The sequence below is a fragment of the Carya illinoinensis genome, chromosome 2 (assembly GCF_018687715.1).
Source record: "Carya illinoinensis cultivar Pawnee chromosome 2, C.illinoinensisPawnee_v1, whole genome shotgun sequence".
Lineage (NCBI taxonomy): Eukaryota > Viridiplantae > Streptophyta > Magnoliopsida > Fagales > Juglandaceae > Carya > Carya illinoinensis.
The window spans coordinates 8,094,837-8,156,153 of NC_056753.1; the positions used below are offsets into that span (position 1 = coordinate 8,094,837).

The window sequence follows — 61,317 nt, forward strand, 5'->3', positions numbered from 1 at the left end:
GTGATATAGTTTGGGCAAAGTGTGGGAGGAGATACCCGACTTGGCCGGCCGTAGTGATCGATCCCATATCGCAAGCTCCAGAAACGGTCTTGAGTTGTTGCGTTCCTGGTGCTATATGTGTAATGTTTTTTGGGTATTCGAAGAATGGAACACAAAGGGTAAAGTCCAAAGTCCACTCTCTTCCTATCTGGCGATGATATTTTTGTCTATTTTGGGTTCTAAGAGAGTTTTGATGGGCAGGATTATGCGTGGGTAAAGCAGGGAATGTTATTTCCCTTCATGGAATTCATGGACAGGTACGTTGCTAACCGGTCTTGGGATGACGTTTCGAATCGTTGCTGTTGGTTAACTGAGCACGTGCTAGAATTTTGCTTTGTTCAGATATCAGGGGCAGACCCAGTTGTACAAGAGCAAGCTGAGTGATTTTAAGAGGGCATTGGAGGAGGCATTGTTGGCAGAAAACGGTATTCTGGACACAAACCTTGGGGCTGGGGAAATTGCAATTCCGGAAGAAAATCCCAAGGAAATCCAAGAGGCTAGTGCTTCTAATCTGGACCAGCAGTACTACTCCCAGAATCAGGCAAGTTTCTCCAGAGCAGAATTTACATGCCGTTCTTTTAATCTGGCTTTGTGTATATTCTTTTCTTTTTGGCCCAAAGAGTTGGACATATCGCTGGCTGAGTATATGCTTGCTATTAAGATAGGCCAATATATTTCCAAATTAACAATTAGGCCGCTTTCAGGACTTAAGTCTGTGGAAATTTGATCAAACTGTGCAAAATACCAATATACAGAGTTAACAATACTGCCTTTGCTCAAGCTTGCTCCTTCTGAAAGTTTTGTAGTGTTTGCCATGAAGTTGTGCAACAGATTTTTTAAGCCAATTATGTTTCCAAGTTTTTGTTATTACTCATTACAAAAAGTTCTGTTGTTTCTTCAACCGTGAAATGCCCAACAGAATCAGGTCTGTTTGGTAAAAGGGTTCATTCAGTAACTTAGTTGTGTATGCAGGATGAGTATTATAAGGATACAATACCATGTGATGGCTGTGGTTTGTTTCTGCCATGCAAGACTATGAAGAAAATGAAGGGTCCAACTTGCGAGACCCTGCTTTTGTGTAAACATTGTGCCAAGGTGTGTTATAAATGCTTGAACCATATCTCTGAAAACTTCATTGTAGCCTTTTGTTTTCCAAGCGATGTTAATGTCTAAATTTTTATAGCTACGAAAATCCAGACAATATTGTGGCATTTGCAAGAAGATTTGGCACCATTCAGATGGCGGGAATTGGGTGAGATTATTAGCAAATCAGACTTATGTCTATTATTTGTCCTCCTTAAAATTTGAATGTTTCAAAGATTGTTGAAACTTAATTCTTTGGATCAGGTGTGTTGTGATGGTTGTAACGTGTGGGTGCATGCTGAGTGTGACAATATTTCCAGTGAACTATTCAAGGTGCTTACCATATTTGATTTTTTATTTCTTATCTCTGTTCCTCTTGTATGTTTATTAACCAAAGTTTGTGATGAGTCGAAGGATCACTGATTTGTTATTGTTTAAAGGACCTGGTGAGCATTGACTACTATTGCCCAGATTGCAAAGCAAAGTCCAACAATGAATTATCAACTTTGGGAAGATGCCAGCCAAAAGTGAAGTGTGTCTGCGCTTTCTGTGTTTCATCTTTTATCAAGTTCATTTCATTTGCATGTTTGACTTTATTGACTGTCTTTGGAGGTTATAATCAATTTCAAGTCTAATGTTGCGCGATTTTTGAAGCAGCTCTGTTGAAAATAGGGGAGAAACTGTTTTGCCTGAGAAGGTAACAGTGGTATGCAATGGCATGGAAGGAACCTATATTCGAAGACTTCATTTGTAAGCCTTGAACACTTTATGAATAACATACATGGATTTTCACATTGGCTAGGACCTCATTTTACCCCTTCTTTCCCGCCTTTGTATGCAATCCTTATTTATATGTACTCCTTGCATACCTATAATTGTGGTGACCTCTGCATACCTCCAAGTATTAATTTTAGTTATTTTTTTTTTTTTATAGGTAGGTGATTTTAGTTATGATCTGTTAGTAGTTCAATCCACACTGGATTTTTGTTGAGATTTAATTATAATGTGATGCTTATATTGAATTTGACTAGGGGTTTGTTATTGGGAAATTCTTATTGATTAGTTAAGTTCTGAGCAGATTTTAGGTGATTTGCATAATTATTTTGAAGAACAATTCCATTAAGCTGCTTTGTTTCTTTTTTGTCTTAGAGTAATATGTAACTGCGGTTTGTGCGGGTCAAAGAAGCAAACACCTAGTGAATGGGAACGACACACAGGTTGCAGAGCCAAAAAGTGGAAGTATAGTGTGAAAGTGAAGGGTACAATGCTACCACTAGAAAAATGGGTCTGTATCAGTTCTTCTCTTTTTGAAAGCATAGATGGTTTTTCTGTGTTGTATATTTTAAGTTCTTAGTAGTATTCTAGCGTATGAAAGTAGTTTTTTTGTTTAAAACAATCCAAATTCATTTAAAGTATGATGGTATTTTTTTCTTAGATTTTGATGTCTCAATGTTTTGGTAGCATCTTCTCAATGGCTGTTAGGAATGCAAAACATTTACCTGATTCAATTTTGTGGTGTGCATTGGATGACTAGATCTGTTTGCCTTATAGTTGAATACTTTGGAACATATTGCTTGGTTCTAAATATTTTCCTGTTATGTATACAATTTGTGTTCTACACTTGGCTAGAGTTTCTTGGGTTCCTGAATCAAATTGGAAGCCTTGTCAAAAGAAAACTTAAGCTTTGTTGTCTATAAAGAATAAATACTGATTTTGCAATTACCTTTCAGAAACCATATATGAATGCAAATATGTTGTCTTGCTAATTTTCTGTTCACCTTTTCTTAATTATTTATTTTAAGTACCTATAAAAAAAATTATTTATTTTTGAAAGTACTAATAATTTATCTCATTTAGAACATCTTCCCATTTATTATGCAGCATCTGTTTCAGCCCATTGTCTGAGGTGGTTGTCTTTGAATTGATATATGATTGAAGACATGATGTTAATCTATTATGTGATTCAGTTGGAACTCAATTTTTTGTCAATGTGATTTGTTATACATAATTGTGATGGCTTCAATATGTTTATGAAAATTGAGGGGGGCTTGAAGCGTCACTTTTCTTTACTTACTAGTATTTTTGTGATATCTCATATGATAAGGATAATGGTAGGTGGTGTATGAGATCCCACATTGCTTGGAAAGAAGAAATTCTTGCTCTTTATAATGTTCCAATGGGATTCTAATTGTATCATTGATTAGTCCTTTTGGAGTATAAGCCATGTGGCTTGAGCTTTCCATTGGGGCGCTACAAATGGTATTAAAGTCTATCCCAATTAGAAATGTTGGATTTGAGATGTGCCACCTATAATGGACAAGCTTGACGAGGACATTGAGAATTTAAGAGGGGAAGATTGTGATACCCCGTATGATAAGCATAATGGTAGGTGGTGTATGAGATTCCACATTGTTTGGAAAGAAGTTATTACTCTATAAGATTTCAATGAGATTTTAATTGTATCATTGACTAGTCTTTTTAGAGTATAAGCTATATGGTTTGGACTTTCTATTGGGGCGTTATTATTGTGATACTTCATATGATAAGAATAATGGTAGGTGGTATATAGGATCCCACATTGCTTGAGAATGAGAAGTTCTTGCTTTTTATAATGTTCTAATGGAACTCTAATTGTATCATTGACTATTTCTTTTGGAGTATAGGCTATGTGGTTTGGGTGTTCTACTTAGCCCTATTCCCTTCTGGGGGAAAAACTATAACCAAAATCCATTTTATCTAGCATTGGGCCTTGGACATATAATAGTTCCGAATTCAATCTCTTTAGAAAGAAGATCTTTTGTCTCATGGTAGCTTGCTTCTGTTCCCTTATTAAACTTTTTTTTATTGGGTTAGCCATATACTTCACATGTTTTTAGTGATTCACATGGCAGCAATCGACCACTGATCCAATTTGAGTACCTTTACAGGATAGACCTCAACAAAAAGCTAAAGAGAAACGGCAGCAAGTGATTGAGTTTAGTAGTTCTTCATATAAAATTATTGACTCTAGAGATGGCAAAGACTTGGACAAGATGTTTTATTATTTTTTTCATTAGGGTGTTATAAATGAAAATGATATAAGAGCCGATCCCAACTAAAAATGTGGGACTTGAGTTGTGTCACCTACAACGGACAGGCCTGACGAGGACGTTGGGAATTTAAGAAGGGAGATTGTGATATTTCATATGATAAGAATAAGAGTAGGGGGGTTTATGAGATTCTAAATTATTTGGGAAGAAGTTTTTGCTCTTTATATGGTTATAATAGTGTTCTAATTATATCATTGACTAGTCCTTTTGGAATATAGGCCATATGGTTTGGGTGTCCACACTTAAAGCAAGCATTTTGGCTTACTAAGCAATTTCCTATCTGTCTTTTTCCATAATTCTTGCCAATTGGATACGATAGACTACTCTGAGACAGTCGTAGGTAGGAACTAGGGGTAGACTTCTTGTTTTTATTAAGCTCTGGTAGTGATTGTTGGTGTTTCTTTTGATTGTATAGTTTTGCTTTCATCCTCATATCTTCTATTAGAGTGGCTCGAGTAATTGGGTCAGTGAAGTTATGGATCCTTAGTGGTAAGAGGCGACTTCGAATTCTTTGATGCAATCCCTGTTCAAGCTTCTCACATTTCTTTTCTTCATCCGGAATTAGGTAACTTGTGAAACGTGACAATGCCACAAACATTGTACCGTAATGTTCTCCAGTCATGGTTCCTTATACTAGATCAAGAAATTGTCTAGCTTTTGCTTCTCGGAGTGCTGGGGAAAAGAATCGATCTAAAAATGTATTGGCAGATGAGACAGCTGAGTGGTGGTCTTCTACACAAGAATTATTGCAGCTCGAACTCAATAATGGAGTACTTAAATCGATTCTTTTCCCTAACACTCCGAGAAACAAAAGTTGGACAATTTCTTGATCTAGTACAGGGAACCATGACCGTAGAACGTTACGCTGCGATGTTTGTGGCATTGTCGTATTTCACAAGTTACCTAATTCTGGATGAAGAAAAGAAATTGGAAAAACTTGAACAAGGATTACATCTAAGAATTTGAAGTCACCTCTTATTGCTCAAGATTTGTAACTTCACTGACTTGGTTACTTGAGCCATTCTGATAGAAGAAGATATGAGGGTGAATGTAGAACTATACAATTAAAATAAATGCTAACCACTACCAGAGCCCAATAGAAACAAGAAGTCTGCCACTAGTTCTCGTCTGCAACCTTCTCAGAGTAGTCCATTGTATCTCATCTGAAAGAATTGCATAAAAAGGCGTCTAGGAAACTGCTTAGTGGGCCAGAATGCTTGCTTTAAGTGTGGACACCCAAATCATATGGCCTATACTCCAAAAGCTAGTCAATGATACAATTAGACTTCTATTGGAACCTTATAGAGATTAAGAACATATCATTTCCAGACAATGTGGGATCTTATACACCGCATACCTTTATCCTTATTATATGGCATATCACAAATTCCTTTTTGAGTCCATGGCTTGGACCTTCCATTGGGGCGTTACAAATGGTATTAGAAAATATCCCAACTAAAAATGTGAGATTTTTATATTTTCTAGAGGAAAGAGAGAGAGAGAGGAGCTGTCGCCACCTGTCCGCTGAGTGCCACTACACGTCTGGCATAGTTAGGACTGGCGGACACCGGTGACATCATTGAATGGTATCTGGTGCTGAATATCCTTTTGGCGACTAGGGTTTTTTTGCTTTGTTTCTTCCTGTCTTTTGCACTGAGCATTCTCAGTGGAGCCACCAGCGTCTCTGTGTCTACATTACCTCACAGAAAGGTGCGACTGCCCCAGCGACCTCTTCACTGGCCTCCAAAGTTGGCCTATCTCTGGTGATTGGGTTGGGTTTCTTTTTTTTGAGATTTGTTAGGTGTAGTGACCTTGTGGCTCCCACAGAACTTATTGACGGACACCGACGACCTCTTGGAGGGCATTTCGGCGACATATTTCCTTCTGGCGGTTGGTTTGTTTTTTTTTGGAATCCTTGTTTTTTACATGGGTGTATTTCGTAGTCACTGTTCTTAAAGCTTTTTTTTTTTTTTCGACAAAATGAAGCCATTTAGCTAGGAAAGCCCCTGCATTTGAAGTTGAATCAGTATGGGTTAGATGGTGCGTTTATGGGTGGAATCGAAGGCTTTTGAGTTTTTGCCAGAAACTTGGAGGCCTTCATTAAGAAGCAGAAAGATCTGTAGTGATGGGTTGTAGTGGTATAGAATGGTTGGTAGCTATGGTGGGAGCAATATTAATGGCGGGGAGAAATTTAGAGTTTACAAAACACTTTCATGAAGGTAATAGAGCATTCATGGCCTAACGATGCCCCAACAAGCATGTTCGGTATCTAACTCTCTTCGAATATGGTGGAGGAGGCCAGCGGAGTGTTGTAGTAATTCCTGAAGGGTATGAAGGACAGGGTTGGGAGAAGTTTGCTGTGGAATTACGTAGAGTTGCGGATTTGCTCTTTGATGAGGGGTTAAGGAAGGAAAACCAAAAGAAGAATGAGAATACCAATTTGGAGGTGAATCAAAAAGACCCAAGCACATCCACGGTGGCAAGGCGATCATATGCGGCAGCTCTGAAGATGGATCATGCTTTGGTGGCTCAGAGTGAGGGGAATGGTGAAACTGGTTTGTAGATCACGCAAGCTCAGAACTAGCTTGAAGCGATGCAAAATTCTCTAAAGAATATGGAAACCCAACTTGTCGAGTTGAAGGTAGCGATAGCTATCTTGTCTAAAAAAATAGGCATGCTTTCAGCTAGAGACAACAGGGTTGTTAAAAACAAGATTAAGGCCCGAATCCTTTAAATTCAGATAAAAGAAAACGGAAAATCGGCTTCGGCCCTGTCCCTATAACCAGATCCAGGAGAGTGGCAGATCAAAAGGAAATCTAGGTTATTTGAAGTGGGTTCTATGTTTGGTGTGGTGTAGAGAATGTAGAAACGTAATGTCAGGTAACACAGGATAAACCAATAGGCGATGTTACACCCTTGCTCGAAGAAATTGTGGCTCCCATGTCAGAGTTGAAGGAAAATGGTAAAGGAGATGTAGGATCCGTTGAAGTTGCATATATAGGGTTGCCAGAGGTGAAGGGACTTGTTGTCACCCCAGAAGCTCTAATGGGGATGGAAAGAGACAATGTAGTTGATGAGGAGGTACGAGACTTGTCGTTGGTGCCTTGCATTAAGGAAAGTCTAGAATCGAGAATGTAGTTGGATAATGTGTTTGGGGATAATGTTGCTCCCCTGGTCTCTCTTCCTCCAATAGCGGATTGGATTCTGCCTAAAGTTAACGAGATTTTGCATTTTGTGGGGATTTCACATGGAGGATGCGAAGACCAGTTCAAAGAACTAATCACCGCAATCGAGGCAAGCCACATGCTTGAAACCAAAAGTTTCAAGAAAAGTAGGGAGTTATAGCGTCTTTCTTGGACAATCAACTACAACACTAAGGGAGGTAGCTCAAGCAGAGGGAAGTCTAAAGGGAGGGTAGTGTGAAGACGGGAAACACAAGGGGTTGGGGTTTGGCTTGGGTATTAGTTCTATGGAAAGCAAGGGGTTGAGGTTCAGTGTACTTGGTTACGAAATTCCCCAGACAAACCTAGGGGAGCATATTAATTGAAAAAAGCCATTTTTGGGTATTTTGGGTTGTTTTTCATGGGCTGTTTTGGGTCATTAGGGGCTCTTTAATATACGTTAGGTGTTTTCTAGTATATGTTCAGTGTACTTGGTTACTCCTTTTGATATATATATATATAATATTTTTACTTATCAAAAAAACAAAAATGTGGGACTTGAGCCGTGCTACCTACAACGGATAGGCCCGACAACGAGGTCGGGAATTTAAGGGAGGTAGATTGTGATCTCCCCTATAATAAGGATAAGGGTAGGTGGTGTATGAGATCTTATATTGTTTGGGAAGAAGGAGTTCTTGCTCTTTATAATGTTCCAATGATGCTCCAATTGTATCATTAAATAGTCTTTTTGGAGTATAGGTTATGTGGTTTGAGCCTTCCATTGGGGCGTTACAATTTTCTCATTTTACTCATTTTGTAAGTGAATGAATTATATGTATGGTCCCAATACATTTTCTTACTGACATTGGTGATGCTTCAGATTTCAGAGCATAATGCACATGGTATGGATCCTCTTAAGCTTGATAAGCAGCAGCTATTCACTTTTTTGAAAGGTAAAATGCGCTTTACTGAGTTCCTTACACGTTGAAGGCTGTTCTGTTTTGTGTTGGTGCTGTATCTGTGGCAATAAGCTCTTTTAGTGGATAATTCTGAATGTTAAGGGAAATTATTTTATTTATGTTATGTGCTACAGAGACATATGAGCCTGTCCATGCAAAATGGACAACGGAAAGGTGTGCTGTATGTAGATGGGTTGAAGATTGGGATGATAACAAAATCATCATCTGCAACAGGTAGTTCCCTCATCAATTATGTTTTTATGCCTCCTTTCGTTTTTATTTTTATTTTTGTTAGACTGGATTGCAACTCATGCACTTGAGTACTGAAATGCTTTTCTTTCTAACTTTTTTTGGGTGTACAGATGCCAAATAGCTGTCCACCAGGAGTGCTATGGGGCAAAATCTGTGCAGGATTTTACTTCATGGGTTTGTAGAGTATGCGAATCGCCTAATGTCAAGAGAGAGTGCTGCCTTTGTCCTGTTAAGGGTATGACAGGGATTAGTGTCCTGAGTTGTTTTTAGGTCTCATTTGGTTATACAGATGAGATGAGATAAGATGAGATGAAAGTTGAAAGTTTAATAAAACATTGTTAGAATATGATTTTTTAATATAATTTTTGTTTTGGAATTTAAAAAAGTTAAATTGTTTATTGTATTTTGTGTGGGAGTTTGAAAAAGTTGTAATGATTAGATGAGATGAGATAGTTTGTGTAACCAAACCAGGCCATCTGCTCAGAAATTATATATGCTTGTGCTATAATGTTGTCTTTCAAAATTCTATGATATGTTTATTCTTCTGTGGTGTCAAGATCTTTATCTGCCTAGAAAAATCTTCAGATGCTGCTGTTTAATTACGCCAATTATATTTGAAAACTGCTTCCTCAGGTGGTGCTCTGAAGCCAACTGATGTTGAGACACTGTGGGTTCATGTAACATGTGCTTGGTTCCGGCCTGAAGTTGGTTTCTCAAATCATGAGATAATGGAACCTGCCGTTGGAATCCTTAGAATTCCATCCAATTCATTTTTGAAGGTTATATGGTGTTTATAATGATTTTGTACAGAGTTTTTAATTCTGGTGCTTTAATTGCAAAATCATTTAAGATCTTAAGTCTTGTGAATCTTCATAGTTTCATACCTTGATAGCTGCCAGAAGGCTTTGGAAAGTCTTTTGTTTAATTGTGCTTTCTTTTTTGTGACTACAGCGATGTGTAATCTGCAAGCAGAGCCATGGTTCCTGTGCACAGTGCTGCAAGTGTGCTACTTATTTTCATGCAATGTGTGCATCAAGAGCAGGATATAGTATGGAAGTATGTTTTTAGAGCTCTTTTAGTTGTTAACTTATCATTGATCGGAAGCCACCAATTTCATAATATTCAAGTGAACTATCTTCTTCCTTTTTATTTTTATTTTTATTTTTTCCCTTAAAGCGTAGTTGTTTGAATGATGCTTTTATTTTGAAATTATTTGGGTAAGTTTTTGAGTAAATTGTACAGGGGTGATAATTTTATTAAAATTATGTTTTGAACTCTCAGTTGCACTGCTTGGAAAAGAATGGGACACAAATGACAAAAAAGTTGATATATTGTGCTGTTCACAGGTTTGATTTGTTCCCATCTTTTGATTCCGCATTTTCTTTCGATTGCATGCAGTGATAAATCTTTTCCTGCTCTATTTCATCATGCACCATTAGGGCTGTATTTGGCCTATGTTTGTTCAAGTTTGGGCTGCTCAAGCTTGACTTGAAATTATTGCAACCAGGCTCGAGCTTGGCTTGGATAAGATCCGAGCTCTCAAATCTTGTTTAAGCTTCGCTCGGCTCGCTCAACATTTTTTTAAAGGTTCCCATTTCTCAAATTTTAAAAGGCAACGAAATAAAACAATGAAATGAAACAAAACTTGCAATTTTATTGATTTATAGTCAAGTATCAAAATTATGTTAATCCAACATCAAACCAGAAACATATACAGTGATACATACAACAACTAACAACCAAAATGTTTTGGTCAAAAAAAGAAAAAAAAAAAACAACCAAAATGCTGTCCAATATGCACACACTAATCTTATTCGTATAATGTAACATCCCGTCATGTGGGCTTATCCAAAATGGTCCATAAACCTTTTTAGGCCCAATAAAATTAACCACGTTCCAATGTTAGAATATTGAACTGGGTCTTCACACACATATACATTGTTGATAAATAAAAAGCAAGTTATTAATGAACTGGGTCTTCACATATAACTTGTATTTGTAACTAAGTATTTATTGATATTTATTTATAATTGTATTCATAACTTAAGTATGTTTGTACTTGGGCTATGCGTTGCCTTTGTTAATAAAATGATTGCTTACCTATATAAAACGTTTGGATTAGGAAAAAATTGAAAACTAAAAACTTTTTATAAAAATCTTGAGCTGTTTTTATTTTTATTTTTATTTTTTTATTTATATATATATAAATCGAGTTTTGTTTACTGATAATAAAAAAGGAATGGAAATATGAAAAATTATTTGGATGTTTTGGTTTGTTGTTGTATTTTCTGTTTTTTTTGTTTTAAATTTTGTATGGAAACCTAGACAAATGATTAGATGAAAAGTTTTTTAAGAAAGATTTTTTTTGAGATTTAAAAATGTTTGGATTGAAGTTGAAAACCTTTTGAAAATACCTTGAATACTTTATGGTATCCAAACGTGTAGTTATATATGTGACAATGTATATTATTGATATACATTGTACTTTGTAACTAACATACTATATATATATAATACTTCCATTGATATGCCATTTTTATTAATGTATGAGTGTGTGTTACGATATATAACGAGGAGCTTACTTATAAAAAAAAAAAAAAAAGATATATAACAACGAGCTTATGAACCAATTCGATCTTACAATGAGAATGGCAATTCCAAATTCATATTCAAGTGCTTTTTTTTTTTTTGAAATCATATTCAAGTGCTTGATTGATTGTGTTTTCTTGTTTGAAATAAATGGGAAACTCATATTATGTGCTTCTTAATAAATCTAAATGGATTTTTTAGGTCACTTGTTGGTTTTGGTATGTGAAATATATAGTTCAGTTCGATTTTTGTCCAAGTCCAATGATAGCACAAGTAAATTAGTAAGAAAGGGGAACTTTTGTCAAAGAAAGTTGTGATAGCATAACGATTAGATTTGAATTTTATATGGGTTGTATTGTTTAATAATCAATCATATGTACGTGTTCATGAACGTCTTATTTAATAGATGAACCGTGGAGTTAAGTTTAACAGTGCCAAATTTAAGCAGATGTTGAGCAGTGTTGTTTAGGTTTCATCCCTATGCACCACATTTAATGGTCCAAACCTTGTTTATATTATTCTTTTTTTGCAGGGTCCCAAACCCTGATTCTGTTCTAGCTATTCATACTCCTTCAGGAGTTTTTTCCCCTAGAAGCTTGCTGGAGAACCGGAAGGGGTGCTTCAGAGGTTCAAGGCTCAGTTCACTAAAGAAAACTGAACTTCTTGAATCTCCAAGCTTAGAGAGTAATGAGTTTGAGCCGCTCTCTGCTGCAAAATGCCGCATTTTCAAAAGATTAAGGAGCAAGGTAACTTGTGGAGTAGAGTTACATGTCTATAATTTATTGTTTCATTAGAATGACAGTTTCTCCACTTTCTAATCATAGTTTGGATATATTTTTTCCTTATTGTTGAGTCCAAGTTTTGTTCTTATTATTCTTTTGTGCATAGCTTCTTCACAACAAAAAATATAAGCAATTTTACCTCTTGCTGGTATCATTATTAGTTTTATTTTTCTATTACCAGAGGCAGCCATTATTTCATCGACTAATGGGGCCAAGCCGTCATTCTTTAGATGAGATAAATAGCTTGAACACAAATAATGTGAGTTCTTTTATTTTTATTCTGATCTTCTGTTATCTTTCAGTTTTTAGTCTTTATTTTTTTAGAAGAGGTTAAACTTATTTAGCTGTTTTCCATGGAGGAACATGACAGATTAATGTACATTTACATGCTTCGGTTGTCTTTTAACAGGGGTTGGAAAATCCTAAGATTTTCACTTCCTTGAGAGAACGACTTCACTACTTACAGGTAAATCTTATTCTTCATATGCAATAGTTATTGTCTACTTGAGAGTAATTTTTTTAGTCTTATTGAAATTATTGGATTCATTAAATTTTTTGGTTCTAATATTTTTATTAGTATTTATTTGTGGCTTCAGAGAACTGAAAATCATCGGGTTTGCTTTGGTAAATCTGGTATACATGGATGGGGTCTCTTTGCACGTACGGATATTGAAGGAGGAGAAATGGTACTAGATACACTTTCTTATACTATTTGCACAATTTCTGATATCAAGAACTTTCTTTAGGATACCCAACTTTCCAAAGATTTTATGATAAATACATTGACTGCTTTTAATGATTTATTTGTGTTTTTTTATGTGCAAATAGAAATAATCAAATTTAGAAGCACAACTAGCGGGGGTGGGCACCATAATACATACCTAAAGAAAGATATTATAGTGCAATTAATAAAAACGAATCTGGAAATGTAATTAAACATTGTTCATCATGTAATTTCTTGACTCACACTTGAGAAAAGGATCCTGTAAAGGCGGTTTTATTGGCTGGTGGAGAATCTATCAATGTTGGAACATATGATAGTATCTTTCGTTAAAAGAAGCATGATTAGGAGTATGAAGCTCTTGGCAAAAGTGGACAACATTTTTTTGCAGTGGCAGAATATAGTGATGCGTGTGGCCTGCATGTTGGCCAAAATGTGGAGGTGGTCGGTGGGGTGGAGACACTAGGAGACTCACAGTGGGGCAGATGATGTGGTGGTGAGCAGCGGTTGAGCACGAATATGAGATTAGAAGTTCATATAAAGAAAAGAAAACTTTCGAGGGTGCGGTGCACGGGACGGGGTTTTACTCTGCAGGGGTGGGTCCGAAGGGTCCTGCCTTAGAGAGGTTCCCTGACATCAATATATATATATAAAGAAAGAAAAAATTCTGAAAAAAATATGAAAATTGTCTTACAAGATTGGTTAGCCTGTCAACGGCGAGCCTGAAGTGGCTGGCATGAAACAAGGCTGGAACCCAAGGCAATTGGTTGGCATGTGGTGGTCATTTGAGCCAGAGATGGTGTGGCAGTCTTGTGCCAGTTACTGGTGGGAGCTGATGGTTGAGGGTGGGAGATGTGGCGACGCTTCCAACTGTGGGGCACTTGTACCAATTTTGACCAAAAAACTAGGAAGGAGGAAGTCGAAGGGAAAAAGGGATTGATATCCAGATCCTCTTAGAGGGGAGGGGGATCTTTTCCTTTCCTTCTTGGATTTTGTGTTTGGAGAGAGGTTTGGGAAGAGGGTGGGCGTGTAGCATATAAACTATATCTCTTTGCTTAAGGTGGTTGACATAATAGTGTTTTACTGCTGTTCTCTACCATTTAAACTATTAAGTAAATCACTTGAAGTGCTTTTCTGAAACAACTTATGGTTAATTATTTTTTGGTTTCAAAAGTGATACAACTGATGCTAGGTATGTGTGTGGCCAGGTGGTTGAGTATCGTGGTGAGCGGGTGAGGCGCAGTGTTGCAGATCTGAGGGAGGCAAAGTACGGATTAGAAGGCAAAGATTGTTATGTGAGTCTCTAGTTCAAAGTTCCTTTATCTTTCTCTTAGATGTGTGGCTGTCTTGGCAATTGCTTATATTATTAGACATCTTATGCCTATATTGATAGTTGTGACATCTAAATACTGACAGGGACTGTTCAGGTACACCCTTTCTCTGTTTAGTTAGGCTTAGTGCCTGCTTGGGTTTGAGTTTGGAAGCTTAAGAAATGCTTTTAACAACCAAAAATCTCTTTCAAAGAAAAAAAATGGTATACTTGGTAAATTTGTTAAAAAATGCTTTAAACACCTAAGAAAAGCTGAAAATCCACTTTATTAAAGAGCTCCAAGTTGAAGCTTTTATTGAAAAGCTTCTGCAGATAACAATTTAAAAAAAAAAAACTACCGTAATTCACTTTAAAAGCGCTTTTAGATGTGTGTTTACTAAGCTGTGAATAGCTTTTTAATAATAGAAAAGCTTTTTAGTAAAGCTCTACAATTAAAAGCACTACCATAAAAAGCTCTATTTCCTAACGCAATCCCAATTAGGTTTTTAGAAATCCAATGCACATCTTTTACTTTTCCCCCTTGTAATAACTACATACTACATATTTTACTCCATTTAGTAAGTGGGTAAAGGTGTAGTATAGGAGTAAACCTATAAAAGAACTGAACTAATTTCAAATTGGGGTGGAGTTAGTTCGTGTTAAACCCCATGTAGAATATAGTGACTATCTACTGCACAGTTGCGGGTTTTTGAGGTATGTGTGATATTAATTTGTATTCAAATTCCTCCTGCTTTTAGGTAGGTTCATATTATATATTCTATTTTCAGTCTTATTCATTTCTTAACTGAGATTATTAAAGTACTATGAAATATTTTGTGCAGCTTTTCAAGATCAGCGAGGATGTTGTAATTGATGCCACAGATAAAGGGAATATAGCACGTCTAATCAACCACTCGGTAAGTTACAATGTTGGCATGTAAGTTTTTGCTGGAGTGAAGAAACATCTTATCCTCCGCATTTCACTTACAGATGCGTAAGCTCACAACTTTATGCTCTATGGGTGTTAGGGGTGGGGGGTGGGCAACTTGCGGAATGAAAGGGCAACCTGCCTGCCCCACGGGTGGGGGCGGGGTTAATGTAAATCTCCTTGATGACTCGGGGTCTATGGAAGACCAAAAACCATGGATTTGTGGAAGACGAAAGGTGATTTGGGGCAGGGCACTAGCTACCACCCTCATTGGGTGTTTCATAGATTGGCTTAACCTTTAGCTCGAGTTGATACCGAGTGGGGTTTGATTGGCTTGGTTCATGTCGGTCAATTTGCTGTAGTCACGTTCCTGCTAAGCATTTCTTCTTTTTCCTGTCTATTCGCTCAATCCCTCACTGCCATCTCTTTTCCTGGTTAAAAAAAAAAAAAAAAAAAGAAAGGAAAGGAAAAGAAAAGAAAAGAAAAGAAATAATTTTACCATACATCCATATGCTATGATGCTAAAAATTCAAATTTCTGTGTTGTTGCAGTGCATGCCCAACTGTTATGCGAGGATCATGAGTTTGGGCGATGAGGAGAGCAGGATAGTTCTTATTGCAAAGATCAATGTTTCTGCCGGTGAAGAACTAACGTGCGATTTATTCGTTCACATCTGTGTCTTCTCAAATGAGTTCACGGCTTTTATTTTTAGCTTTGTTTATGCGTTAATATTCATAAACATAAGAGTGTGTGATTGCTCTGTTTCAGGTATGATTACTTGTTCGATCCGGATGAGCGTGATGAATTGAAAGTCCCTTGCCTTTGTGGAGCTCCCAATTGTAGGAAGTTCATGAATTAAGTTTTGCATTCTTTTTGGTCTTCCAGGAGCTAAGCCATCTCCTAATCGATGAGCATTCGTTCATTAATATTTTCCTTTTTCCCTTTTTTTTTTTTTTTTTTTTTTTGAAGTGAGCTTGTAATTGTTAAAAAAAAACAAATCCCAATTATTCAGTTGCAATAAAAGGTAAATTCACCAGCTTTTGAGTTGGTGAGATTTGTTCTCCTCTTTGACAGAACTGTATAATCAATCTCGTGTGTGAAGCTGAGGAATTATTTCTTTATTTTATAAAAATGTCTTTTACTTAAAATAACATTGAAAATTAATAGAACTGAATGAGAGGATGGCGTGCTCGTAACTATGCACGCTAATCTAATTTTTATTATGATAATTTAGCAAAAATAATTCAGATAATTTGTCAAAGAATAATGTTACGTATAATCATGATGTGTATAAATATAATATAGTTATTTTAAAAAAGAGTAAAATTTATTAATAAAAACTTAATTAATTTTTTATAAATTTTATTTATTTATTTTTTAAATAATTATATGACGTTTATAAACTCACGAGTCAATAATCATTTCTCTTTATGAAAATCAATACCATTTTATTCTTAAAAGTCAACATGACACGGCAGGTTGAGGGTCAAGCCTACAGTTTTTTATTTTTATTTTTTTAATAAAATAAAAATGGAGATGAGAATGATACTTTGGTATATTCGACCACCTATCATAAGACTTTCAACGCACCTTCCTACTTTCAACAGAACCAGTTGTTGGGTCCACTTCAACTCAGTTACGCTAATATGACTATCGTACGCTTATCATGCTTCCACGTCTCTTGATATTCTTTTTCTTATAATTTCAATAATTCTGCATTTTTTTTAAATATTTATTAATATGGCACATTTTAGAAGCTGTAAATTGAAAAAAATAGATATATAAAACCACTTATAATATAAAATTCTTAATATATTACTTAATATCTCATTTTAAAATCAGAATATCAACAATTTATCTTGAATAAAGCTTTGAAGAACAAAATAAGAAACACTATACACCAAAGTTTAAAATTTTCCAAATCTACTCGTTATCGTACAAGTTGTTAATGCAAAAGGTACGGAATTTTTAATTTGAGGCGTTGACATTTATTCAGAAAATGTACAGAATATTTTGGATCAATGACATCTAAATTGATATTTTTTTCTTTGTCAATATCTATATATATATATTATTGTCATATTTTAAAATTTTGAAAGCTTATATATTAATCGAGATATTAATATAGAGAGAAATAGATAATATTCAATATTTTATCATTACTTTTTATTATTTATTATTATTATTCACAAATCATTTAAAATCACATTACTTTTCAAATAAATAATCATGTGGGATCTATTGTTCTAATTTTTTTTATAAATAATATTAAATACTTTACAGTTAAACTATCTAATGAGTTTTGCAACATACAAATAAAGTCGCGTATTAATCTGCGTACCAATACTGATTTGTTTATATTCAAAACTTAAATTAGCACTATTTTCAATAAAATTTACTTTTTGACCAATCATATTAGATTAGTACACGTATTAATACACAATTATATTTATAATTAGATTTTTTCTTTTAACTTTTAATGGCACAGCGAACTTGTTGCGAAAAATATGCGTTATTTTAATTATTTTAAAGATACAATAATTAAAAACGAAAATAGTGACGTGTACTTTGAATGAAAATATTCGTCTCAATAGAATTATCAAGAACATGAGTACCTCATGCTACGGAGCAGCCACTGTTTACGGCTGATCCGTACCACACCTTACGTGTCATGTCTTTTTTTTTTTTTTTTTTAACAAAACGTTTTCCTCTCTCACTCACCCATGTCTCAACCCCCCTCCCCCTACTCGATCCCTCTTTCAGATCACCCAGACCTGCACACCTGCAATGCCATCGGCTACCACCCCCTCACGCCGGCCACCTCTAGCCACCTTCAAACCTCCACCGAAGCCCCCTCTCTCAACCCGAAATGGGTTCTACTACACATTTTGCTGCTGCTACTGCCGCCGCCGTCAGCCTCCAGCCCCACCGTCGAGCACCACCAAGCCCTTCACCTCCGTGAATCTCCATAGCACGGCGGCCCTCTCCCTCTCTTTCCCGAAATGGGTTTCACACATACACGGGTTCTCCACCTTAGCCCGCCGAACATCGCCACCCACGGCTTCTAACCGCCACCTCGAGCTTCCACTGGCCACCATCGACCTACCCCAGCCACCCATAGCCCCGATTTCCCCCACCAGCACCCTCACTCTCACATGGGTTTCTCCACCCATTTGGTCTAGATCCGCTGCTCTCCAGCCACTATGTCGCCTCTCCCTCAGATAGGGATTTACCGATCTGGGCTTCTATCCCAGGATGGACTCTCCAGTAGGGTATTCTGCTCCACCACCATTCAAGGCCCAGAGAAGCATTCTTCTGGCGCTTCCCCATCTGAATCTCATGTGCCCAGGTGACTTTGACTTCTGATTTCTTTTGTGTTTTGGCGACGATCGTTTTTTTTTTAATTTTTAATGAATGGGTCTTGAATCAATTGGGTTAGAAAATACTAGCCAAGTTTCTTAAAAAATATTTGAAGATGTATACTCGGGTTATTATATATGATGTCTTTCTGCAAGATAATGGATTCGTGATTTTTATTGTCTTATGGGTTTTGCTATTTTTCCTCTCTTTAACTTTGTCTGTGATTGTTGTAGTAGAGCTTATGGATGATTTGCCCTTGCGTGGGCACGCAAATGTATAAATTCATGGAAGAGAGAATGCACATGATAGAATCTATCTAAGGAATATAGCTTTATTAACTTTTTTATTTGAGATATATATAGGGTAGTATTTTAAGTGTTAAGTTCGTTCCTTTTATTTACAGGGACTTTTATTTTGAGGAGAACTGAACATAATTGTCATAAATTAGTTGCTGGGACTTTCATGGGAGTAAAAGCTTTTCTAAATTGTAGTTGAGATTTCTGGGTATAAGCTTCCAGGCTTGTCTAATGGCTTATGCTTTCTACTAAAAGTGGGAGACATTGGAACAGTCTTTATGAAGGTGATGGAGGAGTTCCAAGATGAAAGAGAATCATAGAGAAGTGAATATTTTGCTTCCTTAACATAAAGGGGGTAGACTTCATAGCTATTTCTATTTGGCTTGGTTCAATGACACCACATATATCTTCCAAAAATGGTATTAGTTAAGTGAAAACCGGAAATGCCTTATCTTTTGAATGGAACTCTCTTTTTGTGGCAAAGATTCTTGTGCCATTAGCTTTGAATGCCGTGAAGATTTTTTAATATCATTAACTCCTTTCCTATATCCTGTATCTTGTTTCATGTGGGATTAAAAAAAGTCCAGCCAATAGAGTCATCCTCAGTTTGATATCTGAATGGTTCAATGGAAAGAGAATTTTCAATTAGAAATGGCAATCTTAGTTATACTAGTTGTTATCCTGATCCCATGCTTTGGAAGTGAATATTAACAGGTTGGTCAGTAAAGGCTGCAAATTAATTGCTTGCGGTTCAACGGCTTCCACCCTAAAGGTTTCAAACGATGATCTTGCAAAAATAGTTGATACTTCTGATGAATGGATATCTATTCGAACTGGGATTCGTAACCACCGGGTTCTTTTAGGTCAATTCTTAGTTGCAATACATTGACGGCATGGAAGATATATTTTTGAGGTGTTTATGGTGAAGTTCTCAAATCTGTACGTCAGACCATGCTCAGCTGGTTATAATGACAAGCTTAGTTCTCAGAGTTTTTATTTTTATATTGATACAAAACATCGTAACTCGAAACTGGCTGTTAAAGTCGTGCTTTGGACGGACTCAATCTTGGCACTCTCTATTGATTATCTCCATTGTTCTTTTTATGAACTAATTGTAATGAAAATGGATATATAATTCCATTTAATTATCTATTGTCATTGCTTTTTTTTTTTTTGTTAATTCAATCTTGCCATTTCCTCAAACGTGGAACCAGACTAGATATAGGTACAAATGTTGCCATTGATGGCAGGACGCATGAATGGTTTTTTTTTTTTAACCGGACCAGTATGTTCGTTCGCAAACTTTTTCATTGATGGAATTCAATTTCATTCTGTCTGGAAATTGCTTCTCCCATCCTTCTACTTATTGTATACATGAAATAAACACCATTTCATTACTAACTCCCATAAAAGAAAAAATATCTGACGCAAAAACCATAACATCTAGCTGGCATTGCACGATCAAAATGTTGGCACTTCCAATTAGAAAAGCTATAAATTTTTTTTATTGAAACTGATCTTGATGATATTATTTTCTTTTAACAAATAAACTGGACCCACATATCCCATCATAAAGCGTTGCAAAAATAAAAAAATGGATTTATCACAAGTCATCTTGAGTAAATATATACCAGGTTAAATTGTTCGTGGCCAAAACCTCATATTTGATGGCATATAGATACCTATAGGCCTAGCACCTCACAATTGTAACAACAAAACAAATCCCATTTTAACTAAAAATAAACTAATATCATTTAGACATCAACTGTCCATGCACAGAAAACTAAGCAGTTCAACAAAACTACTAGTAGTCCACCCGAATGACGTACCAATCAGTTTATACATATAACATGCAGTACGGAAACAACATCAAGTTCCATAACTCCTTACTGTTCTTCACTCACAAATGCAATATTGTTTCTGACATCTAATAGGAAGCCAACCATAATGCTTAGCTATGCAAAAGACAGCTTTTGAGTCCTGAAGTTGAATGGAAGGATGGTGACAATTTGCCACCCATTTCCCGGCATGACACCTCTGTTTAGCAATCACCCATCAGCTTTCATGTGATCTATATTTCTCTGCATCCACTTCGCATAGGCATAGTTAAATAAACCATAATATTTGTAATGGGAATGAAAGTGGTGGCAGAAAAAAAACATATTATAACACATGCAGATTCATGAAGTAAAGTTGCTAAATAAACTATCCAACAGACTAGTAGTACCATGCATATCTTAAAAACCCACTCTTACCATCCCCTGTACATCTGACTGAATTAGATGTGCACCTAAGAATTTATAAGTTCATAGGTGCACATCTAAGATCTTATAAGTTCTTAGATGCATAAGTGCATTAATATTTATAAGTTTCCTTACATGCATAGTGAATTAATATCATTACTACACAACTCATTAATATTAAAATACATGTAGATTTGAAATTAGTTCCACCTAAAGCACTACTTAGAAGTGTTGCCCAGATGACTAATACAAGAGGGGGGTGAATTGAGTTGTATTAAAAAAATAACAATTATAAATCAAATATATAATATAAAATATAAACAAAATATGAAATAACAATAAATATAAAGGGTAAGTGTAAGAGAGAAGCAAACTCAGTATATTAACGAGGTTCGGCCCCACTGCCTACGTCCTCGCCTCAAGCTACCTCTTGAGGATTCCCAAATTCACTATTCAACCTCCTTCAGGTGGAGATAGAAACCTATTACACCTTTGAACAATACCGCTACAAAGGATCCGTGTAGAACACCCTCTACACTTGCAATCACCTTACACGTGGTGATTCAACTATTCCCCGTGTAGAATACTTTCTACACGCACAAGGGTTATACACACCCTTTTTCTGATACAAGAGCTGATAGTGGGTAGGTTATCAGAAAACACTTTTCAATGAGTGAAATAAGAACAATACAGCGCAAACTATATCTTTCAAAATGAACAAGGATTAAGGCTTAATGCTTAGAGAAGAGAGAATGAAAGTTTTGAATGAATGTTGTATGCTCTTGGTGTTGTGAATGTGAAGCTCTCAAATGATCTATTTATAGGCATATGAGACTTCATATTCAAATTAAAAAAGATTCACATGTCAAAAACAACATCATTCACTTTTTCAAAAAATTCAAATAAAAGGTTTTTTTTTTTCAATTGTCAAAGACAACATCATTCACTTTTTCAAAAAAAATCAAACCTAATATTTTACTTTTGGCATATGACAAAAGGAGCACACTTTCATTTTCAAAAAATTCAAACCTAATCTTTTACTTTTTGCATATGACAAAAGGAGCACACTTTCCTTTTCAAAAAATTCAAACCTAATCTTTTACTTTTTGTATATGACAAAAGGAGCACACTTTACTTTTCAAAATTTTTAAACAAAATCATCTACCTTTTGTATAAGTCTAAAAAAGCATCAATCACTTTTGAAAATATTCAAATAAAACATGCACATGTGAAAGATGACAATCAATCATCTTTAATATTTTCAAAGTTCAACCCTTTAATCAAGGCATGCACATGTAAAAGATGACAATCAATCATCTTTCAAAATTTTCAAATTTAATTTTCAAAAATATTCATGCACATGTGGAAAATGTATTTTAATGCTTTATGATAAAATATTAATTTTGAGCATTAATCCTAATTTTGAATTTTAAGAGATTTACAACATTACTCTATGACTTTAATGTGAACTTGTTTCCTTCTTGCTCATGCTTAGTTCTTTGATGTGCTTGACTCCATTGTGTGGACAACTTGAGCTTGAAACTCCTTTATTCTTTGAATTCATTTGTTATCATCAAAATCCATGTGTAGATTTATAATCACATGGAACTTGAAACCTTGGGTTCAACAAGAAGTTAAAAAACCACTAGAGTTTGCTATAAAAAAAAAATATTGGACTTAATATAATTAAACCAGCAGTATCTTCAAACTGCATAGGCACAAAGTATACAATGAGTTACAAGAATGGGGGAACACATTACAAATGCAACTTAATGTGAGTTTTTATTTAGCAAAACTAAAAATGAAACAGAATTAAGCAAAACCAGCAATCCCTGAATAAATTTTGAAGTTGTGTTTTATGTTTGTGAATTAGATATTAGTAAATTGGTATTGAAAGGAACACGGGTGGTAGCCAAATTTGAAGCTTCAATTTTAATTGGGAGTTAGTATCTGGTGTTAAATGACCTTCTAGTGTTGAGTGATTGGAGCAGATAACTATTTTTTTCATGTTGCTCTAGTGGTCCATATGCAGCTGAACAGTAAGTGGCACTTGTTAACCACTTCCTTCTCCAGTCCCAAGGACTGCTGCACCATTTGAATAGTTTCACATGTTTATATAACCATTGCTGAATGTTTTGTTAAGTACGAGTGGATTATAATGTCTTGTTCCCATTTTTGTAGAGGCTTTTGTTTAGAAAAGGGATACTATGGGAGCACTTGTCACTTAAGTATGTGAAGAAGTGGTGGATTCTGAGTGTGGGAGTATTCCAAATTCATGCTATGCCAACTTTGAAAATGGTGCTTGTTTTAGTAGGTGGATATATCGCTGTATTGGTAGTTTCACAATAAACTCGTGTTGGTTCAGCTTTTATTCCCTTTTTTAAAAGGACATCTTCTACCAGGTGATGACATCTTGTCATCTTTAATGAACCGTGTAGACATCCTAAAGGAAATAGAGGACTTGAGGCAGCTTTATACACATTGCGGAAGGAATGGTGTCCTACTGCTTCAAGGCAATCTTGGGATTAAACATTTAGCCAGTTAAAAGTATCTTAAGTTATTATCCTCAAGATTGAAACTGGTATAGGATTAATTTGCCAATCTTCATTAGTGTCAATGGAAACTTCACATATCAATAATCTTTCACATAGCTTATGAACAACTTATTTGTCATGTACGAAGTATCACATAAGAACTAGACAGCTTTCATCAAAGGCAACTTTCCTGTAGCTAATGTACACAAAAATGGATGTGCCTTTGTGATAGGTACAGAGATTATAGCAGCAGTTACAAGAAGAGATGGAACAACATGCTATCCTGGAAAAAGCTATTGAGAAGAATGCTTTGAAATTCTCAAGTTTGTCATCTCTCCCTCATCAGGTTTGTTAGCTGTTATGTTTCTTTTGGATTCAGTAACATATGCTTTGGGATGGAAGTGATCCCATTAACAAATTTGAAGAAACTATCCTGAAATTTAAAATTTTTGAAGCAGATTTCACATGTCTAGTATTTTTTGGTTCAGGCTAAAAATGTATTATCATCTACCCTGTGGTGGCGAGATTTTAATGGAGAATGTGAACGAATAAATTATTATGGTCATCAACCAAGAACACATCTACCAATATTGAAAGTGGCGAGATATGCATCACCCATATGTACATTCCATTATTTTCCATAACCAAATTCCATCACCCTGAACCAAACCCTAGTTAATTTACAGCTAATATACCTAAACCCTAGAGATAAAAATAGAGGAGGAAAAACACAGAAGTCTAGAAATGTATTCCTAAACCCTAGCATCACAGAGAAACAAGGAGTAAGAAGGGGTCAGTTTGAAGAAGATTACCTCTCCCGTAGATTTCTGGACGCGGTGGTTTCGTAGTGTTTGGACTCACAACGTCGGCATGAAGAGGATGAAGGGAGGGGGAAATTGAGAAGAAGAAGGGGTCACGACGGGATTGAGGGTTTCGACGTGAAGAAGAAAAAAAACATTCACAGGGTTCGGGGGGAGAGGAGCTCGCGCTCTGTTGTCCCGAAATCAAATGAGTTAATTCTGATGGAGGGAACGAGCAGCTGGGGAGAATTTTGTCATTTACCTAGTCACATATGGTGTGTTTTTGGGTGTTTCAAAACAGTGGCTGATGCTAATATTTATTCTACCTAAAAATTGAAAAAAATGGAATAAATGTGTCATCTTTAATACGTGGCAAAGGGTTATTGGAGAACATACAGGGCGCGACCTGATTGGTCAAGACCCCATTTTGTGGTGTCAACTTGGAGCGCACTCCAACTTCAGCTAAAAATAGTTCTAAAAATTAAATCAAATTATATATATTAAAGTCAACAAATCAACATCCTGACCACCCACCCACGTATGATCAATCACCGGCGGCTTCACGCGTTCTCTATCTCTCTCTCCCAAAGCGAACAGACCTAACGAAAATTTGCTATTTTTCGCTTCCTTGGTAAGGATTCTCCATCTCTCTCTAGCTGACTGCCCAGATCTCGAGAGTTTGATTGTATAAAATTCTGGGTTGGTTCTGGTTGATTTCGATGTTTTTAATTCTGTAGCGTTTGAATTGCTTTCTGGGTTTCTTCCCCAGATTGTTTTCATTTTCATTTTCCCTTTTTAGTTCTGTATAAATTTAGAAATCAAATATGGGGTTTATTTGGTCGTCTAGTTTGACAATTAGATCATCTTATATGCTAATTGTTATAGACATGGCCGAATTCTTCTTGTGAATTGTATGTTTCGAGTCAAGGAATTGTACATTTGTTTCATAGCGTCAGGCTTTCTAGAATTCTGTTATAGTTAGAAAAAGAACAAAACAGAAAAACAATGTCGTCCGCCGGTGTCACTGTTCTTAGTATGGTTCGTGATGAGCCCGTAGTTTTCCCAAATAATTTACATTCTCCACTGGATGTGTGCTGCTCGAAAGAATCGATTTTGATATACCTCTCCATTCTGGGGTCAATGATTCCTATGCGTGTTTTGGAATCGGATTCCATTGAGTCCATGAAACTCAGGATTCAAACTTGTAAAGGCTTTGTTGTAAAGAAGCAGAAGCTGGTTTGTGGAGGCCGAGAACTGGCCCGGAGCAATTCTCTGCTCCGGGACTATGGGGTTGCAAATGGAAATGTTCTGCATCTGGTTCTTAGACTTTCGGATCTGCAGGAGATTAAAGTTAGGACTAGGGGTGGAAAAGAGTTCTCATTCCATGTTAAACGAGATAGAGATATTGGGTATGTGAAAAAAAGGATCGCAAAGAAGGGAAAGGACTATGTTGATCTTGAGGAGGAAGAGGTTGTGTGTAATGGAGAACGGCTTGAGGATCGGAGGCTAATCGATGATATCTGTAAACATAATGATGCGGTGATACATTTGTTTGTACAGAAATCTGCAAAAGTTCGGGCTAGACCGATCAAGAATGAGCTTGAGTTGTCTATTGTGGCACCGGCGTTAAATAATGAGAGGGTCAATGACATTGATGGAGGAAATTGTGGGGGACAGTATGATGATGGAGGAAATAATTATGGGAGAGAGTATGAAGCTAATGGGTATGTTGTACCGAGAAAACCGCCAGATAGGGATTTCTCACTGGAGCCACTTATTGTTAATCACAAGATTCAATTGCCCTCGGTGATATGGGATATGGTTAACTCTACATGTGATGGATTGGATGCAGGTCATTATCCAATGAGGTCTATGGAGGGTACAGGGGGAGTTTATTTTATGCTGGATTCATTGGGTCAGAATTATGTGTCCGTTTTTAAGCCCATTGATGAGGAGCCAATGGCTGTGAACAACCCTCAAGGGCTGCCAGTGTCACTGGATGGTGAGGGGTTAAAAAAGGGTACAAGAGTTGGAGGAGGAGCTTTCAGGGAAGTTGCAGCTTATATTTTGGATCATCCAAAGGGTGAGCGCCGCTCGATGTTAGGTCGTGAGAAGGGCTTTGCTGGGGTTCCCCCTACTTTTATGGTTCAGTGCTTCCACAGAGGATTCAACCATCCAGGGGATTTGACCAGCAAGATTGGATCTTTGCAGATGTTCATGGAGAATAGTGGAAGTTGTGAGGATATGGGCCCTGGGGCTTTCCCAGTCAAGGAAGTGCATAAAATCTCTGTTTTGGATATAAGATTGGCAAATGCGGATAGGCATTCTGGGAATATTTTGCTGAGCAAAGAGGGAGAAGATGGCCAGACCATGCTGATTCCAATTGATCACGGATACTGCTTGCCTGAAACTGTAAGGCTGCTTAACTTTGTTTGTGATTTTCTCTCTGCAACTTCTTCCATCTGATCTTATGGCACTTTTATTTGCTTTATCCTCCAGTGATATTGTAGCTTGAGTGATCTGCTGTATTGTTTTTCTCTCTCTCTTTTTTTTTTTTTTCACTTTATGAGGGGCAGTAATTATGTTGAGATAGTAGATCCCATTATTATTGATGATATGCCATACATTTGCTTCAAATCTCAACCAGGACACCTAGATGGAGTTTGATAGGACTTGCTAGGTTTGGCTGAATGGAATGGGGTCAGGAATGCGCTTCTGCAATTGTTAGGATTTACTCACCTGGTCTAGTTTCACATCCATTTGAAAATTGTACAATTTGTTTCCATCCCAATATTTGATCTTGAAGATCCCACAGTACTTTATAGTGAGTCTCCTGAATCTATGGCCTGACGTTGGATTCCCAATCTCATAGAAGCATTTGGATTTTGTGACAGTACTTCTGATTTTGATTAGTTATCAATATTATCTTGAAAATACTGCTGTAAACTCTATTCTCTCTCTCCTTTAATTTAATTTTTGTAAATGATTGTCAAGTGGCCACATGATTTATAACGAAACCTCTTCCTTTATTATGTATACACACACACACACACACACACACACAAATATATATATATTCTGTCTGGAAGTTCTGCAAAATTTCTTTCTGGCACTGACATCTTAACTAGATTTGCGAAGAACATTTTTTGGCAATCATTGTCCTAAAACATTTCAGTTAGATGATAGCTGCCAAACCTCAGTTTTTTTCTTCTGTATTCTGATAGTACATAAAATCCATACTATTCAATATACATTTTTAGTTAGTTCAATCCTATTCACTTTACATTTTGCTGTTCCTGCAGTTTGAAGATTGCACATTTGAATGGCTTTATTGGCCACAAGCTCGCCAACCTTACTCCACAGAGACCATCGACTACATAAAATCGTTGGATGCTGAAGAAGATATTGCCCTTCTTAAGTTCCATGGATGGGACTTGCCACTTGAATGTGCTCGCACGCTCCGCATCTCAACCTTGCTTCTGAAAAAGGCAGTAGAAAGAGGGCTCACCCCGTTTGACATTGGTAATATAATGTGCAGAAAAACCTTGAAGAAGGAATCCATCATTGAGGAGATTGTACGAGAAGCACAAGATTCGGTGCTTCCTGGCACTAGTGAAGCAACATTCCTTGATACCGTGTCCCAAATCATGGACTGCCACCTTGACAAAATTGCTTGATTGCCTTTATCATGAGGATGCTGGTTTCCTCTTTTCTTTTATTTGGAGAATATAGGTATATGTAAGTATCACAAGGTGATTAGGATGTTCTTTTGTCCATACACAATGTGAAGGACTAATAGTTTCTTTGTTATTTTCCCTTTCTTCCATATCAGTCACTCGTTTCTTGTGATTGTACTTAAAGTTGGATTCCTGACTCATTTGTTCATTTGATTGCTAAACCCTTTGCAGTGACATCTGCAGGTTTTATGTATTATCATTATTTTTGTTATCTTTAACATGTGCTTCATGTTGTGTGATTCCACGCCGGCAACGATTGTAGGAGCGCGTAAGCGCTGTTCTGTAGTCCATCAGAAAATGAGAGGCTTTCCTTTCAAAATTTTGTAACAGTCATAGGTGTCATATTTGAAATTTTGATGCATCAGTTTGATCTTTGAAATTTCCAATTTCAGCATTAGTCCTTGCACATTGGATTTGTGTGGAATTATCAAACCTTCTGTTGAGTTTTTCTATAAAATCAAAACAGATCCCAGTCACTAATGAGATGAACTTATCATTCTTTGGCTATCTACAAACATGATAACGACCCATTTTATTTGGTGGTATTTTGCTCAAAGGGTTGAAGGAAGATAATACATTTAAGTAGTGCAAGGGCAATCATCACTCGACGCTTCCTGCTATCATCAACTTCCTTTCAATTAGCGGAGCCCAGAATTGTAGCCAATTGAGTGAAGGTTTCAAAACTAATTTCTTGTCACCTTGACATGGAGAAAAATCACGTATTGACTACGAGATGTATTTAACACATTCAACATAAATTGAAAGGTAGGTGGCCCAAAGGCGCTGAAGAATATTCTTAGGGTGGTCCAAGGCGTCTGGCGGGAGGAAGGTAGGTGGTTGAAAGAGGTTCTAGCGGAGGAGGGGAAGTGGAAGGTGCTGTTACGAGCAAGGATGGATGATCTGGAAGAAAGATGGAAGAGTCTCAGGTTGCTGGAGGGGGAAACTTCTGAATAGTCATTGATGAGGATGATTCTAAAGAACTGAAGAATAAAGCATCGAGAAGTCTGATGGGTAAAGTGTGCTCGATGAGACCCATAAGCAAAGAGGTTCTGGGCTCTACGATGGCCAGGATATGGAGGATAAACAAGGCAGCCCAGTTTATAGAGGTAAGCCGAAATGTTTTTGTTATAGTCTTTGAGAATCAAGTGGACATGCAGAAGGTATGGAATGGGCGACCCTGGCTCTTTGATAACCAATTGTTTGTGTTAAAAGAATTTGAGGGATATACACCTTTGCATTGTGTCAATTTTGACTATGAGTGTTTATGGGTAAGGATGCACAATCTGCCTTTATCTTGTATGACAAAAGAACGAGGTATATAGGTTGGAGGTACGGTGGGAAGGGTAGAGGAAGTAGACGTACAGGAGGATGGGAGTGGATGGGGTAGCTTTTTGAGAGTTCGGATTTATTTGGATTTGACACAACCCGTAGCATGAGGAAGAACAATAAATGTGAAGGGAGAGAGTATATGGATTCCTTTTAGTTACGAGAAGATGCCTCGTATATGTTTCTCATGTGGGTGTGTTGTCCATGGAGTGAAGGGCTGCTCTAGTATATTGGGAGAGTCAGACGGGAAGGAAGATCAATATGGAATATGGATGAGGGCTACTCAGGGTATAAGATCCAAGACTTACAGTAGCTTTCCTAAAAGGGAAGAGGAGACAAACAGTTGGAGGAAGATGGGGGTTAGCCTCACACAAGATGGGGGAAGTAGAAAGGCAAATGAAGTGGAGGATGCAAGGGGGAGTAAGGTGAGTGAGGGTCCAAAACTTAGGGGTGGGGAAGGAAGTAAAGGGGAGGGTTCAGTAGATGAAATGTTCATAAATGGAAGAGGAGGAGATAATATTCTACGAGAGAATTGTGTGGAAGTGAGTGGGTGTGAGGGGTATGGGAATTCTATAGAAAGGAAATGAGAGGGGATTTGTTTGAAGTGGAGTTAAGAGAAGAGGTAGGTTTGCGCATAATTGATAAGGGCTTTGGTAATACAGTTAGAAAGGTTGGTTCTAATGTTGTTCCAGAACTGAGGGTGAGCAATGAGGAAGCTGTGCAGGTTGTAAAAAAAGGAGCCTGGAAGAGAAGAGCTAGGAAAACAGAATTAAAGGAGGGGTCAGTCAACTCTCTTGTGGCTAAGAAGAGGAGTGGAGGGGATGATGATGGTGAATGTGGGGTTGGTAAGGTTGGGAAGAGAGGGAAATGGAGCAGTGGGATAGAGGGAGAAAAAGTTGTAGATGTAGTGGCGGAGGCTGAGTTTCAGCCAGCCAAACACCATGAAAATCTTAATTGGAACTGCCGAGGGTTAGGGAACCCTCGGACAGTTCAAGATCTTTGCAACATGGCAAAGAAGAATAAACCCAATTTGGTTTTCATTATGGAAACTAAGCTTAGAAGTAGAAGATACAAAGGTTTGAAGAGGATGCTGCATTGTGAGGGCTGTTTTATTGTGGATTTAGTTGGGAAAGGAGGTGGAATGATTCTGTTATGGGATGCTAATGTGGGAATTGAGGTTGTGAATTTCTCTCAAAGGCACATTAATGCTTGGGTTAAAGATGGAGAAGTGGAAAAGAAATGGTTGCTTACTTGCTTCCATGGGCATCCTGAAACTGCTAAGAGGAAGGCCACTTGGGACTTGATGAAATCCTTTAAGCCTTAGGAGTATGATGGGTGGTGCATAGTGGGAGATTTTAATGAAATCCTAGTTAATGACGAGAAGATTGGGGGCAGAGCAAGACCTGAAGGGCAAATGGAATTATTCAGGGAAGTTTTTCAAGAAGGGAATCTTTATGACTTAGGGTGGCAGGGTGACAAGTATACATGGGGCAATTTGGATGGAGATGAAACTTTCACCAAGGAAAGATTAGACAGGGCTGTTTCCAATCCTGTTTGGATAGAAGTTTACAAGGAAGTATGGGTGGAAATGATGGTGGCCAGTACCTCTGATCATAAGCCTTTGCTAGTCCATTTAAAAGAGTACAAGGTGTTGGAAGGGGGCATTAGAAAAGCTTTTAAATATGAAGCCAACTGGGCTTTGGACGAGGAGTTTGAACTGATCTTAAAGAAGGCATGGAAGCATGAAGTGTTTGAAAGGCATCGGTCTAGCAAAATGGTGGAGTTACTAAACAGAAGCAAAGAAGTTCTACAGAAGTGGAGTAAGCAGCTTAGGAAGGGACGAAAAAATGAGATAGAAGAGAGAACAAATCTTTTGCAAAGATTGCAAGCTGTAGAAGATAGATACAATGTTATTGAGATCAAGAGAGTAAAAGAAGAGGTGAGTTTGATGCTGGAAAAAGATGACCTGAGATGGAGACAGAGAGCTAAAACTAATTGGTATAAGCTTGGAGATAGAAATACAAAGTATTTCCATGCTTGTACTAATCAAAGGAAAAAAAGGAATCAAATCATAGAAGTGGAGAATGAGAGTAATATAAGGGTCAGGGGGTTCAAAGAAATTGAGGATACATTCAGAGGATACTTTGTGAAGCTGTTTCAGACAACAAATCCAACTAGAGTATCTCAAGGAATTTTACTAGATTGGAGGTGGAAGAGGCTGTGAAGCAAATGGCACCCCTTAAATCACCTGGCCCTAACGGTTTTGGAGCCTGTTTTTATCAAAATCATTGGAATATTGTTGTTGATGAAGTGTGAAAACTGCCTTATTTGTCCTCAATGGTAACTATATGGATCCTTTACTCAACTATACTTATCTTGCTATGATTCCTAAAATAAAAGACCCAAAAAAGGTTAGTGATTACAGACTCATAAGCCTTTGTAATGTAATTTATAAAATTGTGTCAAAAACCATTACAAACAGATTTAAAAAAGTGCTTGGTGCCATTATATCCCCTACCGAAAGTGCTTTCCTACATGGGAGAATGATCAATGACAACATAATGGTAGCATATGAAATGTTACATTCAATGAAGACAAGAAAGAGGGGGAAGGTAGGGAGCATGGCCATTAAGCTTGATATGTCAAAGGCCTATGATCGTGTGGAGTGGGAGTTTTTAGAGACAGTGATGCAAAGGATGGAATTTTGTGAAAAGTGGGTAAAACTCATTATGAAGTGTGTCAGGTTAGTGTCTTATTCTGTATTGATAAATGGGAAGGCAGGATACAAAATTAAACCTACAAGGGGATTAAGACAGGGTGACCCTTTATCACCCTATTTTTTTCTCATTTGTGCTAAAGGGCTTAGTTCCCTTTTAAATACTTATGAGAAGTAGAAATTAACAAGAGGTGTGCAATTGATTAGAGGGGGAACTGACTCACTCAAAAATGAGTAGCACTAATGCTATCCCAAGTGCAGGACGATGTCGTGTAATAATTAGGAATAAATTCCTAGATCGTCTCCTCAGGGAAAGTTACTTAAAATTAAACTCGTTGAAAAATGTGAAAAACTTCACAAAGAGAAAACAAGAGGATGATATGTGCAATGGATGGAAGAGGTTACTAGTCATGGACTAGATTCATATTTTTAGATTTTTGATTGTCGGATTGGAATGTAAATGACTAATAGATTAAATTCAGAGATTAATAAACTAAATTAAGAATTAAACTAGATTAGAAAGTAATTGACAAAACATGCATTGAAAATTGAAAAGCCTCAAAATCAATATTCTAGGGTTTATCATTGTATCTAAATCACAAATTCTCAAATTAAACCATAGCAATTGTAATCACTATTAAAATGAAAGCTTAATGAAACAATAAAAATAAATAACATGAAATAAGTAAACAACAAGTAAATTACCCAACTAAAACAAAAACAAAAGCTCTCTACCAAACCCTTCTTGCAATAAATTAAACTAGTACACTTAATTAAAAACTTCTAAAACAATTCCTTTATTTCATGAAACAAACTAGCATACTTGATTAAAAACTTCTAAAACAATTCTCTTGTTGCATGAAACCAACTAGCACACTTGAAAGAAATTAAGGTATTACAATTAATGAGATAAAATTCTAAAACAATTCTTAATACTTAATTAATAAAAATTCTTAAAACAACAAAGCATTGTAGGCAAAAACAAAAACTGCCGAATACCAATCTATATTAGGAAAGAAAAGTCAAAGAAAATGAAATGAAAATTCTGCTACTTAAACGGAAGAGAAAGAAAATAAACTCAAGGTTGCCCTACTGCTATATACGGAAAGAAAAACACAAACGGGAAAACAAGTGCAACTCAAGAACTCAGTTGCTCAACTGTAGCCGAATGAAAAAACCAAAAAAAACAATAACTCTCTCTAGCTTCTAAACGGAAAGAAGTAAGTAAAAACTGCCCCCACATGTGTTGCTGCCTCTAGCTAATTAAATACTCTGTCCAGCTTAAACGAAAGAAAGAAAGAAATAAAATCTGCTGCTGCTGCTTTCCGTCCAGCTGTCTTCCATGATCCCATGTGTTCTCCTGCTGCCCCAGATGCTATTGATCTCCTGCTGCACGTCCAGCTACTCGGAAAAGAGAGAACAAATCTGCTGCTGCATGTGCATGGTTCTGTTCTGTCAAAGTTGAAGGCCAGCTGCTTTATTCTTCTGCCGATCTGCTGCATGTTCGTGTGAATTTCTTTTTGCATGTGTGTTGCCCGAATGAGTGTTCTGCTTGTGTGAGCTGGTGTGAGTTGGTTGCTGTGTGCTGTCCGAAAGCTGCTATCTGCTGTAACGTGCTGCGTGTGTGAGTCTACTGCATGTGTGAACTGGTCTTCTCCTGCTATAGCAGCTGCTGCACGTTTACTACATGTGTGAACTGGTCCATTTCTTCTCCTGCTGCTCTGCGTCTGCATGTGTGCATGTGTGCATGTTGGTCTGCATGTGTGCGTTGCATGTGTGCATGTGTTCCTGCATGTGTCCGAATGCTTTCTGCTGCTTGGTGTGATCCGAATGGTGCTTGCACTTTTCTGCATGTGTGCATGTGTGAGTCCACTGCATGGTTGCATTTTCTGCATGTGTGCTGTGTTGGTCTGCATGTGCATTGTGTGAGTCACTTTTCTGCATGTGTAAGCTAGTGTGAGTGCAGTTCTGAGTGAGTGCTTTGCTGCTGTGTTTGTTCTGCTGCATGGTTGCATCGCCCCACATCATTATTCAGCCTATGTATATTAGCTCGAATGCGGAGTATCTTTCTCAACACTCTTCCATCATGAAGTTTCATGCCATCGAGCTTTTCAATGGAAAAACCTCATCACCCAACGTCCCCAAACAGGTTTTCCAACTAGCCCTTACCTTGATTTTCCTCAGCATAATCTCTCTTTGCTTGAACAGAAACACGCACTCATCATTTTCCTTTCCTAAGTTAAATTTCCAAGGTTTGAGAAGCATAGGATTTCACAAGGAATGTGATATATTTATTGGAAAATGGGTTGGCAAGAGGTGCTTCTATCTTTTGAAGATGGAAAGATAGCTCAAGAAACCTTATGAACATGAAGAACAAGGAGAACAATTGTACAAACACAAATGATAATAGAAAGCAAGAAAAATTATGGACTAGAATGCACAGTAATCAATAGTTGGTAGAATTCAAGCAGAAATTCATGCTTTTAATCAATTAAAATCACAACTTTAATTTATTCACTTTAACCATTTTTCCATTTAAAACCAATAATAATGTCATGATGAATTTAAAATACATTAGTTTTAAATAGCTAAAATATGCAATATTTCAGCTCAATCAGGAACAAGCATCAATCACCTCCTTTTTGCAGATGACTACATATTGTTTGGTAGAGCCAAGCTGGAAGAGTGGGTTAGAATCCAAAAGCTGTTGAAAAAGTATGAAAGAGCCTCTGGCCAATTCCTTAACAAGGAGAAGACATCTGTTTTTTCAACAGTAATACCAAGGTAGAAGACAAGAGAAGGATATTAGAAGCTGGAGATTTGGTTGTATGTAGAAGCTATGAGAAATATTTAGGCCTTCCTACTATTGTAGGAAGGTCTAAGTACCAGACTTTCAGAGTTCTAAAAGAAAGAGTGTGGCAGAAGATCACTAGTTGGAAGAACAATTTTTTGTCACAAGCTGGCAAAGAAGTTTTGATCAAGGCAGTGCTACAGTCTATTCCTACATATACCATGAGTGTGTTTAAGCTACCCAAAAGACTGTGCAATGAAATCAATGGCATGTTTTCGAAATTCTGGTGGGGTAAGCACCAATCAGAAGAGGGAATACAATGGAGGAAGTGGGATAAGATGGGACTGCACAAAGTGAAATGTGGATTGGGTTTCAGGGACTTGGAGAGCTTTAATTTAGCTCTTTTAGCTAAGCAAGGGTGGAGGTTTATTAGGAATCTTGATTCACTAGCAGCAGTGGTCTTCAAAGAAAAATATTTTAGGCATTCAAGTCTAATGGAAGCTAAGCTTGGCTCATGACCTTCCTTTATATGGAGAAGTGTTTGGTTGGCTAGACACTTGTTGTAAGAAGGCTTAAGATGGAAAGTGGGGGATGGAAGCAAGATAAAAATTTGGGGTGACAAGTGGCTACCTACCCCTACATCCTTTGCTGTTCAGTCACCAGTATCAATTCTGCAGGGTGGTTCAATGGTGGAGGAGTTGATTGTTAAACATAAAGGGGAATGAGATGAGGGAAAGATTCGGTCTATTTTTTCAGGTGATGAGGCTGAGCAAATCTTAAGTATACCTTTGAGCAAAGGTAATGCACAAGACAAGATTATATGGAGGCCATCGAAGAAGTGTGTTTTTACGGTCAACAATGCTTATCATTTGCAATTAGAAAGACTAAAGAATAGCAGAGGTGGTTGCTCAGAGGAAGAGAAAGAAGATAAGAGGTGGAGGAGTATATGGGAGCTTGAAGTGCCAGGGGTGGTCAAGTTTTTCATATGGAGGGCTGGAAATGATTTGCTACCCACTAAAAAGAACCTTTTCAGGAGAAAAATAGTTGCTGACCAAAAATGTCTTCTCTGTGGTGCAGAAATTGAGACAGTCATGCATGCTCTTTGGGAGGCAAATGATGTTTGGTCTGATTCTCAAAGTTTGGTTCAGAAATGGAGTAGCACAGAATCTGATTTCCTACACTTGTGGGAAAAACTTATGGGAAGATTGAATAAGAACCAGCTTGAGGAGATGACAGTTTTATTTCGAAAATTATGATTCAGAAGGAATGAATTTGTGTTCGAAAAAAGATTTTCATCTCTAAAAAGATTACTTAAAATAGCAAAAGAAGGTCTTGAGGAGTTTCAGCATTTTCAAAGAACTCAGAAAAGGAAGACCAGACACCAACTACTAGCATTAATAAGAAGACACGGGAAAAACCAGCAAATGGTTTTGTAAAGGTGAATTGGGATGCTTCACTTGATCTCAGGAGGAAAAGAATGGGAGTGGGAATTATGATCAGAAATGAGGAGGGTGAGGCTCTAGTGGCTTTATGTGATCAAAGGCAATATGTGCAGAACTCATCAGTAGCAGAAGGATACGCACTTTGGAAGGCTTTGGAGCTGTGTAATGACCTTAATATTCAGAAGGTCATTTTCAAAGGGGATTCTAAGGCTGTTGTATTGGCAGTTTTAAGTAATAAGGAAGATTTGTCCTATGGTGGTTCTATAGTTAAAGATATACGGTCTGTTCTAGCAGACAGACCAGATTGGTCTATACAATTTGCATAAAAGGAAAAGAATAATGTGGCTCATACTTTAGCAAAGGAAGCTTTTAAGACTAGAAGAGGAAAAGGTTTGGATTGAGGAAGTCCCAGTCTGTATCGCATCTTGTCTAGGCAAAGATAATTAGTGTATTTGTTGAAGTCTGATAATGAAATATAGAGGTTTTCTTTCAAAAAAACATAAATTGAAATCTTACTAGATTCTAGTTAAGATTGTTTGGAAAAGTATTCAGTAGAGATTAAGCCTTCTATCTTGTTTAAGGAGATGCTTGGGGAATGAGATTAGATAAAAATTTTGTAAATAGCATTAAGATGGTTTGTGAATAGTAATAAGATAATTTAAGTTAACTATTTTTTGAATTTTGGGAAAGGCGAGAAAAACTTGAATAAAAAATATAATAAAATTAAAATATTGTTAGAATATATTTTTTTAATATTATTTTTGTTGTAGAATTTGAAAAAGTTGAATAATTTTTTGTTTGAAAGTTTGAGAAAATTGTAATGATTAGTTTGAAAAAACTGTAATGATTAGTGTTAACGCCCAAAAATGACTTAATAGACTGGAAAAGGAGAATGATCAATTCCCAGCCCTGCTGAGGTTGTGCTGAGCTTGGATCAGTGCCGTGTGAGCCCTTGGCTGACTGGTGTAGCTATACGGTGTTAGTGTATATATCCATAGTGATGAACATTAGATAAATGTAGGAAATGTAAAGAGAGATAGACACGAAGATTTACGTGGCTCGGCATTGGACCTACGTCCACGAGGGCTTGAGAATGGGAGAATCTACTATAATAAGATTGTTTTACAGTCTTTCATGGTCTCTCATCCTCACTTTACAATAAAACTCATAGGTCTCTCTTCCATGTTCGGACTCTTATCGTTGGAACCCATGTTTGAAGGTTGAAGTAACCTTTCCTGAGAAGCTTGGCCAAAAGTCTCCTTGAAGTCGTAAGTCCCTTTTCTTTTATCTCCTATCTTTTATTGCTTTATGTCACATCACCCATTCTTTATGTCCACTCCCTCTTTTCCTCTTGACATCCTAACACCACTTTACCTTCCCTTCCTTTTCCGTCCCCTTTCCTCTTCCCTTTGTTTGTCATCTAGTGATGACCCTTTGATACCATTTTGAGCCCTGTGATATTTTGCCCCTAACAATTGTCCGCGATTCTTAAGGGAAATTTTTCTCAAAAAGAAGGCCTTGAGAAATTTCAAAAGTAAAATATGCAGTACTACTGATCTGTCCCAGTCCGTAGAGCAATAAATTTTGGGAGCTGGCCCATATTCATTCGTTCCTGGCATGCTAAGCAATATAGATTTTCGAGCTTAAGATTACGTGGGAGATGGACTCGATTGCATAATGTGCAAGTGCGAAGTTTGACTATGGCAAGAGACGGACTTGACTACGTAACATGCGAGTGCAAAGCTCGGCTATGGCGGGAGACAGACTCAACTGCATAATGTGCAAGTGTGAAGCTCGACTATGGCGGGTTAAGCAGGAGATGGGCTCAACCGCATAAAGTGTGAGCGCATAGCTCATCTTGGCAAGGTAAGCAGTAGATATGGTCGACTATGTAAAGTGTGCACGAAGGTGGTTGGACAGTCAAGTGACTTGCCCGCCTATTCGGGCATCGGGAAGGTCAAGTGGTCCTTGACCTTTCTCAAGCAGGGTGCGAGTGTGGGGCTCGACTTGAGATAAGTGGGAGGTAGGCTCAACCGCGTAAAGTGCGAGCTGTAGCTCATCTTCGCAAGATAAGCGAGAGGTATGCTTGACCACGTAAAGTGCGCACGAAGGTGGTTGGCCAGTCAAAAGACTTGCTCGCCTATTCAGACATCTAGGAGGTCGGGTGGTCCTTGACCTTTCCCCAGCAGAGTGCGAGTGCGGGGCTTGACTTAACGAGATAAGAGAGAGGTAGGCTTGACCGCATAAAGTGTGAGGGCATAGCTTGTCTTGTCGAGATAAGCGAGAGGTAGGCTCAACCGCGTAAAGTGTGCATGCAGGTAGTCGGGTAGTCAATCGACTTGACCGCCTATTTGGGCCTTTGGAAGGTCGGGCAGTCCTTGACCTTTTTGGCCTGTTGACTTCTTTAGAGAAAGTTGAGCAGCATGTTAGGGCTGATCTCGCCCTGAGTCTTCAGAGGAGGCAACATGTTAAGGTCGGGCTGATTCTAATACTTTGGCAGAGGTTAAGCGGCATGAAAAGCCGAGCTCGCCTTGTTGACCCTTATGCTTGGCGAGGGGGGCCGAGCGACATGTAAGACCAAGCTCACCTCATTGACCCTCGCGCTTGGTGAGAGGGGCCTAAGCAGCATGTACGGCCGGGATCGCCCAAATACTCTGATGGAGGTTGAGTACGCTACATAAGTCAAACAACATTATAGATAATCATTGACATTTGCTAACCTGAGCTGTTTGGCTGATGTGTGGTGAAGCTTTGAGACGTTATCCACTAGAGGAGACAATATTTCTAGAGTTTCGTTGGGTAGTCTTGGGATTGACCCACACTTTGTTAGGATAGGTGTATGGGTGCCTCAAACCACACTTTCCCCTTTGGGCCCCCCAGGGGAGTAATCAGCACTTTGCCATGATGGGATGGGGTAACGTTCTGGTAGCCTTGGGGTTGGACCCGCTCCCCTCCTTGGGGGAGGCTAGACAGTATGGGGTTGATCCCGCCTGTTGACCCTTGTGGGGAGGTAGCCTGTTCCTGCAGTTTGTGACTGGACTCACTTCCGTCGGTTATCGTCACATGGAAGGTGAGTGAGGGCCATGTTAGTGCTATGCCCACTCTTTGTCATGGCGGGGACTGGGTAATGTTTGGGGAGTCGAAGGTCCAGAGCTCCTCTCTTTTGTGGGGGAGATAGGGTTGGCACAGAGGCTAGTCCCGTCTGTTGACCTTCACGGGAAAGTAGTCTGTTCGGGTAATCTTTAACTGGACTCACTCCCGCTTGTCAACGCCCATGAGGAAGGTAAATGTCGGGCATCTGAGGACTAGACCTGTACTTGGCCGTGGGAGGGATCAAGTAGTCCTAGGCATTACACCCATCCCTTTGGTACCCTATGGGAAAGGTAATGTCGGACAGCTGAGTAGTTGGTTTGCACTTTGGCCGTGATAGGGATGGGGCAATGTTTGAGGGGCTGTACCTACTCTCTTCCGTGGGGGAGATTGAGTCCTCTTGGGGGGGGGGTGGGGTGGGGTGGACCTGCCTGTTAACCCTTGCAGGGAGGTAGTCTGTTCTGGCAGTTTGTGACTGTACCTGCTCCCATTCGTTGACATCACATAGAAGGCAAGTGAGGGTCAGGCTGGCATTGTACTCACTCTTCGTCGTGGCGGGACAGGGTAATGTTCGGGGGGCTGAAGGGCTGGACCTGCTCTCCTCTGTGGAGGAGGTTGGGTTGGTGTGGAGGCCAGTCTTGCCTGTTGACCCTTGCGAGGAGGTAGTCTGTTTGAGTAATCCTTTCCTGGACCCGCTCCCGCCTGTCGACGCCCATGAGGAAGGTAAATGTTAGGCAGTCGAGAGCTTGCCTGCACTCCACCACAGGAGGGATAAAATAGCCTTAGGCATTACACCCATCCCTTTGGTACCTCGCGGGGAGATAAGCAGTTGGTGGAGATTTTGTCGATGGAGACGATCGAATGATGCCCAAGTGGGGTTGTATAGTTGGTGTTCCGTGCCACAAGAAGCAATTATGTTAGCCAAAATAGAATTCACACAAGTTTTGAGGGAAACAAACTGAAGTATTTTAGTTGTTGTAGCCAATTTTTGCTTGAGTTATTCTACACTTAAGCGCTCTACTTCACCGACACCACAGACAGCCCATGTGGCTTTTAATTTTTTTTTTCTACAGTAATTTTATTTCCCTTTCCCGTGTCCCTATCCTGTCTACGAACAAAATCCCATTTTCATTCAAATTTCTCCCTCCCTCCAACTTCACCCCCACAGCCTGGTTCCCTCGCTCAACTCCCGTCGTGTACCCGCTGTCTTGTGAAGGGTTGCCGTCTTCTACCGTCTGCCCACTATTTTACAGAATCTGCAAGGTAACCCATTTTGGGAGTTGGGTATTTGATCTAGGTTGGGGTTTAGAATGGGGATTTATGGTATGGATTTCTCAATATGCTGGTAGTTGATAGTGTGGCTTCTAATTTATTGGGCATGCCCATCGCAAAGGATCCCAGCAAGAAATGAGGAAGAGGCTTACAGCTTCTTCCATGGAAAATATTTTCTTTTTCAAGTTATTGTCATATTTTGTAAATAAATTTATTGGGCATGTTCATTGCAAAGGATCCTAGCAAGAAATGCAGAAGAGGCTTACAATAGAATAGAAATCTGACTTGAGAAGAGCTCTGGGTTGAGCCGAGAACTGGTTCTAAGTTGAGAATCTTGCAATCTCAAGGAACTCTGAATTAACATTATATGGTATGGTCAGTTAAATGTAAATATATGTGGTTCACTAATAAAAAAGGAAGATTGTGCATTGTAGGAAGGAGGTTTGAACGGATGCCAATTGTTTGTTGATGGTTTTGTTGGTAGCATAGGAAAAACCAGCACCCTCAGCTACTGCCTTGGCTGTCACAAGATGTTTTTGGTTTAATCTGTTAAAATTAGCATGTGTTTATGTAAATATCATTTTCTTAGTGTGTCCTCGCATGGAGAACATTTTGAATTGTGTATTTGGAAGTTAATGTAATTTAATGCTTCAACAGATGAGACTTTGCTCTCCTTTTTAGATCTATTAGTCATTTTTTTTCTTGTTCACTTTATCCCAAAGATTTAATTGTATTAAAAGGGGATCACATGCTGATGATTTGTTGGATCACTTGTATAGCATTTTTCTCTTACTAGTAAATATTAATTTTTATGATATGATAGCAGAAGGTGAGAGAGAGAGTTTTTAGGGGAGAGAGTTTATGATATGATTTGTTGGATCACTTGATAGGGGAGCTCTTGCTGATAATTTTTATGGTATATTTTTTGAAAGTGATATGATAGTATTATTTGGGAGAGAGTTTTTTTTATGCATAGGGGGTTCTCCATGTGCCCCACCATGACTGTTTCTTTCTTATTTTCTTTGATGATGGATGATATTACATCATTTTCCCCGACAACACACAAGAAGCCATACATTAAATCCCTAAAACCTGCATGTCCTTTTCATTATGGATCCTTATGAAGAAGAATTTTGAAATTTTTATAGTTAAAGCTAGACTTCAAATATAGAAATGAATATTTTTCTTCAAAAGGTGATGGCTAGATCATTGTTGGTAAAATATTTGCAGAATTTGATGTTTAAAACTTGAGAGACAAGAGATGATCGTTTCCTAATTAATTTCCCCAAGGGATTGTATGTCTCATTTTCAATAGCATGATGGACAAAGAAGAAGATAAAGGCCAGCTAGGCCTTCTACACCAATTCCACCAACTCAGGTATGATACATTGGTCATTCAACAAAGGAAGGTGTCTTGATTCCAACTAGTTACTGTATTTTTTATTTATTTATTTTTTTGTATATTGTAGGGATATTATGGTCCAAGAAATGCCTACTGCCTGCCATTTATGATGCATCCAAATACATATATGAATTCATATACATACACATGGGGTAGCCAAGTACGTTGGTTTCTAAACTTTCAATTTTTTCCCTTAAGTGAATTGTTACGTATTCTAACATTGTGCTTGATTGCAGCCCCCCACCAATGCCACATTTTCCAACAACGTTCATCTACCATTCGTAAAGTAATGCGGAGGAGTCGGGCCCTGTTGAACAAACGATCCAGGTACATATCTTTCTAAACTTTCAAATAATTTTTCCTTAAGTTGTTTATTACCCATTTTAACATTGTGTTTGATTACAGCCGCCACCAATGCCATCACTTCCAACAACGTTCATCTATCCTTCGTCGAGTAATGCGGAAGAGTTGGGTCATCTTCAACAAGCGAGCCAAGTAAGAATTTTTCTAACCTTCTATTTTTCTTCCTTAAGTGCATTGTTACATATTCTAACATTGTTCCTGATTGTAGCCCCCACCAATGCCACCTTTTCCAACATCGTTCATCTATCCTCCGTCGACTAATGTGGAGGGCCGTCTTCAACAAGCGATCCAAGTAGGAATTTTTCTAACCTTGTATTTTTCTTCCTTACGTGCATTGTTACATACTCTAACATTGTTCCTAGTTGCAGCCCCCACCAATGCCACATTTTCCAACAGCGTTCATCTATCCTCCGTCAACTAATGCGGAGGAGTCAGGCCGTCTTCAACAAGAGATCCAAGTATTCCATTTTCCCAAACTTATATATTTTTTTCCCGTACGTGCATTGTTACATATTCTAACATTGTGCCTGATTGTAGCCCCCACCAATGCCACATATTCTAACAACGTTCATCTCTCCGCCATCGAGTAATGCAGCGGAGGAGTTAGGACATGTTCAACGAACGAGCCAGGTACAAAATTTTCGAACCTTTTATTTTTTTTCAAATGTTGTTACCCGTTCTAATATGAGTTTGTGATTACAGCCCCCACCAATGCCACTTGTTCCAACAACGTTCATCTGCCCTCCGTCGAGTAATGCAGATGAGTCAGGGCATGTTCAACAAATGAGCCAGGTGCAAATTTTTCTAACCTTTTATTTTTTTATATACATTTTTACCCATTCTAAATCATGCCTGATTACAGCCTCCACCAATGCCACCTATCCCAACAATGTTTTACCCTCTGTCGACTAATATGGAAGAGTCGGGTCATCTCCAACAAATGAGCGAGGTAGATTCCGTTCTAACATTTTTTCTTTTCACTTACGTGCATTGTTACCCGTTCTAACATCATACTCTATTAAAGCCCCCATCAATGTCATGCCCTCCATCGAGTACCGAAGAGGAATTGAGAAGCACTGGAAAGACAGCAAGTAATGCGGAGACTACAAGTAATGTTGGAGGTACATTACTTTTTGATGTATTTTTGTATTTTCATAGAAATCCCATATTTTTGGAGGTAATATAAATTCTGCAATGCGCTCAGGAAGAAGGTGGAGGTCGAGACGACAACTGATTTCAATTCCACAAACCAAACCATCCCATGTTCATCCGCATTCTGCATTGAGAAGCAATTTCAAGCTGTGTATACGAACGCGAAATTTAAGGAGGTCCAACTAGAGGTGTGGGGAATGATTTTATGTAACTACATACTTATAAGCAAGGAGGGTTACATTTCTACCTATGATGTTTTGGATGAAATTACCACTGATGATGACCATGTCAAGAGCGTGAAGTACACAATTTACTTTAACGAGGAGGAAGTTGATGTTAAATGCACATGTGCATTATTTGAGATAAGGGGGATTCTCTGTATGCATGCATTGAACGTTTGCTAGATGAATAAGATTCATGCATTGTTGAATAAGTACATCTTGGATCGATGGAGGAAGGACTTAAAGAGGAGATATATGGTGGTAAAAAGTAGCTATGACGACTTGCGGCAGAAAGTGGACCAACGAAAAGGAAGGTTCCACCTTTGGAGAAGGCTACAACAAAGCGAAAGAAGAAACCGGTAACAAATTTTATATAATGTTAATTATATATTGCTTTTGACTACATGCATATTTGTTTCTAACGGATGTGTATTTTTTTATTTGAAATTTATTTAGACTTGTAGGAAAATATTTGATGAAGCATCACATGATGGTGAGGTATCGGAAGCTCCAGAAACTGATCAGGTAATACATTTTCACAAAATTGATTTAGAATTTTTTAGGTTCTCACTGATTTAGAATTTTTTTTCTAATGGGTTTGTATTTCTTCATTTCCAATTTTTTTTAGGTACTTAGTGCAATCAATGATGATTTTGTTGTTCTAACACAATGTAGTACTTTCACAAACCCAACGCCATCGGAAAATGAGGAGAAGTGAGGTTGTAGCTACTAGCAAGTATTTGATGAATTTTGATTATAGTGATGTATTTTGATGTATCAGGGTCGTTGTGATGTAATTGATGTATTTTGATGGTTGTGGTGTATTTTGACATATTTTGGGAGTTGTGATGTATTTGATGTATTTTGGAGATATTGATGTATTTTGACATATTTTGGAAGTTGTGAAGTATTTGATGTATTTTGGGGGTATTGATGTTCTTGAATGAATTTTGTACGACGTTGATATACGTCGCCTTTTATTTTGGATATTTATGCTTTCTAAGATGAGGGAGAAATTTCTGTATTGATACTAGTGGTATTTGTTTGAATTGAAAATGTGTTTATATTTATGGGTGTAGCTACTCATATATGATTTTCTCACTTGTCATATCAGGTTGTAATTTATTTGGTTATTTGGTTCAATTTAGGTGAATTGTAGTAAGGTTCTAAATCAAGTGAATATCGAGCCATGTTCAACATTTAGGAACCATCCATTTTACATACCAAAAGTTTACAACTAACTTCTTCAAAATACATTGGGTCATGTTCAAAATACATTGGGTCATGTTAAATCCCAACTATCTATTTACTACTAACTTCGACCAAAATAAATTTATGGTCCAAGCCAATCAAAGATTATTACAATCGGTAACACCCAATACATACACAAAAATATGCATGCACATCTATTCTCTACGACCTGCTTCCCAATTTTCTCCTCTTGCTTGTAAAGAACATTCTCTCTCTCACCTAGTTTATCTTCATTTTTCTGAACTTCATACTCGCGCAACAATACATCATCCTCCCTTTTTTGAACTGCATTCTCTCTTGAGTGAATTTTCTCCTCTACCAGTTGAAGTATATCTGCCCATATAAAGAATTGGCACTTTGCTTCTCCCTACAGTACAAAAGGTATATTTGACAAATGTAAAATATGACACGTTAAAAAGCAATAAAAAAATATGACAAAATATTCGATGTCTTACTGTGTTGTACTTCTGACATGAGTAAAATTTTCTTCTAGGATTTTTGTTAGTTCGGGAGGTCTTTAATGGGGCTTTCAAGCCACACTAATAGGTTGGTGATTCTAAAAAATCATCAACTACACATGATGATGAGCTCGATGCCATAGGTTATCTATCTCAAACAGTGCAGAAAAATGTTAAACCAGTTCATGAAAGTAAGTAGAATGACCATAATGTGATGTTCAACAAGTTGTTTAAATGTGATGTTAAATGAAACTCCGACCAAACATATTAATAACTACCAAAAGTATATTGTCGTATTGTGTTTACTACCAACACAACATGCACATTTATAAGCTTCAGTCTCGGGGTTGTGGGCATGAGATTATATTTAATCATATATGGGGCTAGATGAATTTGTGGAATTATTTGGTGGGTGATTCTTTCATTTTCTTGGCAACCACTCTCTCCCTTCCTAAAAGTAGACAAATGGTAATTCAGTCTCAGGGTCCCCTAGTTAGCTAGCTCTTGTTGTTAATACTATTTTTAATCAAGCATAATATATAGTGATCAAATAGTACTAGATGATCAAATGTTTCTATCTTCTTCGAGACAAATCAATAGACGGTACTACTTTTTAAACACCCTATTTTGATTTAGTGAATTAAGGTACTGATCATCAGGGAAATTAGCTTTTAATTCATTTCATTCATGTTAATAATGATATTGGTCAAAATTATATATATACACGATCGAAACGAAGAAAATGATCAAACTTTAATGTATATATATATATATATATATATATTTAACATCGAGTTTTGCTATTCATAAGCTGACGTATTTATAACTAAATACTTGATCACAACTTATAGTGAGACCCAATCTAACTTAAAAAAAAAAAAAAAATCAAAACAGCAATCATATTTTGATTAGCATAGTCATATATATATGGAGGAGTAGTGGAGTGTGACCGATCCTAAACCTAATCCAAAAGTTGGGGAATTAGCTCGAAGCCACTTTGTGGAAAAAAGCTTCAACAAATTATAAGGAATATTTAAGCCCTACAAGTCACTTAATTCAGATCGCATTGATTTCAAAGTTTTCAACCCCAAAACTTCCATCTTACCATTAGTTGTTCCCTCTTTTCTTTTACCTTAATTATGATCATTAGGTAATGGCACCAATCCTATCAACTCCATCATCCCCTTCGTCCATACATGTACAATTCAATCCAACATTACCACATAATTCATTGAATTCAAACTTTCCTTAACTTCTCACATTCCATTTCATAACACAACCGAAACCAAGTATAAATATACAAATACATTACGGTCACCACACACTCTCCATAGTGTCTCTTTGTTTTTTCATTACTGTTTAAACTCAGTTACTACTCTTATTAAGCCGGATTTCATCTCTACTACAAGCAAGTGTAGCAACAATCAAAGGAGAAAAACGAAGGAGATTTTCAAGAGCAAAACCAGAACCTCAGAAACCACAACATTACTAATCAAAGTGAAAAAAATACGTTTTATTTAATATCAAAACTCCATATCTCCGAGCAAAACCACAACTTTCAACACCAAAATCAGGGGTAAAATCCAACTTTCAAGAGTAAAACCACAACCTCAGAAACCATATCTATCTCCGAGCATCAATAATCGAAAAAAAAAAAAAACCATTTCTTATTTCAAATTCAAGATGTCCCTAGTCCGACGAGAATGAAAATACGTAACAAACCCATAGTGAGAAAGTAGAAGCAAGAAAATGAATGCATAGTCATCAAGAAAGTATGAACAAATCAAACAAAATCCAGAGTGAGAAAGGGATTACCTTACCGTCGTGGAGTGGAAGATGCATACCAACGGGAACAAAGACGAAGGTCAGGCTCGAAATGGAGTCGGGGGTTTTTGGGTTTTCTGTGGTTCAGAGAAATAGGTTGAGAAAGACCAACTCCATTTTGAGTGGGGGGTTTTCTGAGATCCAGAGAAAGATGAAGGCACTTGTGACAATGATTTGGAGACGAAGGGGTTTTCATCGATTCGGAAGTGAGAGGAGCCCTCTATGGGTTTTCTCAGGAACTCGAATCGTGTTTGGGGGCAGTAGAGGAGCAGAATGAGTTTTCATTTCTCTCAGGAAGGAATTGAAATCGTGTTGGGAGGAGGGGGATGGGTATTGAGCCGTGTAAGTGAGAAACCGTGAAATGGTGGTCAGACCGGGTTCGACATGTCACGGTGTGTGGTGCATGCGGAAGGACCGGCTTTAGCCCAGACTTCTCTTTTTGCTTAACCGAATATTGCTCGTTACTAATTGTCATTTCTTCACTTCCTTATCCTTCATTGCTTTTCTTTTATCTCCTTGTTTTTCCTTCTATTTTTAAAATTTTTTATTTTAGTGTCCTTTGAGATGCGCTCCTGCCCATGGTTTGAGTATTGCGGCTGGTATTTCGTATCGGTTGCTTGCTAGCACCTAGTCGAGAATGAGCCTATCTGATGTCACATGATGGTCGGGGTACGTGCATGTGGTAGGCAAGCAAGTGGGGAACTTGGCCATGAGCTGTGGCTTATAGGTGTCTCACTCGAGGTTAGGCAATTGGCTGAGGGAGAGGCTCCTGCCACTTGGCGGCTAGGCAGCCTAGCTTTCAAATGGCCGTGAAGGAGTTGGCCAAGAGCATGGCCGATGGGAAGGATGGCTTGGATGAGGAGGAGATTCTGCGAGCGGGGGGTTCGTCCAACCAATCAATTTGAGAGGCCAACGTTTAAGAGAGCCATGGCGAGAAGTCTGTGACTGAGGGGCCTCTCCATGGGCGAGGAGTACCCATCGACGACAAAGATTGTCGGGGGTCATGGTGGTAGTGGTTGCGCTGCCCACGAGCCTATGGTGGCCCTATTTATGCTGCCCGTGAGCTCTTAAGGATGGTCAAGCTTGTGCTGCTCGCGAGCTCTTCACGGTGGTTAGGCTTGTGTTGTCCACGAGCTTTTCCTGCATAACATGCGCAAGCTGTACCTTCAAGCGTGGCCGTGGGATAGCTTGCTCCTGCCGTGGTGGTTGGAGACCTCACAAGCAAAGACAGACAACGCCGGCTGCCATACCACGATGGGACCGAGCTGAGGGGTGCTTACGCCATGTGCATGGTTGGTGTTGGGAGAATCTTTGTTGGAGGTAGGTGGTTGGGGACCACTCTTGCAACATCAGACGATGCCAGCGGTTAGCATGGTTGCATCCAGTGAGTCCACGTCACTCGCGGCATGCTCTTGCATGCATGCCGCGTGTGCTATTCTTTGTCGTGGGCCACCCTCAGCCCACAGAGCACTTTTGCATAGACAAAACACGCGGGCGGACCAAGGTGTGGCTGTCGGCGTCCTCGCTGGGAGTCATGCCCATTGGGCGATTGTCGTTGGGTGCATGTTGCCATGCAACGTGGTACACGGCCCTGGGTGCGGCCCTATGAGCAGGGGCCACTGCATGCCAGACAGAAATCTCCTACGACCCATGAGGTGGCTGCCGACAGGTTTACTTGGCTACCTCGAGCTCTCGTCATGGTGTGGGGACGTGCCCACAATGTGCATGCCATGCACAGTCGAGATGTAATGCCCATGCAGGCAATGTGCACTTAAGTGCACAGTGTTTGCTTGCTATGCATGTGCATGCGCCCACTGCATATTTGTGAACAGTATTTCTACATACTTAAAAGCACCTAGAATAGTGGGTGCTATTTTTAAGCTCAAGTGGCCGAGGAGTTTGGGTTACACATTGTGCATACAGAGTGAATATGCTTAGCTGATTGGGCGAGGAAAGGCTCAAGCGATCCTTTTCCAGCAGTAGAGCTTTTCATAGAAATAAAAGTGAGAAGGTTGAGAATACTTATCTGGAGAGCTTCATCTGTTCTTTCAGAGATTATTGAGAGTGCCAAGAAATCGTCATTCTTCTGCTTCCGGCGTAAAAAGTAACTCGAATCCCATAGACGGTGCCACTGTTAACGCTAAAAAATGGCGCAACAGACCGGAATAGGAGAATGATCCATTCTTAGCCCCGCTAAGGTTGTGCTAGGCCTGGATCAGTGATGTGTGGGCCCCCGGCTGATTTGGTGCAGCTGTACGGTGTCAGTGCGTATATCTATGGCGATGAATGGTAGATAAATGTAGGAAAATTAAAGAGAGATAAACATGCAGATTTACGTGGTTAGGCACTGGGCCTATGTCCATGGGGGATTGGGAAGGGGAATCCACTATAATAAGTTTGTTTTATAGTCTCTCATGGTCTCTTATTCTCACTGTACATTAGAGCTCGTAGGTTTCGCTTTCATGTCCAGACTTTAGGAACCCTTGTCTGAAGGTTGAAGAAGCCTTTCATGAGAAGCCTCCCTGGAGAAGCTTGGCCAAAAAGTCCCCCCCGAAGTTGTAAGTCTCTTCCCTTTTATCTCGTCTTTTCTTGCTTTATGTCACATCACCCATTTTTTATGTTTCTTCCCATTTTTTCCTCCTGACACCTTACCGTCCCTTCATTCTCTGTCCCCTTTCCTCTTCCCTTATTTTGTCCTTTAGTGATGATCTTTTGATGGACTGAGTCTTGAGAACTATTTTGAGCCTTGTGATATTTTACTCCATAATAATTAGTTTGAAAATATTTATAATTTGAGTGATCTTTGGAAAGGAAATAAAATGGGACGAGAATTATTTCCAAACATCCCAACTCCACATATCAGCTTGGGGACACAGAACAGAAGAAGTTGTTCTCACATTTGTTGGCTTCTTTAGTCAAATCTTTGTACTTTTGGGGAGGTGGATCCACCTCTAATTAATCTTGATACCTCGGTTGACCATCATCTTGTTCTTAAAAACATTCTTGAACAATGTTCTCAAAATTTATTTTTTCCGGGCTTTAACACGTTTATAAGATGTAACAATGAGTTAACAAAAAATAAGATCTTAGAATAAGGTTTAATCCATTTGAAAATAAAAATAAAGATTTTTTTTTTTTATCGGTAAAATAAAAATAAGGAACATCTTATATATATATATATATATATATTTAAAATAAAAATAAAGATTTAAGAAAAGAGGGAGCGAAGAAGAGTTTCACGCAAGTTGAAAAACCCAGTAAAGAAGATTTGATTTTCTCCATACGAGTTGAGTGGATCTTTGGTTGTATTAAAGCCTTGCATACCATTTGTTATGGTTTCTAAAATTCATGACTCAGTATGCTATGACCGTAACAATGAATACCATGGAACATACACAGAGAGAGAGAGAGAGAGAGAGAGAGAGAGAGAGAGAGAGAGAGAGAGAGAGAGAGAGAGAGAGAGAGAGAGATGATTAACAGGCAATAATTGGTCAGCTGGTGCATGGGGATCTTAGACATCTATTTGCTTAGAGTACGAGACAGCAGAAGCAGATAAGTATATGAAGTAATTGGACTTACAATAGGATAAACTGTCAGGGAACTGAAAAACAATGTTCTTTTTCTTCTACTTCTTTGGCTAATCTAACCTAGAATAGCAGACTTACAGAGAGATCCACATATACCATCTGACTAACATTAAGAAGCAATAATGTGATACAATTTCAGAAAAAACTATAAATAATGCCATTTTCACTTTATGTCATCCCCAATCATGTGTCAACCACTTAAAATATGCCACATCGAGCATATTTACAGATGACAAAATCTAAGATGAAAGAACTATATTTCTCCAAAACTTAAAGACATTTTCAAACTTCATGCCTAGCCCTTTCATCCGCATTGGATCCATGAATGGAGCCCGGACAGCAGGATGACGCAGAGCAGTTGTCAAATCACCCCCGGGACAATTTACCATGTCTTGCACAACCACAGGCTACAGCTCAGTCTGTCTTTGGATGGAATTAGCACAAAATGCAAATGGAATGGGCAGTTACAGTTCTTCCTGAATAAGAAAAACAAAATCTTCCAAAAGTATATGCAGCTTGACATCGAGATTTTGCCACCATTAAAATGCATGCAAAAGTTGCAACAATCCCTGTTCGCAGGCTTGGAACAGATTGACTGGGGAACTTAGCAGTGGGAAATGCTGGGTTTAAACATCATAGATCTGGCTAAGGTTATGGCTATGGCATTTGTCTGGCACTTGTCAAATGAAAAGCACGACAATGAAAGGTACAATATTGTTTAGAAAAGCCAAAATTATCGTCAATCTCTTGCATAGCTGTTTTATTCCCCTTTTTGCTTTGTCTGGCTTAAATGGTACTTTTTCATAAAATCTGAGTGTAGGTGAGGTTGTCCACTCAAGGCTCACTGAATTTGTGCATATATTACCAGCTAAAGAAATTAACCTTTTGCTGCCCGGGGGAGGCAGGCACCATCCTTATTTCTTGCCAGGCTTCTTCAGCATCCGCTTCAGGTTCTTTCTGAAAAAAAAAATAGAGACAAAACGTTACAGGTTTTTACCACAAAAATGAAAAGAATTGCTCAGATCTAGAGCAGATTTCAGAGTTTTATGGATTACCATCTCTATGCTGAATTTAAGAACTAGCTTTCCCAGAGTTCCATACTTACCTCTTTGTGGGTTTGCCAGCAGCACCAAACACGCCCTTCATCAAGGAGCTTATATCCACAGAGCGTTCCTTTGTGATATTATCATGGTAAAGTTTGCTTCCAATCTCAGTAATTTGTTCCTCCACTTCTTCTAGTGTTTGGTCCACATCGAGCTGAAGTTCTCCTTTCCTGATGACAGTTACATTAAAGCCATTTCCTTTGGCTTCCCGAAAAGCATCCTAGAGAGTTGAGGAGTGTTAACGAGAGCAAGAAAGAGGGTTCTCACCTCAAAAGAGTTAAGAAACTAGGAACCCAAAATTGAAAAATATTTGTTACACTCTACAAAGGAAGAAAAGGGAACTGTAACCTAGAAGTCAACACTAATGCTCAAAAGCCAAAGAGCATTGTAGAAAGGACTAAGGGCATGTTTGGATGCTTAAAGTATCTCAGAATTTTGTGAATCGTAGTGAAATGGTTTGAGCAAAGATATTTTATTGGGTTTTGAGAAAAGAGAGAAAAAGTTAAATAAATATTTTTTAAAATAAGTATTGTATTGGAGTTTGTGAAAATGATTATAGAAAAGTTAAAAAGTTATTTGAATATAATATTTGAACATTATTTTTGTTTTGAAGTTTGTAAGAGTTGAATTGATATTTGTGTTTGAGTAATGGTTAGGTAATGATTAGATGATAAGTCTAAAATTTGAAATAGATAAGTATATTGTATTTGAGTTATGTTTAAGAATGAAGTTATGAGACATTTTGGGAATTGTTGGTGTTATGCCCTAAGCTTAGAATATGCTACTTTTACAAGCTAAGAGAAAAGCAGAAACCAAGCATCACATGGTCCACGTCAAAGAAGCCTATAGGGGATGTTTAGTAATATTTTTCATCTCATCTCATCTCATCTCATCTCATCCTATCTCATTTCCTTCCCAAGTATTACTCAAACACAAACATTTTCAAACTAATCATAACAACTTTCCTAAGCTTTCAAACAAAATACAAAAAACAATTCAACTTTTTCAAATCCCAAAACAAATATAATATTACAAAAATTATATTCTAACAATATTTTAATTAAACTTTTTTTCTCTCATTTTCTAAAACTCCATAAAACATCATAGCTCAAACCATTTTACTACTATTCACAAACCATTTCACTACCATTCACAGATTTCTCATCTCATCTCATTCCCCAAACATCCCCTAAGACAATGATGACGTACCACAAGCATAAATGAAAAATGTGAGCATGGTCCTCTCAGCTGGACCAGCTGGTTCTCTAATAAAATGCAAGGCCATCACCAACAAAGACAATCACATGATTTGAAGAAAAGTTTCGTATTAACTCCTTACTTTAGGACGCTGTGGAACAACAAAGGCATGGCCATTTCCAAGCATGTCCATATGAGCCTGAATGATACAGCAGAGATTTTTGCAGTCACCAGCATCCTCAAAGGCAATCACATGATATGGCTTTGGTTCCAATTCAAGATCGGTGGCCATCTCCAACGAATAGAATCCAACCCTCTGTTCCCCATTATGAACTGTGTACAATTCAATGCACTGCAAAAAAGGAAAATATTCCGTAACTATCTGGAAAAATTACGAGTACGATAGCAGAGTATAAGAAGGATAATTAAGTAAAAAAATTTAGGAATATGGGTACTGAGACTTTCATTGGTGGACACGAGCAGATTCAGGTAAAAGAAGCGGATAAGATGAAATGTCTACATACTTACCAACACATGTGGGAGATCCAACCACCACAGGTAATCTTCTTCATTCTCATCTGCATACTCACGGTATTTGCTCACCACAGCTTGGGGTCCAAACAATTCCATCTCTCTTTTGAGTTTGTTGAGCTTCTTTTCCATGAATTTTTTGTTCTTCTCAGGTATGTTGGTCATCATATCAGCTACTTCTTCTATTTCTTTTTCAGTGATCCACCGATCCAAATCCTTCCCCATATCCTTCATAATTGACTTAACTTCTGGGTCTGTCTCTGCATTATAAGACTCCAAAAACCCACGGGACCACTTCTTTGTATGTTGCCAATATTCCTTCCCTGATTTTGTTCCAGCTTTAACAGAACCATCGCTGCCTTCAATTATGGTCTTCGAAAATTTTGAAACCCCATCATGAGTTTTTTTGTGTGAATCAAGGGTTGGCAAAGAAGCAACAACATTCTCAGGGGTGGGTGATTCTATTGATAAGGGAATGGAGTCGTCGTGGTCCTTCTTCAGGGGGTATGAACCAGAGGTGTTTCCAGACAAAAATGCCTTCCGCTGTTCTAGGAAGTTATTGAGAAACTCAGGATTCTTTTCTACTACAGGGACTTTCCAGCGTGGTATGATTTTTTCGGGAGGATCATACAAACTGATACCATCTATAGAAAGAGAAAAAGACTATACCATCAGTGCTTGAAAAAACTTCAAATGCTAGGTTGAATATATGAACTTGAACCTAGCCAGTATTTGCTGACTGAATATCTAGAACCATTTACCAATCTACTAGATTTATTCACAAGAAATCTATTTCCTTTATGGGTTAGGAGATTTGGTGAGTGTTGTTAAAAGTGCGAGGTGCACTAAGCACAAAAGCCACCTAGAGACTAGGAGCAAAGTGGAAGGCTGTGCCTGAGCGAGGTAAAGTGCATGTTTTTCTAAAAATGATAAAATACAATAAAAAAAAAAAAAAGGTTTTAAAAGGACATTATAATAATATATTGTAGCTTATTAACTCTTTTATTAGATATCATGCAACATGACAACTATGTGATCAGCTAATTATATAAAATTCAAACATTAAAATTTATATACTTCTCTTGTGGCTTACAAAATATACTCAACCATGACATTTGATATCCATGACCAGAATAAAGTAATAGTTGAATAAAAATCCAAACTATATCTGAAAGGCAATGCCCAAAAAAATACAAAAAAATGTTGGAGTATTCTAAAAAATACTCCAATTCAATACAATCCTAGAGTATATAATCATCCGGTATATTTTATTGACCCATGTGTTATATATTTATTAGTTTTGGTTCCTAGCTATACAGTCATGTGCTTAAGGACAAAGAAGCATTCTTCTCATTAAATTGTAATAAATCACACTGTTTGTGCTTCAAGCTCACCACTAAAAGTGTGCTTTTTGAAATGCGCTACTAAAAGCAAAGCCTTTGGGGCTATGCGCTTTGCACTTACGTGCGCTTTTGACAACATTGATTTGGTGAATGTCAATGTCCTGTTGGTGCTACACAGATTAGTTATATTAGAAACTAACAAAAAACTACCGCTACCCTTAAAGGAACAAAAGGTGAAAAAAAAAAAAAAAAAACAGAAAAAAGACTTGAGAACAGGTGACTACCTGCTCCATAATCAAGATTTTCAATGTTTGAATGTAGCCATTCATGCAGTTTTGAAAGCTTTTCATTCTCTTTCTCAACTTTATTTTCAAGACCCCTAAAGAATGCATGTTTATCTTCAGCATCCATCAAATAAAATGGGTCCCGCCCCGCCAACTCATTTTCACGGACTTGAAAGACAATTTCTCTTAGGCTATCATCTTTCATCCACTCAAGTTCACTATCATCCTCGTTAAGACCAAGTTGTGAAATTTTGAGATTTTCTAATGATTCGTCAACTTTTTCTCTAGCAACGAGGTAATTATCTTTAAAGCCAACTCCAATCTTCTTAACTATGGGCTCAACTTCATGAAAATTTGTTTGTATCCAGTTTTCCATCTTTGCAGATGATCCGGTCTCTGCATTGACGCCATTAACTTCATGATTCAAGGAAGTTTGGGGTTTCTGAATATCTCCCACTCCAAATCCTGACTCAGAATCGTCATAATCATCGTTACTGGTTGGGAGAGATTCCTTTGGAGAAACTTCACTAGCATTTGTGGAAGGAATATAATCTGATGTTTGACCTGAAATGGCGGCCACTTCATCATTCGCATCAAATTTTTGGCTTGTATTGCTACCAAATTCTTCATCAATAGGAATCCTCAAAACATCTGCACTTTTTTGCACAGTTTTGACTTGGGATTCTACACTAGGCTCTCGGTTGTCTAGTTTTTCAGAAAGATAGTCTCTAGCTTCTTTCACTGACAATATGACTCTTGGTTTTGTTTTGATAGATCTATATTTAAATGACTCACCATCAGGAGTATCAGAGGATTGGATAAGCTCTCTTGTGTCTTTTAACTTCAAAGAACTATTGGTATCTTGAATATCATGCATAATGCTTTGCTTATCATCTGAAACCTTTTCGCTTGGAGTAGTAAAAGTTTTCATATCTGTATCCTCTACAGAAGTGAGCTTACTGAAAAATTCAGCATCATCAAATTTTGGTTCCTCCAAAGTTGCATTCCTTATAGTTCCATAAATGCCATGACTCTGCCCTAAATCTCCATTTGGAAGGTTACTTAAAGAACTGGCAGCCTCTTCACTATGCACATCGACTAGTTCTATCTCACTGGATGGTTCTTTATTCACAACCTGCTTTACTCTCCCATCTCTATTGGATTGAGAAAGCTCTGGTCCCTCAATTTCTCCAGCATTCCCGGTCATTTGTCTGATCTCCTGAACTTTATTATCCAAGTCCATAGAATTGGCTGCCAGATTACCAAAGGAATCACGTGATGACGATGTATCAGTACATGCCTTGGCTTTTGTAATACTATTCATAAGTTTTTCCTTATCTAGCTTGGGCTTCTCAATGAGCAGAGTGGTCGGTTCTGAAGTTTCTTGAACAATCTCGACGCCAATGATATCTTTCTTTTTTCCTAACTCAATCTTTCCCCTCGTCATTTCCTTCCCCTTTTCTGTAGAATAAACTTCCTTTCCTCCAAAAGAAAATACCTTCTTCACTGCCCACAACACAACAAATCCAAACAACACAGTGGTCCCAACTCTCGAGAGCTTAGGGAGCAGCTCAGGCCGAAGAGTAAACCCTGGAGCTGCCTTAACAAAACCAGATTCCACACCTTGAACAATGAACTTTGCCACCGAACTATTCCTCGGAATCACACACTTTCCACTCTCCATCTCTCTAGCTAAATTCTCAGCACGCAGAATTTTCAAGTTCGCTTCCGTTGACTCTTCCAATTCGAGTCGATTAACTCTACTTCTTCTCAATATTTCATCATCGTCAACCGAAACCCACTTGACATTCCCTTCCAAATCTTCAAAAACCGTAAAAATAGGACCCGACCCAGTACCCCAATCCTCGATATCTCTCTTATACTGGCCAACCCAATTCTTTAATTTGTTCGACAATACAGATTCACCCAAACGTTTTGATTTGATTTCTTCCCGTCCACCATATTCGACTCTATGAAAAACACCACCATGATTAAATTCACTCTCTTCCGCACCAACACTATTCGAATTATCTGATAAGCTACAATTGTCATCGAAACTAAGATTAGCATTTTGAAAATCAGAGCTGGGATTGTGGAGCACCTGTTGATTCTCAACAAGCTTCTTCCTTAGCGAGTTCCGGCGACTCGCGGGTCGACCAAAATGTGCAAGAATCCGAATCCGTAAACTCCGGTTGTTTCGTGATGGTAAAAATATTCTAAATGAGGGGTTGCTGAAGAATTTGGAACTGGGTATGTTGTACCTAAATGAGGGCCTCTTGCTCCAAGTGTTGGTGGGAAATTTGTGAGAGAAACTTGAAGTCCCAAAGAGAACAAGAGGGGTAATTGGGTTCGGAAGGGTACGAACCTCCATGGATAAAGACAGGTTACAGAGTCGGGGAGTGAATCATTAACAAGAGCAGAGGAAGGATGTGTCTTCGGATTTTGAAGAGGTTTTGCAGACAGCGTTCTGTTTAAACAGAGCGAGTACTAGGAGCCGATGATAAAATCGAGAAACGACGTCGTCGATTTGCTCGTAATTTGCCATCCCAATTGTATACGTTCAATCTCCGATTAAAAAAAAGGAAAAACAAACCAGTGATATTTTTTTTTGAAATGGTGAATTCATTCATTAAGTCGAAATTATAAATGTGACTTATCAATACAGGAAAAATCAGACTATAAGCCAATCTACACATATGCTCTGGAGTATCCTCGCACACAAAATAACAAACATTGTCTTAATTTCTATAACTCTCCAAAGAGAGAGAGCGCACTCTGAATAAACAGAATGACAAGGCCCTTTCATCCCCCTAAATAGGCAGAATATGGGACAATACTGCTATTGACACTAAGTCCAAAAGCCTATTACTACCAATTACTAATAAAACTACATAATACTACACTAAAAAATAATAACAAAACAACCGAAACATAAACACAAGCACCGGCATAAGCTCGATGGCATACCCTCTGCAGGCATCGGCATCACGAGCTCAGGAACGGCACGAGTACCCAGTTCACATACAGACCACAAAACCTCCACCAGAGGTCGGCCGTACGTCCACCGGCCATAACAACGTCTGCCACTCTCGATTAGCACTAGCCCCAGATTGTGACCGATCAAAACACTCCTCACCCCGCTCGGTTAAAATAAAGATCAAGAATAGCACCAATATCAACAGAACGGAGGGACGGAATACAAAAACAAAGGCTGTGGTGCAAGTGTAGTTGGAGGAGAGTCGACGGTCGGTCTATGCTTTCCTGGAGTCTGAGATCCCAGAAAAACCAAGTTTTGAATCGGTCGGTGGCGGGTGGCGGCCACGTTCTGGAGCGGTCCAAGACTTTGTCCCGCGAGTGAGGGCTACGCACCACTTCGTTTGGCGCCGCGTTTGGTAGACTTGAAGATCGGCAGCTGGCCAACATCTTGGCAGGGCGTGTGTTGGCGGACGTCGGTTAGAAAGACCCAGTCGGCACTTCTCCCTTATTTACCTGAAAACATAACTACAAACAAAAAAAAAAAAAAATGAAAAGAAACACAAAATGCAAAAAAAAAATAAATGAGAAGGGGAGGGGGAAGGGAAGAGAAGGGAAGAGGGGAGGGGAGCCAAAGCTCCCACCCCCCGTCAAGGCTCTGTGGATTTAGGGTTAGGGTTTGTGTTGCCTAGATGACTAATACAAAAGGGTGGATAAATTGGGTTGTATTTAAAAATTAACAATTATAAATCAAATATAAAATATAAAATATAAACAAAATACGAAACAACAATAAATATAAAGAGTAAGGGTAAGAGAGAAGCAAACTCAGTATGTTAACGAGGTTCGGCTCCACTGCCTATGTCCTCACCTTAAGCTACCAATTGAGGATCCCCAAATTCATAATTCAACTTCTTTCAGGTGGAGATAGAAACCTATTAAACTTTTGAACGACACCGCTACAAAGGATCCGTGTAGAACATCCTCTACACTTGCAATCACCTTACACGTGGTGATTTAATGATTCCCTGTGTAGAACACTTTCTACACGCACAAGGGTTATACACACCCTTTTACTGATACAAGAGTTGATAGTGGGTAGGTTATCAGAAAACACTCCTCAATGAGTGAAATAAGAACAATATGACGCAAACTATATCTCTCTCAAAATGAACAAGGATTAAGGCTCAATGTTTAGAGAATAGATAATAAAAACTTTGAATGAATGTTGTATGCTCTTGGTGTTTTGTGAATGTGAAGCTCTTAAATGATATATTTATAGGCATATGAGACTTCATATTTAAATTTAAAAAGATTCACATGTCAAAGACAACATCATTCACTTTTCAAAATTTTCAAACCTAATATTTTTACTTTTTGCATATGACAAAAGGAGCATACTTTACTTTTCAAAATTTTCAAACAAAATCATCTACCTTTTGCATAAGTTAAAAAAAGCATAAATCACTTTTGAAAATATTCAAATAAAGCATGCACATGTGAAAGATGATAATCAATCATCTTTAATATTTTCAAAATTTTCAAACAAAAACATCTATTTTTTGCATTAGTCAAGAAAAGAATCAATCACTTTTGAAAATATTCAAACAAAGCATGCACATGTGAAATATGACAATCAATCATTTTTAATATTTTCAAAGTTCAAATCTTTAATCATGTCATGCACATGTGAAAGATGACAATCAATCATCTTTCAAAATTTTCAAAATATTCATACACATGTGGAAAATGTATTTTAATGCTTTATGATAAAATATTAATTTTGAACCTTAATCTTAAATTTTGAATTTTTAAGAGATTTACAACATTACTTTATGACTTTAATGTGAACTTGTTCCCTTCTTGTTCATGCTTAGTTTTTTTATGTACTTGACTCCATTGTGTAGACGACTTGAGCTTGAAACTCCTTTATTATTTGAATTCATTTGTTATCATCAAAATTCATATGTAAATATATAATTACACAAAACTTAAAACTTTAGATTCAACAGTTTGTTTAGAGAGAAGGGAGAGAGTCTAGAGAGAGGCCGTAAGAGAGAATCTATTCTAAAGTTCACAAACAAGTGATATTGATCTTTGTAAATGTTTTTTTTTTCTCTTCTTCTGTTTTTTTTTGGAAGAAAAACTACATTCTCATTCATAACTAATGCATTATACTGTTTTTTCATAATCAATACAATGCATGATTGCTTCTGGACCATCTTCCATCCAAACTAACTCATGTTGGGAAGTTAATGCCAACTTTGCCAACATATCATATGTGCCGCTTTTCTCTTCTATTTTAACATGTTGAATTCTCATCATACCACTATTATTAAATAAGTTCCTTATGTCTGCTATAATCTGCCCATTACATGAATAGTCTTCATCTTTACTCTGAACAGCCTTAACGACAGCCAAGGCATCACCTTCAAATATAGTATTTGAAACTCCTATCTCAATGCAAAATTAAGCAGCTCACTCTAAAACAACAATCTCAGCCTGTAAAGGATCCTTTACAAAGTTTTTTGGCATGCACACCGAACTAATCAACTCCCATTTCCAATTCCTAACCACAATACCTCCTCCTATCTTCAAATTTAACCCACCAATGGAAGCATCCCAGTTCACTTTATACTAGTTCATCTCAGGCTTCATCCATCTAACCGTACTTGTTATGACCCTTGATTCACCGAATAAGCTTTGTGACTTCCAAGACACCTGTGCCAACTGAAAATCTTCCTTTTTCTTCATTAGCTTTTTGCAAAATAGATCTGGGATCCTCAAATTTGGCTTAAAAAACAAACCTATTTCTTCTTAGCCAAAGCCTCCTCAAAACACAAACTATTTGTCAAGTTGATCCTTCTGCACTGTTGCTACCAAGTCTTCCCAAATACTAAAGAAGCCACGATCCTCACAACTCCACTTCTGTAGATAGCTTGTTGACTCTACCCAAACATTTTGAGCTGCTGCACAAGATCATAATACATGGCTGCTAGTTCCTTCGAACTGTTTACAGATAGGACACAAACCCTCAGCAGTAACCCTTTTGATAAACAAATTTCTCTGTTGGCAAAATTTCCTCCACAGCTTTCCATAAGAACAATTT

General features: G+C 38.0%; 7 protein-coding genes across 10 annotated transcripts in view; 6 read left to right on the plus strand and 1 right to left on the minus strand.

Annotated features, from left to right (window-relative positions):
- The window catches only part of LOC122299833 (histone-lysine N-methyltransferase ATX3-like), a 17,207-nt gene extending 1,219 nt beyond the window's left edge, over positions 1-15,988 (plus strand). The window contains exons 1-24 of one of the 3 annotated variants that reach the window (XR_006239783.1): positions 1-158; positions 241-296; positions 382-580; positions 1,012-1,134; positions 1,223-1,291; positions 1,387-1,455; positions 1,563-1,654; positions 1,777-1,872; positions 2,272-2,407; positions 8,253-8,325; positions 8,466-8,565; positions 8,694-8,818; positions 9,217-9,362; positions 9,535-9,639; positions 9,865-9,929; positions 11,705-11,918; positions 12,136-12,213; positions 12,364-12,420; positions 12,551-12,640; positions 13,884-13,970; positions 14,827-14,901; positions 14,975-14,978; positions 15,464-15,564; positions 15,681-15,988. The exon at positions 1-158 is cut by the window's left edge and continues 1,219 nt beyond it. Coding sequence is in view for 2 of the 3 variants with exons in the window: in XM_043110297.1 (XP_042966231.1) it covers positions 1-158; positions 241-296; positions 382-580; positions 1,012-1,134; positions 1,223-1,291; positions 1,387-1,455; positions 1,563-1,654; positions 1,777-1,872; positions 2,272-2,407; positions 8,253-8,325; positions 8,466-8,565; positions 8,694-8,818; positions 9,217-9,362; positions 9,535-9,639; positions 9,865-9,929; positions 11,705-11,918; positions 12,136-12,213; positions 12,364-12,420; positions 12,551-12,640; positions 13,884-13,970; positions 14,827-14,901; positions 15,464-15,564; positions 15,681-15,771 (2,405 nt within the window). In the remaining variant the exon portion in view is untranslated. The remainder of the gene's footprint in view (positions 159-240; positions 297-381; positions 581-1,011; positions 1,135-1,222; positions 1,292-1,386; positions 1,456-1,562; positions 1,655-1,776; positions 1,873-2,271; positions 2,408-8,252; positions 8,326-8,465; positions 8,566-8,693; positions 8,819-9,216; positions 9,363-9,534; positions 9,640-9,864; positions 9,930-11,704; positions 11,919-12,135; positions 12,214-12,363; positions 12,421-12,550; positions 12,641-13,883; positions 13,971-14,826; positions 14,902-14,974; positions 14,979-15,463; positions 15,565-15,680) is intronic. The other 2 variants (XM_043110297.1, XM_043110303.1) reach the window with 2 other exon arrangements.
- Positions 15,989-24,669: 8,681 nt separating this feature from the next.
- On the plus strand, positions 24,670-28,100 carry LOC122299850 (phosphatidylinositol 4-kinase gamma 4-like). Its single transcript, XM_043110317.1, has 2 exons — positions 24,670-26,557; positions 27,448-28,100. The coding sequence occupies exons 1-2, from the start codon at positions 25,151-25,153 to the stop codon at positions 27,820-27,822; spliced, it is 1,782 nt and encodes a 593-aa protein (XP_042966251.1). The 5' UTR covers positions 24,670-25,150; the 3' UTR covers positions 27,823-28,100.
- A 130-nt stretch (positions 28,101-28,230) lies between these two features.
- Positions 28,231-29,795, plus strand: LOC122301670. Its single transcript, XM_043113065.1, has 2 exons — positions 28,231-29,196; positions 29,320-29,795. Exons 1-2 carry the CDS (start codon positions 28,890-28,892, stop codon positions 29,793-29,795), a joined length of 783 nt encoding a protein of 260 aa, XP_042968999.1. The 5' UTR covers positions 28,231-28,889.
- Positions 29,796-30,622: 827 nt separating this feature from the next.
- LOC122301671 lies at positions 30,623-31,432 on the plus strand. The gene has a single exon (XM_043113066.1). The coding sequence runs from the start codon at positions 30,623-30,625 to the stop codon at positions 31,430-31,432; it is 810 nt and encodes a 269-aa protein (XP_042969000.1).
- Positions 31,433-31,829: 397 nt separating this feature from the next.
- Positions 31,830-36,483, plus strand: LOC122301672. Its single transcript, XM_043113067.1, has 3 exons — positions 31,830-32,025; positions 35,472-35,950; positions 36,073-36,483. The coding sequence occupies exons 1-3, from the start codon at positions 31,830-31,832 to the stop codon at positions 36,481-36,483; spliced, it is 1,086 nt and encodes a 361-aa protein (XP_042969001.1).
- A 5,072-nt stretch (positions 36,484-41,555) lies between these two features.
- Positions 41,556-44,664, plus strand: LOC122301990 (formin-like protein 14). Its single transcript, XM_043113326.1, has 13 exons — positions 41,556-41,897; positions 41,989-42,081; positions 42,158-42,248; positions 42,327-42,416; positions 42,493-42,576; positions 42,653-42,742; positions 42,822-42,914; positions 42,987-43,076; positions 43,147-43,233; positions 43,309-43,405; positions 43,489-44,016; positions 44,114-44,182; positions 44,286-44,664. The coding sequence occupies exons 4-11, from the start codon at positions 42,336-42,338 to the stop codon at positions 43,620-43,622; spliced, it is 756 nt and encodes a 251-aa protein (XP_042969260.1). The 5' UTR covers positions 41,556-41,897; positions 41,989-42,081; positions 42,158-42,248; positions 42,327-42,335; the 3' UTR covers positions 43,623-44,016; positions 44,114-44,182; positions 44,286-44,664.
- A 6,083-nt stretch (positions 44,665-50,747) lies between these two features.
- On the minus strand, positions 50,748-57,729 carry LOC122299861. 2 transcript variants are annotated; one of them, XR_006239789.1, is made up of 5 exons: positions 55,236-57,729; positions 53,606-54,252; positions 53,220-53,429; positions 51,883-52,050; positions 50,748-51,734 (listed from the first exon to the last, which is right to left on the minus strand). XR_006239789.1 is itself a non-coding variant. In XM_043110327.1 (5 exons), exons 1-5 carry the CDS (start codon positions 57,604-57,606, stop codon positions 51,692-51,694), a joined length of 3,489 nt encoding a protein of 1,162 aa, XP_042966261.1. In that variant the 5' UTR covers positions 57,607-57,726; the 3' UTR covers positions 50,748-51,691. The 2 variants fall into 2 exon arrangements, 1 of the variants encoding a protein (XP_042966261.1); XM_043110327.1 differs by having other exon boundaries at positions 51,883-52,100; positions 55,236-57,726.
- Positions 57,730-61,317: the final 3,588 nt, after the last annotated feature.

Bases quoted from the DNA above. Each gene is read 5' to 3' on its own strand.
- LOC122301672 (XM_043113067.1), top strand. From the start codon at position 31,830: ATGGCCATTAAGCTTGATATGTCAAAGGCCTATGATCGTGTGGAGTGG. The intron at 32,026-35,471 runs GTGACCCTTTAT...CTATTTTTTCAG, and splicing joins TACAAGGGGATTAAGACAGG to GTGATGAGGCTGAGCAAATC. The intron at 35,951-36,072 runs GTTTTATTTCGA...GCATTTTCAAAG, and splicing joins ACCAGCTTGAGGAGATGACA to AACTCAGAAAAGGAAGACCA.
- LOC122301990 (XM_043113326.1), top strand. From the start codon at position 42,336: ATGCCATCACTTCCAACAACGTTCATCTATCCTTCGTCGAGTAATGCG. The intron at 42,577-42,652 runs GTAGGAATTTTT...TCCTAGTTGCAG, and splicing joins GTCTTCAACAAGCGATCCAA to CCCCCACCAATGCCACATTT. The intron at 42,915-42,986 runs GTACAAAATTTT...TTGTGATTACAG, and splicing joins ATGTTCAACGAACGAGCCAG to CCCCCACCAATGCCACTTGT.
- LOC122299861 (XM_043110327.1), bottom strand. From the start codon at position 57,606: ATGGAGGTTCGTACCCTTCCGAACCCAATTACCCCTCTTGTTCTCTTT. The intron at 53,430-53,605 runs GTAAGTATGTAG...CCTTTTTTGCAG, and splicing joins TGGATCTCCCACATGTGTTG to TGCATTGAATTGTACACAGT. The intron at 51,735-51,882 runs GTAAGTATGGAA...TTTTTTTTTCAG, and splicing joins GCTGGCAAACCCACAAAGAG to AAAGAACCTGAAGCGGATGC.
- LOC122299850 (XM_043110317.1), top strand. From the start codon at position 25,151: ATGTCGTCCGCCGGTGTCACTGTTCTTAGTATGGTTCGTGATGAGCCC. The intron at 26,558-27,447 runs GTAAGGCTGCTT...CTGTTCCTGCAG, and splicing joins GATACTGCTTGCCTGAAACT to TTTGAAGATTGCACATTTGA.
- LOC122301671 (XM_043113066.1), top strand. From the start codon at position 30,623: ATGGAATTATTCAGGGAAGTTTTTCAAGAAGGGAATCTTTATGACTTA.
- LOC122301670 (XM_043113065.1), top strand. From the start codon at position 28,890: ATGGGTAAAGTGTGCTCGATGAGACCCATAAGCAAAGAGGTTCTGGGC. The intron at 29,197-29,319 runs GTATATAGGTTG...CCGTAGCATGAG, and splicing joins TTGTATGACAAAAGAACGAG to GAAGAACAATAAATGTGAAG.